This window comes from Haliotis rubra, unplaced genomic scaffold (genome assembly GCF_003918875.1).
Source record: "Haliotis rubra isolate DU_JTF1 unplaced genomic scaffold, ASM391887v1 Scf434, whole genome shotgun sequence".
NCBI classification, from domain to species: Eukaryota; Metazoa; Mollusca; class Gastropoda; order Lepetellida; family Haliotidae; genus Haliotis; species Haliotis rubra.
The window spans coordinates 60990-133078 of NW_025767118.1; the positions used below are offsets into that span (position 1 = coordinate 60990).

Consider the following 72089-nt stretch of genomic DNA (forward strand, 5'->3'; position numbering starts at 1 on the left):
TTCGACAACGTTTACGTCATCACGGAATCAGACCACGACGTCCCGCCATACGACGTATCCTGACACAACGTCATCGACAAGCTCGCCGAATGTGGTGCCGAAATCATGTCCGCAGACCCTTGTTTTGGTGGAGAAATGTTGTTTTTACAGATGAGTTCAGGTTTAACATTTCCCATAGTGATGGACGTCAACGTGCCTATAGACGCGTGGGAGAACGTTATGCACAGGCCTGTGTCTTGGAGAGGAATCGCTTTGGTGGTGATTCCGTGATGATTTGGGGTGGAATAACAGCACGCCAAAGAACTCCTTTGGTGATTGTTCAGGGCAACTTAACTGGTGTGGGCTACAGGGATCAGATTCTTCGACCTGTGGCAATTCCTTTTCTGCAACGTCATGGCCCTGGGTTAACATTCCAGCAGGACAATGCCCGCCCTCATACGGCAAGGGTTGCTATGGATTTCTTGCAACACCACAACGTTGACTTACTGCCTTGGCCTGCAAATTCACCGGATCTCTCCCCGATAGAGCATGTTTGGGACGAGATGGATCGACGTCTACGCCGTCTTCCTCATCCGCCAGATAACGTCCTTGACCTTGCAACAGAACTTGAGAGAATCTGGCGTGACATCCCACAAGCCTTCCATGCACGTTTGATAGGCTCTATGCGTCGTCGATGCACTGCTGTTCTCAATGCCGTTGGTGGACATACCCGTTATTGAGCTTGTGACATGGTCGTTTGACCCCTGTCCCGCTTGTGGACTCGTGACGTCATTGTGATTGATTTTTCAATTGAAATTCTCCCGACTTGGTATGGTCTCATGATCCCTCCATTACAGTTTATATTTACCTTTGACATCGTTATCGTACTTATCAACTGGGATAATATTTTGACAATGCACAGTTTCTTTATGTGGCTAGTGTATTTGCAGGATATTTTCATTTCAAAAGATTCCTAAACTGTTTATTTGTTAATTTCAAACATTGGCGGATATTTTTAATACTGTATCGCTTCGGTTGAGAGTCGGTTGTTGTGTGAGTGAGTGAGTTGTTTTACGCCGCTTGTAGCAATTAGAGCAATATCACGACGGGGAAAACCAAAAATGGGCTTCACACGTTGTACGGTTGTTGAGGAAATGTTTTTGTGATGTTTCTTTTTTGTTTGTTTGTTTTCTTTCCTTTTTTGTTTATGTTTTCGTATTAGTGATTGATTTTGTACACCAACTAGAAATGTATAGAATGCTGTGTTAATGTCAATTTCTAGCAGAATACTTCTGTTTAACGCCGATTAGAGTAAGTGAGCCTCACCCTGCACCCTGCACAACATCCCTCACATGCAGTGGTGTAGTGGTTAGAGCGTCCGCCCGGAGAGCGGAAGGTCGCGGGTTCGATCCCCGACCGCGTCATACCAAAAGACGTTAAAATATGGTACTTGTTGGTCCCTGCCTGGCGCTCGGCATTAATGGGTACAACAAGGACTGGTCGGCTCGGAGTCAGTATAATGTGTCTAAGTGGGGTATTCATGCTTCACTTCGGCATGGTATCTCAGTGGGCTAGCACTATAAAACCAGCTGAAGTCTGGGCTAGTACAAGCAGCCGCACATACACATACAAACGCATGCACGTCGTCATATGAGCGAAATATTCTCAAGCACGACGTTAAACCCAATTTCACCTCACCCTCACATGCAGCCCCGCTGTTTGTTGATAAAATAATCATCCAGATAACTGAGGGGTATATTACTAACGCTGCGTAGGCGTTAGTGGGAATGTCCGAATGTTGTCGTCTAATACTGGATACTGAAGGTCAAGAATTGGTCTTCAGCTACTCGTGCTTGTCATAAGAGGCGACTAACGGGATCGTGTGGCCATTTTTTCTACTCGGCTAGTGCACGTCATCATATGCCCGTTGCGTAGATTGATGCCTACATAATGCAAATAACTGGATTGTTTGACTGGGCTGAGTGCAGCGTTAAACAAAAAACAAACAAACAGGTAAACAAGCGTTCACGTGGTATCCACACTGTCGCGGGGATGATCAATGTTTATTGCTGTAGGGGTACACAGAGACTGGCCACCCGATCCACATTAGTAGCTTCTTACGTGGACATACCAGACTGCTTGGGACTTATTCTAGACGGTTCGTCCATCAGTTGTCAGATGTAATCGCCGTGTCCTCATGAAACCCTTCCTCAGCTGATGATGGGACAACGGGTTAGCCTTGTGGTACAATGTGTGAAGCCCATTTATGGTGCCCCAGCCGTGATATTGCTGAAATATTGCTAAAACCATACTCATTAAACTCAACTGATAAAACTGTTGTATAAACCGTACTTTCTGATAAGTCAGTCCTCATGACATCTCCAAGCATGAGATACGGTGTGGTAGCATAGTAGTTAATGCATCCCCACGTCACGCCGAAAACCCGGGTTCGATTCCCAACATGGGTACAATGTGTGAAGCCCATTTCTGGTGTCCCCTGCCGTGATATTGCTGGAATATTGCTAAAAGCGGCGTAAACCCATACTCACTTCAAGCACGACTGTATTAGCAACATCATGACATATTGCGGTGGGGTAGCCTAGTGGTTAAAGCATTCACTCGTCACGCCGAAGACACGGGTTCGATTCCCAACATGGGCACAATGTGTGAGTCCATTTTAGGTGGCGCTGCTGTGATATTGCTGGAACATTACTTAAAGCGGCGTAAAACCATACTCACTCACTCATTCCAATATAGCTCATTATATTAAGTATACAACTTGTCACGACAATACAGACACAGAAAAAATCTTGCTGAAGCTGCGTTTATTGACAGCAACATTGCAGATACAAACATGACAAACGTGGTCATGTTGCTTCTACGTCAATATGAACAGTATTCATATCAAAACAATATATAACAGAAAATACAACAGCACAGTTCAGGCCCCAGGATCATGCAAGTGTCTTAAGTCCATATTTTGTCTTAATTCTTAAAGTGTAGACTTAAGAATAAATTGTGTCTTAAACTGGGGATCACGAAGCTGGCTAGCTATTCTCGAAATGTTCGTAGCCCTACGAACTTCGTAAGCCCATTCTTAACACACTGGCTACGACGAAAGAATTCTTTGGGCTACGAACGTTTCGAGAATAAGGGCCCCGGATCTTTGAGAAAGTCCTGCGTAGACTAAGGACAAGTTTCGTGCTAAGCAATTTTCAGACTTAAGACACTTTCATGATCCCCGGGGCCAGGTCTTCTCCAGGTCTTTGGCATTCTCCAAAGGCAAGTAGAAGTTTACTCCGTTTTTGAAATATTCCACATAATTATACACATTATCATGTGAATCAGTGGTTATGGGTGGATAAAACTCCCTATAGAAAATATACCGGTACATATTTGTGGAAAAATAAAACCCCGCCTAAAACAACGCCTGGTTGTAACCAAATTTAGAGGCCCACTCATTGGCGCACTCCTTCTCCAACAGCCCACCAGGGGGACAACTGAAATAAAACACCCTATTAACATTAAGTAAAAGTAAACCAAAAAGCTCCTAAAAAAACATCTGTTCAAAATGTATCCGGACCCGTTAAACAGGGGTACTGAATCGGTCCACACAAACCGATCTCAGTCAGAAGCCCATATGGCTACATCATTGTGGCATCGCAAGCCTACCAATAGGCTGTTGTGTTAAACTGATCTTGGTTCCGATGAAGATGTCACGCCAAACATGCAAATGAGGCCAAGAACAGATCTTACGCTGCATCCATGATCGGAATAGAACTCGAGTCTACAGCATAACGATCGATCACTTTACCCGAGCAAACCCCACATTTAAATAAACTCAAAATATAAGCCACAACACTGTCTCCATAACCAATACAAATGTGTGTTTTAAGAAGAAATCCACTTTCATAAGACAAACATTTGTTTTTATGAGAGGATCCAAAAAGTTCATGATTTCTGTTGGAAGAGACCTGTGGCAAAAGTATCATTTTCTGTTCAAACGCAAGTCCTCCACCAGCGGATATCAAATGGTCGATACGCCCAACTGTATAAAAGAATCAATCGCCCTACCTCTACTGCTCGGGCGGTGGGGTAGCCAAGTGGTTAAAGCGTTCGCTGGTCTTGCCAAAGAGTTCGATTTCCACATGGGTACAATGTGTGAAGGTTATTTTTTGTCCCCGCCGTGATATTGCTGGAATATTTGCTAAAAGCGGCGTAAAACTGAACTCATTAAATTCTGAAAGATGTGGCCATCAGATGACATCATTCCAGTTCCAAATGTCCGTCTCTACTACAGAACGTTACACAAATACAAATACACACTCCACAGTAACCAAGTATGTAGAAGCCTTGACGCTGACGGATTCGAACGTCTACCTGATGCGATATGCACAAATGATGATTTCAGGTCTTTACACATAGAGTTATGACATGGGCGCCAAAGATCAGTACCCCGTTCAAAAAGCGCTAAGGTGGTCGTAACTCCCATACTTACGATTATCGTAGCAACGATCGTTTTACGGAACGGGGCCCTGATTTTAATGCCTTTCAAAATTGAAGATTTAAAAAGAAGAATGTTCTATCGAAATGAAAATCATGAAACAGCGCTGTCTTCGCTCTACTTTGTGGAACGACGCCAAGGGTCCGTTGTCTGAGCTATCTTAGCGCTAAGGTGATCGTAACTCCAATACCTTTACGTCGACTAACTGTCTTAGCACTACTTTGTGGAACGACGCCAAGGGTCCGTTGTCTGAGCTATCGTAGCGCTAAGGTGGTCGCAACTCCCATATCTTTACGTCGACTAACTGTCTTAGCACTACTTTGTGGAACGACGCCAAGGGTCCGTTGTCTGAGCTATCTTAGCGCTACGGTGATCAGAACACCCATACTTTAACATAGGCTTACGATAGCCTCAGCGTTAAGTTTGCTTTGGGCTAGTGGGCCCAGGGTAATATCATTGCTTCACAGGCTTGTATACACTATGGCCGCCATCACCCTTGAATAAACACAATGCATTGCTTTTATATTTTGTAACCAAAGAATGAAAGAAAAGGCTAATTCCAGTGAGACTGAGATAGCTATTGTCCTGACACAGACCTAGGAACATAATAGGGTGGGTTGATTCGACCCAACGATCATAGGTTACTTCCGTGCCCAAGGCCATACAACTCTGCCCAGCTAATTTCTGCGCCTTAGACAACTAGTCCACTGCTGTAAGTATTCACGTGAGGACGACACTAGTGTACACAATCTCTTGGTTTATCGACGATGGGTGATCGCAAGAGATATATTCAGTTACAAGTGGGACTGCGACTGGCAAATCAGATTCTTTTTCCAGCCCTCCATCTGCACATCACCGCCACTAACAAGCCGTATGGCCACCTTAGTGTAGCCGGAAAAAACTCCGAACACAGGCCACACCCTCGAATTGTGCTTCAAGTTGACAAGATGTCCACATGCCAACATTTCTTGGCTGAAGATGTCGATGAAGTTAACACATTTTCTGTCCATATTGACCAAGATTCCATACATCACCCTCACAACCACACCGCCCTTACTGGCGTGCCGGTATCGCATATCAACCAGCTCACCGTTCTGCATTATTTTTAAAACAGATTCGTTGTCAAACTCATTGCGAGCCAACAAGAGGCAGCACGAGTTGGTTTGTTTGCCGACGAAGTAATCATTGTCCATCACTTCCTCCCCACACACCCCGACCTCCAGAACGAGGCTACTCCAAAACACAGGCTTGTCCAGTTCCGCCTCCACCTCCCAGTACACCAGCCCGCTAGAGGGCAGTGGGAACGTGCTGCAGGTGCCGCAGTAGTTCTTGAAGCTCTTCCTCTTCGAGTAATAAGATGGATGTCCTGGTTTCATCTCGTTTACGAGGATACCTTTGTCATTTATGTGCACCCAGTTCGTGGATGCTTTTTCAGCGTCCAGCATCATCTTAGGACCTGCATCATTAACAGATTTACTCAGTTTGGATATTGATTAAGGTTGCACTCAGCAATATTACAGCTATATGACGATCGAGAGATCAATATTGTGAGCATCGATCCACGCCGTTGGGGTACGACGTACACGGCAAACTTTATCGCTGTTTGACCAGTATGTCAGTTTTTCAACAATGATCCCTCACTCAGACGCGGTAAACTGACCCACTGTCATATAAACCGTAATGCAGAGGGCCAGACAGGGAAACAAAAAAGTTCCATTTTCTTTCAACATCTTTTCTGAGATCGAAGCACCGGCCTTGTGCTCTCTGGCAGACACACTATCCACAAGACCACAGAGGCAATAACTTGACCAATGATTTCGAATCCATTTTAATCATTTACTGAAATACTCCGTTCGCTTTGACTCATTCATTCTGAAATTGCTCTTCAGCAACCCGTCCATGCTCCAAAGAGGCGACTGACGGGATCGCTGATTTGGTTCACGCATGTCATCGTATCCCAATTGCGTTGATCGATGCTCATGATTTTGATCACTAGTCTGGTCCAGACTCGATCCTTTTCAGACCGTCGCCATATAGCTTGATTATTGCTGAGAGCGGTGTTAAACAACAAATACTCAAAAATTTAATTATAAATTTAATACTCAAAAACATCATGTCATGTAGAATGACCGACATATTTTGATATTCCATATGCTTTAATGTAACATGTACAGTATTCTTCAATGTTCTGACAGGTAATGACAAATAAATACTGAAAACTTCACAGTTTTCACACTGTGATAAAAGTAGTATTCGTGATATCTGATGGCATTTTGGGGCTGAAATTAGTCAAAACATCGCGTATTGAGAAATACGGACACCTGAGATTGTCGGATGGAAAGAAAATAATTATAATGATAATAATAATAGTGCATTTATAATGCGCTAAACTCCATTATAGTTGATTACTCATAGCGCTAACAAAAGTCCTCTGGTATTTACAAAGTTTGTAATTGGGGGCAAGATTAGGCTGTGTTGTAAAACCGATTACACAGGTAGGTCTTTAGAGCCCTTTTGAAAGTGCAGAGATCCACTATCTCTGGGGTTAAGGAATTCAGACTCTCTATCTGACACTGACCTTTTCAATTTGTTCCGAAGTACTTACATTTCACGATTCGAACGTCCTGGAGTCTTCTGACAGCATGAAGAAACATACCCCGGGTACCTCCTGAAATGCATCCAGTAGAGGGTAATAAACTTTGTGCAAGGGTAGTTGGTTGGTTGGTCGTTTTACGCCACACTCAGCAATATTCCAGCTATATGACGGCGGTCTGTTCATATCGAGTCTGGACCAAACAGCCCCGTGATCAACAGCATGAGCATCGATCTACGCAAGTCAGCGAGGTTGTTCACCCGATCCCGTCAGTCGCCCCTATACGACAAGCATGGGTTACTGAAGACCAATTATAACCTTGATCTTCACGGGTATTGTGTAAGTGTAATCCGGATGGGAGGTCAGTGTTAACATATTAAGCGCCTGCCCATGTCAGGTAAATTTTGTGTTAAACCTGTTGTTTCAAATTTGTATGTGTCCTTAAAGCATGCAAATAATGTGCGTGCCGATTAAAGTGCAGCAGCGGAGTGCAGGTCTATTTTAAAAGGGATCATGAAGAGTTTAGGCAGGAACTGCAGCTTCAAAAGTATGTTGGTCTTAATTGGCATCTCTGTTTCAGACACTGGCTGAGAAGGTGCGAGCTACAACGTTGCGTTCAACATTCTCTCACTTATTATTGATTGCTGGCTGGCTCAACAAGTCCATTGAGCGAGTTTAGTTTTGCACCGATTTTAGCACTATTGCATCAATGTCACCAGATTTGGGCGAGGTACACAAGAAAATGGCGAATGGAACCGTGGCGAGCGAACGCTTTAACCACTAGGCCCCCATCGCCTCGTTCTAAGTCCAGATTTATGCCGGTGTTATCGTGCTTGACCAATGAACTGTCATGTTGCAGTTTAAAATTGATGTCCGATTCGAGCCGCGGGAGCAGGTCTATTTTTATTCAAATAAAAAACTGACAAGCCAGGAACACATTCAATCCCCCGCTTCCCCCACCCCTACATTGCCCATTGGACTCGACCGTAAAACACAAGGACAGAAGGGAATTAGAAAAAATATCTATTGGCAGCTGGAATGACTGACGCTAATACAATAAATAATGGGATACTTGCTTTCTGGTAATCTAAAGATTCTCAAATAAGCATGTGGACACCTATGGTGGTGACCTATTTTAGCAACTTTCCATGCACAGGACTGATACACTTGCTTTCCAACGTAAAACATTCCTGGAGTTGCGCCGCGTCGGCCCTCCCCTTGCCCGCTTAGGGTAGTTACGATTCAACAGTAGCCGTCGATCCATGAAGATCCAGGTTAGAATTGGTCTTCAGCAACCCATGCTTGTCAAAAAAGGCGAGTAACTGGATCGGGAGGTCAGGCTCGTTGACTTGGTTGACACATGTCATCGTATTGAAATTGCCAAGATCAATGCTCTTGCTGTTGACCACTGGATGGTTTGGTCCACACTCGATTAACAATAGAACGCCGCCATATAGCTGGGTTATTGCTGTATGGGGCAATAGACAGCAAACAAACAACACAGAAGCCGTCACGGACCTAACGACCATTTTTTAAATTAAATCGAGCAGTTGCTTTATAAACTTGTCACAGTAATTGCTCCCCACACAGCGAAGAACATTCTCATAAACTCACCTTCTGGATCCATCTGAACCACGAATGCCTTGAGTCTGGCTACTTCTTCGTGGAGGTCATTGACAACGTGGACACCGCTTTGGGACATATTCTTCAGTTCACTGACTTCCTGGAGACAAATGTTGGAACATAACAATTACTGTTTTCAACCATTAACAGAATGCATTCGATGAAGTGAAGTCTTCGGTCAGTGATTTTACTGATGAATTTACTGGAGCGATCGATTATAGCAGCAATTGGATGTGAGAGTATGATTCTGGACATGGCAGTGAAGGACCGATGGGGGACTGATGCACGTGGATGACTGATACATGTGGGTGAGTGATGCACGAGAGCAACTGATACATGGGTACATGATACATGTGGATGACTGATACATGTGACTGACGCACGTGGATGACTGATACATGTGGGTGAGTGATGCACGAGAGCAACTGATACATGGGTACATGATACATGTGGATGACTGATACATGTGACTGACGCACGTGGATGACTGATACATGTGGGTGAGTGATGCACGAGAGCAACTGATACATGGGTACATGATACATGTGGATGACTGATACATGTGACTGATGCGTGTGGGCAACTGATACATGTGGGTGAGTGATGCACGAGAGCGACTGATACATGGGTACATAACGGGTACATGATACATGTGGATAACTGAATGGAATGTGTCACCAGTTCATAATACTGTTTCATATCAGTTAGGATAGTGGATAATAATATACACTTTGGTGACTGATACACGTTAATCAGTGTGCGAAATAGCCACTGGCCCGCTAGCCCGTGGCTAGTAAAAATCCATCCGGGCCGGTAAATCTCCACAGTCACTAGCCAGACTGGCTAGTCAAATTTCATGAGGTCATTTTGTAAATATGTCTTGACATATTGTTATGTAACTTGTTAAGTTATAGTACACTTTTAAATCATGCAAGATTATGGCCTGATCAAAATGTTCATCATATTAGCAGCTTACCGTTGTGTAATCTTTGCTTAGTTTCTACATTGAAATTTCGGGCTAGTGAATTATTTGGTGGGCTAGTAACTTCCAGGCATAGCTAGCCCGACTGGCGAGCAAAATTTGAAAGCTACTTCACACACTGCATGTTTATGACTGGCAAACGAGACACAAAACGATGGCCGGTCACATCGTTCGTTTGTTCATGTAGGGCGACGGTTTTTTCTTATTATTGTTTAAAGTTAAAAAATATATACAAATATACATTACCTTCGCCAGTTTTAATTTTTGGTCCCGAAGTTGTGCAATAGTAGATTCAAGCCATAGCTCACGACCTGTACAAGAACCAAACCATGGAATATTGAATTACTACAACATCTTCTGATACCGTTGCGTCCTTAACCTAAACAGACTCTGCGTTGCCATAAATAGGCACGTGGAGGGATGAATAGTTCAGACTTATCCCGGGTTTTCATTATACAAAATACCCGTAAACATCCGGGTTAGAATTGGTCTTCAGCAACCCCTGCTTGTCGTAAGAGGCGACACACGGAATCGGGGGGTCAGGCTCGCTTACTTGGTTCACACATGTCATTGTATCCTAATTGCGCAGATCGATGCTCATAATGATGATCACTGGGTTGTCTGGTCCAGGCTCGATTATTTACCGACCCCGTTAGTCGCATCTTACAACAAGCATGGGTTGCCGAAGAACAATTCTAACCCGGATCTTCACGGGTCAACATTTAACAACTAAGCAAGGTTGCTGCCACTCCATTACTACCGAGCAGAATGAGTCTCACATCAACTACCATTATATTTTTTTGCTCGCTACTGCTTCACAGGTCCGAGTACATCGCATTATTAATCATATCGTTACAAGACTGGTGTCGTCCCATTACCCTTATGTCGTATGGGCCTACAATTAAGATGGGTAACAACATGTAAAAACCTGGCTGAGCTTGAATAACTTGATGCTTATGCTTTCTACTACTGGTTTGGCCAAACCGATCTTGCCACTAAGAAACAGCACACTGGTTCACTCTTGCTAAATTCACACGTGTAGCCACTTCTAACAGAATAGAGGGGCGGTGGGGTAGCCTAGTAGTTAAAGCGTTCGCTCGTCACGCCGAAGACCAGGGTTCGATTCCCCCACATGGGTACAATGTGTGAAGTCTATTTCCGTGTGCCCCCCGCCGTGATATTCCTGGAATATGGCTAAAATCGGCGTAAAACCCTATTCACTCACTCACTCACTTACTACTGTTATAGAAGAGGGACATTTTTAAAGTAATTTTTGTATCAATCATCACGCCCAGGACTCAAAAATGGCCTTGATCCAATATGGGAATCAAAATATTGCCTTCGATGTGATGAAAGAACACTTTTCAACTGGCTTACCCTACGACCTAAATGAAACAGAGAAATTAGATTTATTTCAGTTTAATACAAGGTTTGGACCTCAACAGACTGTACGTTAAGTGGCTGTACATTACGGGAATCAGACAAAACACTTGAAAAATTACCTAACGTTGTCAAATGTAAAGCCATGACATTTAGAAGTGATACACACAAAGATGGGATTATCATAAACTTCTGTATTATAAAAAGTTGTGTTCCTTATACATTCTATTACAGAACAACATCCAACACATGTCCCCTTAATGTAGGATGTAATTCGGCCACTATTGTGGTCCACCGATACCCCTAGAACACACCTAAATGGACGTTTGAATGTATTATGCTCAGCAATCTAACCCTATCAAGCCGTTTACAGATAGAGACATGAAGTACCTGAACAGAATGAAGAAGTCTCGGTTACTTGATCCTTGTCCTTGACAGAAACAAAGAAACTTCCGATGCATGAAATAAGGGACTTTACATCCTGTAACCCCTGTTTTGAAAACATGACCGATGACTCGTTCTTGTGGACAAAGGGAACGTCAAGTCTTACGCAGGACTCGCACGCCTGTGTGATGGAACTCTTCAGTTTGTGGAGATGAGAAGGTGAGGCGTAGAGGAGAGTCTTTTTGATGTAGTCAAGGACTGTCTGACAGCTTGTCTCTGATGATTTCAGGACAGGATAACGACTGTCATTGATGTTCCTCATGGAGTCTAAAAGCTGATCCAGCTCTACAAGGACCTCCTTCTCTCGCTGATCTATCAAAGTTTTCAGTTCTGAAAAAGTGTGCTTGACAGTCTCCTTAAGAGATACGGCTTTCTCTTGAATGATACGAGTTTGCTCATTGACATCGCTTGTTGCCAAGTCAATCTCCTCCTTCTTATCAGTAGCAGATTTCAAACAATTACTCAACTTCTCTTCTTCAGTAGAAAGAAACATATCAGCGTTAATGGTACTGTGACCAACGTGGTCTTCGTAGAAACATCGGGAGCAGATGAAGCTGTCACAGTGGGCGTCAAAAATGTTCAGACTCTGGCCGTGCTTGTCACACTCCGTCTGCGACCCTTTGACTTTCTCCGGCAGGTCAGGAATCAGTGTTGTCGCATGGCTCCTGGTTGATTTGATACCTGCGTGCAATACCTGACAATGCTCGCAAAGAAAGTCGCCACACTCGCCACACCAACACACAGCCTGGTTTCCATCCTCCTCATTCGTACACAGGAACTCTGACGGTCGATGTTTGGAAGTCAAGTTGAAGACATCAGCTCGGGTGACCTCATCGACAGGGAATTGTCCTTCATGTATGGCATGGCTCTTCAAGCAAACAGAACACACTAGTGTTTTGAGCTCCCATGACTTGAGGCAGTTCTCACATACCGGATGTAGACAGGGGAGCAGGTGCGGCTGTGGTCCTCTGTACCTGAAGGAGGTGCTGCACACCACACACTTGGGGAATGGTTCCATTCTGAAAATACAAGGCACAGACATACTTCATCACATACTTTGTGTGTCCCTCTGACACGTGTTACCCGTGGTATCCCCTATGTTACATTTGAGTGAGTGAGTGTGTTTAGCTTTATGTCGCTTTTAGCAATATTCCAACAATATCATGACGGGAGACACCAGAAATGGGCTTCATACATTGTACCTATGTGGGGACTCCAACCCGGGTCTTCGACGTGACGAGCGAACGATTTAACCACTTGGCTACCCCACCGCCCCCTGTTACATTTGACCACTTTCTAAATGGTATTCAGTATTCATAGCTTTCGGTCATCTGAGAGGCACCAATATACACTTGTTGGAGGGATACACAAAGCATGTGATTCACATGAAAAGATGTTAGACTTCATTTTTCATAGAAGCTGCGTTGGCTGAGTGGGTTAGATCGCTGACTTGTGTGATGGCGATTTGATGCCTCTCTCTGAGAATCTGGATGTGACTCACCTCATAAACGAACAAGAATCTGTACTTCAATGATAAATAAAGTGTTACCCCAAATATACACATGGAAAAAAGTATCGCAGCACCCATGTTCATAGTATCAATATGTTACCATTAATCATAGCAAAGGAACTTATCCAAACCTCAATTTAACTTACTTTCTGGATACATTGACCCTCAAGAATAATTAAAAGGCAAATCTCAACCAAAAAGTTTATTCTTAGAGGCATACATGGCATTAAAAACATATTCATTTGTAATGCCATGGTCGTATGACCTTAACAAATGTGATCATTTTCAAGATTCGGGCATACAGTCCTCACGAAATCACAAAAGGATCAATATTTGAGCCAATGCCAATATCTGGTGTTACTTCCGGCAGCTGCGATAACATCCCTGACCCTTCTCAACACTGTATCAGACGTTGAATTTGACGTGCGTTCCATTCTGATCGTGGAGTTGCTCCAACACATCAGGCTAGCTATTCTCGAAACGTTCGTAGACCTACGAACTTCTTAAGCCCACTCTTAACACGTTGGCTAAGATCAAAGTTACGAATTCTTAGGGCTATGAACGTTTCGAGAATAAGGGCCCTGTATTTGGGTATATCTGCGACCCATAATGTCTCAAACAAGTTCCATTTGATTATTGGTCTTGGTAGAGTTGCGATCGCCTCTTTTGTAACATATCAGCACCTGCACGTCATGATGTGGCCTAGCATTGTCATCCATGAAGACTGGCCCAGTGTGTGGTCATCGAAATATGGTACAACTCTGTCTAGGATGTCAGTGATGTACCGTTGTCCATGCATGACCTCAAGTTCCAATGGCGTCCGGGCGGTGGTGTTGCCTTGTCGTTAAAGCGTTCGTTTGTCACGCCGAAGACCCAAGTTCAATTCCCCACAAGGGTACAATGTGTGAAGCCCATTTCAGATGTCCCCGGTGTGATATTGCTGGAATATTGATAAAAGCGGCGTAAAACCATACTCAATCACTCACTCACTCCAGTGGCGTCGAACTGACACCAAGCTATAGTTTGGCATGAAATGCATGTGGACCCTTTTTTTGTAAATATCTCTTCATCCAATGACCCAATCGATCTCAAACTGTGCAAGTGGATGTTTTGTCAGACAACCTAATCACATTGTAAATCACCGATTTTATGCATTTGTATTAAAGAATCTGTCTATGTAACTGTCAACAAAATAAACAGCAGAACGCAGAAGGCTTGCAGAGGGAGGGAGCCAATGACCTGTAACAGCGGTAGTGTTGGGTCATAAATGCACGTGCAGTTCATGATAGTTACCTGTGCACTGCACAGTGATAGACCGTTTGGATCATTCACATTGACTACTTCTAGCTGTCATCATGAAAGCTTATTCAGATGATGCTAAACGTTTAAGTATTAGATATACCCACACTTTCCGAGGTGTGCCGCTCAATACCCCTACTGTTTGATTCGTGTGGCCTCCGAGGCGTTAGCCGAGGAGACCACACGACTCAAACAGTAGGGGTATTTGGCGACACACCGAGGAAGTGTGGGTACATCTGACTTATACCTCACTTCGGGTCGAGTTACGAGTTTATTATAACACTTTATGTTCTAATTATGACCAAAAAAGTTATTTCTTTTCCATCTGTTTCATTTATTTTTAGCCCACTGGTTAAGACCCTCAAATGTCCCGCGTCTATAGTCTGTTTGCAGTGAAACCTACCGATCAATTTCACTTTAAACAAAAAGTACTCAAATTAGTGAAATTAAGATTGCGAATCTCATAATTTGACCTTGCCAAATGAACATCTCAGAATTATATTCAACTTAGAATAAAATTTGTTTAATAAATGATCATAGTTTCAAATCAATATTATTGGTTTGTATTACAATTTTAGGGGGGTAAGCGCAGTAGTTGGAACAGTGAAACAAATGCCCGTGCGGTACGTAACAAGCGTTAACTTCTACCAAACCTGCATGTTCTGGGTGTTTCATTTAATGCGCATACCCCATTGTAATACAAACCAATAACAGCGCTTTGAAACTATGATCGTTTGTTAAACAACTTTTATCCTAAGCTGAATATAATTCTGAGATTTAAATGTTCAATAGGCAAGGTAAAATTATGGGGATTTGCAATCTTAGTTTCACTTTATTTGATTTACTTTTTTAAAGTGATATTCATCGGTACGTTTTCACTACAAACAGACTATAAGCAGTCGATTGCACGTGCATGCACGGGCTTGCACGATTTCACACGATTTTAAACACCAGTTCGGGCGCGAGAATGACTTCAAGTAGCCCCAGATATGCGCAATATTACCGATAATTGACATTTGTATGGACAGACCAATGCGCATGCGTTCTCTGACTCGCATGTGGCATAGAAAACATTTGGAAGATCACACGTTCGTTCGCCATGGATGCTGAAGAGTGGACAGAGGATTTTCTTTCTCAAATTGACAGTTCGTTAGCGTCACATTTCGACCTGGATGATAAGGAAGATTTTGAAACAATCGAAATCTCAATGTGAGTCCATTGAAATAAAATTATATTTCGCCGTTTGTTGTGTCTTTATTGCTTCGGTATACCCTAGTGTATCATTGATACACCTACACTTTTGACAGGTGTACCGGTCAATACACCTACACTTTTAACAAAGGAAACCATGGCAACGAGACCGGAAGGGGGGTATAATTAGCAATGTGTTTATTATTTTTTAAAAAGAGAGCAAACTTTGCAAACCGATTTATAAGGTGTCGGATTACATGAAACGTACAACTTTTGCTCGAAAAAGAACATCGTGCTAACAATTGTGAAAAAAAAAACTAACAACCAATAAACAAAATCTTGTACAAAACAGGTAGGCATCCAAAGTTAGATTCTTTTGACATCAGGGTCATCAGCATAGCTGAACTACATTGACGAACGTTGACCTTTATGACCCAACACTGCCGCTGTCACAGGTCATTGGCTCCCTCCCTCTGCAAGCCGCCTGCGTTCTGCTGTTTATTTTGTTGACAATTACATAGACAGATTCTTTAATACAAATGCATAAAATCGGTGATTTACAATGTGATTAGGTTGTCTGACAAAACATCCACTTGCACAGTTTGAGATCGATTGGGTCATTGGATGAAGAGATATTTACAAAAAAAAGGGTCCACATGCATTTCATGCCAATTCTAAGATGCCTAGCGGTTAGAACAATCGGAAAAAAAATACATTATCAGACAATAAAGGTATAGTTTTTTGATGACGTAACAATTGAATGACGTTTTCCCGTCACTGCGCCATTCTAGTGTGCCCCCTCGTAATCGAATTATTTTACATTACGTCACAATGTAAGTGACGTCACGATGCATGTCAGTTGTCATCGCCTCGTACGGCCTCCTACAGTAAACTACTCCGTTGCATCCCGTTTCTTGGTTTGCATTTGCTTCACGCAGCTAACATCACTGGTGGAAACATTACGTTTATGTTTTACGACGGTTAAATTGTGTCAATTCGACTCACACGTTTTCGGCGACACGGTAACGTTCGCAATGTTTACATACCCACAATGCAATCGTGGAATGTCGCTTGACTACTCAGCTTCATCTGGATGTACTGATCTAAACTTACGTTGGTAGTAGAAATGCGACGTTCATATTGCCCCATATGGTTTACGTTAATGACAGATGTAATTAAAATAATTCAGAGAAGATATTTAATCCGAACGTAAACCGTCATCAAACTGTTATCATTTGTTTTTTTCTGGTAACGTTCGTCTTAACGTAGGGGAGCTGACACATCAATAGAACAGCGCACCAGTTAGCCCTGTGCGAGGATTCTTAACTTAGGCCACCGACACCGTCGTTTGTTTTCTGCCTTAAATTAATCGTAATTATCCTTAGAAAGTATTAAATTTAGCATCTTAGAAAAGATGTAAAGTTCGCTCTACCCCAATGTGTTTTGTAATAAAGTATAGTTTTGCCCTGAACTATTATAATTAAAGCACGAGGACGGTAGTCCTATCTATTACACCTATTACAAAACACATTGGGGTAGAGCGAACTTTATTTCCTAAACTATAGTCAGGCTGCTTTGTGCTGTGGGATAACAACGAACGTCTGATAGGCTCTAGATAGATACCCGACCTATTTTACGCGATTACGGACCGTTCTGTTTGACAAACAATGATGTGGAAGCCACTCTGTTGACATGAAGTTTTGTGTATCCTCCTGTTGAGTTGCTGTCTCTCGTGGTCGACCTGAACACTGAGATCCGTCCCTAACGTCATTAGCTGATAGTCGATGGATCACAACCAACATCTCTCGCTATAGCCCTCAATGACATGCCAGCATTCTACACAATAACTTGTCTCTTTGAAATGTTGTCAGTTGAGACCCTATATTGTTTATTAACAACGAGATCAATTAATTTTCCTAGTTAACGAGATAAAAATACAGTTGAGTGAAACTTGATATTTTCTTAACGATGCATTGCACCCGATGCTCACCTTCGATCGTAGCACGAACATACGTAAAATCAATGTATTATAATACATTGTGTGTTGCGATAGTTTCCGTTACATTCGATTACTTTCTAAAAGGTTTTCTATATTCACACTGTATTCACACTGTTGTTGATAGCTGTGCGCGACAGGCGAGTTCGGTGGTGACGCGAGAAGTGAGGATAAGAAGTAGCAGCGAGAGCATATTACACAATCACCTCTCCGCTGTGACCAAGCAGACGAGGTGAGCATAGCGAGCGAATGAATTCCAGCGATTATTGATTGCCCTGAGAGACTAATCGATATTCAGCAAAAAAAATATAAGCATACTCGCGGGCGTTTCCCAGCAGGATGTATGTCATGACTGTGTCCCGGTACTAGCTCCCCCAACCCCCACCACCCCCAACACACGCGCGCACACGCACGCACACACACATGTTCATTGGTTCCCAATTGCGTAGATCGATGCTCATGCTGTTGTTCACTGGATTGTCTGGTCCAGACTAGATTACTTACAGACCGCCATTAATAGCTGTAATATTGCTGAGTGCGGCGTAAAACTCTGACTATTTCTGACTACAGGATATTGAATGAACTACTTTGACAGTACTATTTTATTCAGGTCTGGTGAGTATTTGTGCCCAGAGGACGATGTTATGCTAGTCTTATTACGTTAAATATTATGACTGGGTGAGGTGTCTCCTTTTACTTTCGATTCCCGGAAATGAAAACAACGGAGTTTCCTTGCAGTGCGGGGGGATTCCCCTCCTGCTCATTGGGCAGGACCCAACTTGAGTATCTTCTTGACAACCGTTGATCTTGGCTTTTAACAAAAAGGATGCACTCCGTGCGTGTGTGCGAATGTGCGTTTGAGGGGCGGGCGGTTGTGATGGTTTGTGTGTGAATGGGGGTGGGCTGTTAACAAAATCCGGGATCGTGACGTCACTTCCGGTCATAAATGTCCCTCCGATATTTTACACTGCCGAAATGCCAGCTAGCGAAGGCGACCTCCAAAGCATATATAATATTTTACACGTATTCTATGAATGTGTAGATACAGACAGGACCTTTGACTGTATAGGACCGCATCACGGCTCTCGGAGGGAGTACACGTACTGACACAGATGACAAAGTCAGCATATGCGTCTAATCTGAATCTGAGTGATTACGTCGAACGCATAAACAACACTGTGTTTGGAGACACTGAGACTATAAATAGTACACCTATAAAATATTCCAAACCTTTGAATCGTCTCGGCGTGGACTCAACACCCTCTCTTCTGGTCGTGTTGTTCCCGCGCCAAATCCAGTACGAGTGTGAGTAATGAGAGTTACCCCCCTTTGTATGTATAGAAGCACGCGAAGGCGGGCTGTTATTGCATGAAACCCATGTAAAATATGTCACGCTCACAGATTATTAATTACTGAAAATACACAAGGCTTTGCATTATTAATTATAATGTTCCATTAAAAATTAATTAATTAATTAATTGATATAAATATGAAAGTTGTGATATCTTGACAGTAAAGCAATCTCACCATTAACATTTGATACGATCAATGATTTCCCATTTTAAAATATTTTACAAATATATTTTAGTGAATTGGATATTCAAAACCGGATTCAAATTATTCAAACGTTTGTTTTGATAATATAGACACAAATGATAACAACGAATGTTGTAAATAAATTTAAACTATATATAAACTGTGGACCGAGACCGCTAATTCGAGCTATTTTGAAGTTGGTTTTTTGTTTAACGTCGCACTCAAGCTATATGACGACAGTCTGTATATAATAGAGTCTGGACCAAATAATCTAGTGATTGACATAATGAGTATTAATCTACGAAAGTCGGCGAGCCTGTTGGGTTTTTTTTTAAATGAGCAATTATTATCATAAAATCAACATGGATTCCAATCATTTTGTCATTTTTTATGAGTCAAAGGTCAGAAAAATTCATGTTTTTCCATCGTGATCACCACGAGAAGTTTTAGTTAGGTGTTGAAAACAATCATTATAAAAATGCCGAGGTGCTTAATAAAGTTCTTTGTGTATAGATACCTTCCCCGGACACTTAACATGGGCGGATCCAGGAATTCTAAAACCCCGGAACCCCCCTTGGCTCCGCCAACGGATTATTTTTTTTCAATGTGGTCATAAGTTTCAGAGAGAGAGAGAGAGAGAGAGAGGGGGTCCTAAAAACAACAGAGAGAGAGAGAGAGGGGGGGGTCCTAAAAAACCAACACCTGACCCCCACCCCACCCTTTGGATCCGCCACTGCTTTATACTGACCCTGCGCTGACCAGTCCTTGTGTTATCCTCTTAGAGCCGAAAGTCAGGCAAGGTAACAACAAGATTCATCTTTTCACGTATTTTGGTGTGACGGGTCCAGGGAATCGAACCACTGGTCTTGCTTTCTCCAAGTGGACGCTGTATCCACTGGGCCATAGAGTTGGTTGGTTGGTTGTTTAACACTGCACTCAATATTCCAGCTTTATAGCTGCGGTGTGTAAATAATCCAGTGATCAACAGCATGAGCATCGATCTACACAATTGGAATACGATGATATGTGTCAACCAAGTCAGCGAGCCTGACCATGCATCCGATCCCGTTAGTCGTCTCTTACGACAAGCAGAGGTTACTGAGACCAATTCTTACCCGGATCTTCACGGGTCGGACCACAGAGAGCGATTTACAGTGTATATAGGCCCAACAACAGTGGCTGACTGTACCAAGCTTTTAACACTGTGTACTATCCCAAGCAAGGAATACAATAACACAAAGAGACCATTAATTCAGTTCGTTATAAGCGTAGTTCGTTATGCGACAAAAATCTTTCAGCAACTGGAGGTGACAATAAACAGCTAGTTATACCCATTAGTTCGTTTAAAGCGTGTTCGTTATGGACGTAGTTACTGTTACAGTGCATATTTTGAGTGCACGTCTTTCAGAAGCATATCTTATACCATCCTCGATAATCTCCAGGGTATAGGTTACGATAACTCTCCACTATACCCTGGATGCATAAACGGCTTGGCCAGATGATTTTATTACCTCCCTTGGCTGGCTCCGCATTCTCACAGTAGCCAATCAGCTAAGCCGCCGTTACACCCGAGCTTGCCAGTGTCAACAAAAATAGCGGTCGCAGTCGCGAAGGTTTGTTCGCAGTGCCACTCAGATTTTTGGGGAAATAATATAGACATATTGACAGATCTGAAACTTTAAAAAAATATATGACAGAACTCCTTCTACTTCTTTCAGAGTACCTCTGCATCAATTGTGTTGCCAACATTAAACGGTTAGATAATTTAAGAAGCGAAAGTGAGTTGTGATTGGTACGCTCAACTTCCCAGCGTAGGCACCTGATTGGATAAAAAGCCAGCCAATGGTGGTAATAAAATCATCGCCTCAAGCCGTGGATGCATCCAGGGTATGGTTGAGTTATCGTAACGTATACCCTGGAGATTATCGAGGATGATCTTATAAGTGATGACTATATTTCATCCAGACAAAGCCACAAGCTGAGATTTGACTAACGCTGCACAACGTAGACCCCTTTCTTAGGCTAGCAAACTTGCGGAGTGAGGTTAGTTTTACGCCGCTATTACTCAACATGCCAGCATTATCAGGGCGGGGGACACCAGAAATGGGCTTCATGCATTGTACTCATGTGGAGAATCTCACCTGGATCCTTAGCGTGACGAGTGGACACTTTTACCATTAGGCTACCCAACGCCTTCGCAGACTTGACGAACGTCACAAACCAAAATTATTTTTTTTTAAAATAACATGTCATGGTTTCTTGAAACCTTTATTATTCAAAGTACACGCCATACACCAATGCCACGGCAAATAGGGAGGAGTTCTTGTACGTTACGCATGCGCATTTGTCGGTGTTTGAGTCCCATATCGATCTGCTAGCAACTTGTATATCCTGGCTGCCATTTTGTCCCAGCATCACCTTGCAAACAATTTTATAACGTGGAAAATTACAGTTTTTTGTGATCGCCTTAATCTGTTCCGTAATGCGTTCAGTTAGAGCACTGGCTTCCGAGGCATCGTACTTCCGGTCTGCTAAATGAAGTTCCAGAACCCCTCTCACCTGGCGTTCAACGACATTCACAGAAAAGTTATTCCCATCAGCGGGTTCCATTTTGAATGTATTTTCATATAGACGTTTTGGCGTACATGAATTCTGGTCTCCTTTGCTGGCCCTATGAAGTGTCAGCATTTCCATCACAGACCGAGCCATTCCTCGGAACGTTGAACGGCGTCTTGTAAATCTTGGGCCTAACGAGAGTTCGCCAGACCCGCGAGAGAAAGAAACTTGTCTGGTTTCGCCTTCCGATGCCATCCTGAATAATCTGCAGTACAGACTCTGCTTCCTGAAAGGACCAACCCTGAGGGTGAAACATTAAAAGGTAAGAATGAATATCATGGACCATTTTATTGCGACAAAAATGCAAAAGAGAGCAATGTGTTTTATATGACTTACAACCAACTGTGGTTTAAAACGGTGAGAGAAGAAGGTACCAAATACCACACCTCTCAATTTCATTGTTCCTAAGTATGTACTTGTGTTCGTTTCGTTCTTTTTCCTAATTGCGCAAATCTATGCTCATGCTGTTGATCACTGGATTGTATGGTCCAGGCTCGATTATTTACAGACCGCCGCCATATAGGTGGCATATTACTCTGTGCGGCGTAAAACTAAACTCACTCACTCACTCGTTCTTTTTAATTACTGCAAAACGATCCCCAATATACGTATTTCTAACAGACGTTCATGTTTTAATGAACGTTAATGTAAATATGTGGCCGTGACGATTCCGGGTAAGAATTGGCCTTAAGAAAACCTTGCTTATCGCAAGAGGCGACTAACGGGTCGGGTGGTCAGGCTCGCTGTCTTGGTTGACACATGTCATCATATCCCAATTTACGTAGATCGACGCTAATCGATCGATTTCAGTCACAAGATTGTCTGACCCAGACTCGATTATTTACAGATGGACGTTATATTGCCGAAATAATGCTGTATTAATACAACGAACGCGCCTATTGCGTGCTGTTTTTTCGGTCCCGACAAATTGCTTAATATGTATAAAGAACTGATAAAGATAAACAAAATAAATAAACAAATTTGAGCCAAGTACTCACCAAAAAGCGCACTGGAAGACGTTGAGGCGACCCAAGAGAGTGGCATCGAATGATGCTGCCTTATAGTCTGCGGCGAGTGTATATATAATATCTACTAATCCGATTAGGATTACTGTGAGCAGTGTCAAAAATCCAACCATTAACATGGAATGGATGACACCTTCAAAGATTCACTGACCCACGGAACATAAGTTTACCTGTCAATGTGTGTTTAAAGACTTATTGATAAGAACCGTATTTATTACCACTGTTGCATGTACGTATTAGCTGTTAAAGCTAAAGCTGGTAATGGGTGTCTTTAAGTCATAATGGGCAAGTAAGCCAGTTACAGTCATAAACATTATTGGAAGCGACAAAAGGACTTGTTTGGGAGCGTTCTTGAGGATTGTTGGCGCCAAGGTTCTTAATCAAGCACCAGAACAAAACAAAACAGAAATTTTATTCTAAAATCACTAAATATAGTGACACAGAGAACATACAGCAAATTGATACATATTAAAACATTGAACAAATTTTAAAGTCCAGTTTTGATAATTTTAGCAACTTTAGAATTAAGTGGTGAGTATTCACATTTCATTAGATAAACAAATTGTTCAATATTTGGATGTTTACAGAAATATTGGGAAAGAAATGACCTAACACCTTATCAGTCGCGGCTTACTGCACACAAGTGCCACTCAGGGACACGCAAAATGACCACAGGCCACAGTGGGAAATATTTCCTTGATCAATTAAAACCATAGAGGTACTAAACCTCATCAAACTCCCACTCGTTCAACCCTTTAAAATATTCATATAACTTACATCAGTTGAAGGCTTTTCGAGCTTTTTGTTAAAACAAAGTCCCAAACTCTTTAGGATTGCTATCTATTGTTTCCCTTAGGGTATTTGTGCATTTGCGTTCATAGGTTTTATTAAAAAAAATAAGAATTCTACTATATTGTTTACCAAATTGTAAAAAGGCCGAACTATTCTGGACACAGTGATGTTTACCATATTGCATTTTTTGGCTTTTATGATACTTGTTACGTACCAATTTGCATTCCCTATTAAACTGTGGTTTAGAATTTGATTGAAATTTATGACATTGTTTTATACTGCCCGTAGTAGCCGCTGCTGCAGAAATTTGTTTGTCATCAACAAGATTGGTAGCAATGTCTATACACTCCTCAGCATTGCTCACATCCAGTTCATCAATTCGCTTACAAATACTAGTCTCTTCTGTAAATGTCTGATCAAAATGTCGTACAAATGCATCTTGTTCCACTGGATCCCACTTTTTTACCGCACTTTTAGTCCCATCGGGTACGTTTGAGTTCTCGACTGTACAAAACTGAATGAACGTTATCTGTTGTTCATGAAAAAGTTATGCTTGAATGTACATCAGAGTAGCTAGGGTCACTCACTTTGATCAATGTCCTTATAACATGAAATAGATCTGCTGTTGCTATACAATAGTCTACTACAGTTGCATCTTTACAAGATAACAATCCAGTGGTTTTGTCTTCGCCGAACCTTCCGTTAGCGATGAACAAGCTCGCGTTTCTACATACGTCTAACAGTTCATATCCATGTGAGTTTATTGAACGGTCTATTGATATTCTCACTAAAACTCCAGCGTACTTAAGTAGGTTCACGGACTGGAACATGCTACCGTCTATGTCTCGTGTGATAAAATCATCCATTTCTACATAATCGGTTAAGTCTCTGGTTCGTGCATTCAGGTTCCCAGCAAAACACACACACGCGCGCATCTGGTTAGACTACACATAGTAATGATGTCACGTTCAAACTCAGGAAAGTGTTCATCGAAGTATAAGGTCTTCTTCAAGTCGTAGTATATATGTGTCCACTTATCTTACGACAAAGTTAGATATCGTTAGTTGGTGGTAGGATCGTAACGCTGTTGTTTAACCGTTTATTGGCTTCTATCATGATGCCACCAGAGACACGCTTTCTCCCATCATTCCGGCGTTGTCCTAGGCGACGTTGTCGTTGTCGTGGCTGGGTCTGGAGTCATTGTCGTCACTATGCACGTCAAAGGATTCGATGTCCACATTAAAAAAGTAGATATGTGCTCACAAAAATCCGGATTCAAAAGTCTAGTACGTATGCAACAGACATTAATGGTAAGGACTTTAAGCTTACATTGGTGTGCTGTGTGTTCGGCGTTGTCCTAGGCGGCGTTGTCGTTGTCGTGGCTGGGTCTGGTGTCCAGGGCCCGTTTCACAAAGCTCTCGTAGCGCTACGACTATCGTAAGTCAATGTTACAGTATGGGAGGTAGGAATGATACGAGAAATGTTACGAGATCTTTGGCTTACGAGAGCTTTGTGAAACGGGGCCCTGGGTCTGGTGTCGCTCATCTGTCGCGTTGTGGTGGTACATTTAGGGTGGTACATTTGGAGCTGGGCACAGCTTTACCTGGGGTGTAAAGTTGCCCGTTGATGGACTATCTGTCGACTGTTAGCACGGTTCTGTCACCAGCCTGATATGCTGCTCTTCGAACTGACTGGGTACAGAACCGTTCTGCGCTCCTCTGCTTCCTTAGGACATTTTTCGTTAACATAAAAGCTGGTACTTTTCAGGTGCTCAAATGACGCCTGTCTCTCTGTAATTTGGAAGTTTGGCCACAATTAGTCTTGGTCTTCTCTTACGTTCAACGTCATTACGAGGGGGTCCAATCCTGTGGACTCTGACAAGATGAACATTCTTTACGTTATCACAGAGAAAATCAGACAATATCTTCTTACGTTTGTTTCTTCATTCAACCCCATGAAAACGAGGTTGTCCCTCATTGATCTTTCCTGGATATCGAGGATGCTCTCCTTCATATTGTTGATGTCTGCCTCGCTGATCTTTGTATTCAGCTCCTCAATCTTTTTGACTCCATTTCTTCTCTCCATTTCTTTGAACTTCTCTTACTGGTAACTTGCTGCTGTTCTACATTACCAGTAATCTCTCTCACTGCTTGTAGCTCCTTTCCTATTGCGTCCCCTCTCCTAGTTATTCCTCTTATTTCTAATTTCTCGTCCATCTGTCTGATTACGAGGAAGTGATGATCTAACCAGGGAGGCTTTAGGTTACACTGGTATCGCCGCGGGGGCTGATGCGTGTATGGAGCGGTTGTAAACTGTCCTACAGAGAATCCAGTGTTGTACATTCCTGCAGATTTGGAACAGGAGGATGACTAGCTCGAACTTGACGTCCAAGATAGTTTCAAAGATGGTTGATAGGGTTCATATCAGGGCTCCTTGCTGGCCATGGGTCATGAGGACGTTGTTCTGCAAATGGGCGATGACGTGTAGACGACGGTGAGGTCGGCCTTGTCATCTATGAATAGCGGGCTGCTGTCAAGAGGATAGTTATCAAAATGTGGCACGACGACTGTATCCAGTCATGCATGCCGTTACCTTGTGTTTTCTAAAAGTCTACATCTGCCTTGTCAAGAAAACTTGATTTTCAATACCGACCTCCTTTAATTTAGTTCTTAAAACTGTTGTGCGCATACTGCTATTATAAACATTATATCCCAGTGTACAGGGCGTTATATGTGAACAAGCGACCCAGAGCTTTTATGATATTGTGAATTCAGTATTACATGTCACAGCAAAAATAATTTAGTTTCCGCTCTTGCGGAAACCTAATGGATACTGGGTAATGTAGGTTTCTGCTAGGTTTCAGCATCCGGAAACACTCAATGAGAGTTTCCGCATAGTTTACAAAACTGAAACGAATAAGTCTAGGTTTCCGTCATGTTTCTTCAACTGAAACTGTCATTATGAGTTTCCGTTTAGTTTCGATGTGCATTCCAATATGTATGTATGATCGTGTGTTTGGACAAACATTTTAGGAATGTCTCTTGGATTCAGGTGCTTAATTAATGCTTATGTGTATGCTTTGTTAAGGGTCTTCTACAATGGACTTGACTAGAAGATCCCTTTGTCTCGAGGTGTGACTTCACTTACACACAGAGTCTTGTAGATCTTGAAGATCTTGGTGATATACAATGGAAGAGCCCTTTGTTTAAAGGTAAGACTTCACACACTCACTCACTCACTCACTGCAGTGTCTTGTAGATCTTGAAGATCTTGTTGATATACAATGGACTTGACTAGTAGAGCCCTTTGTTTCCAGATAAGACTTCGCTAACTTACTCACACTGCAGAGTCTTGTAGATCTTGAAGATCTTGTTGATTCATGACTTTGTGTTTATAGTTTTAGACGACAATATTCTCAATTTATTATGATCACTGGCTTGTAAAACAATGCTCGTGCTGACCATTTTTTCACCAATTCATTTTCTTGCAACCTCTCACCCTTGCTTGTTTCTTTAATTCCGATTCCCTTAAAATGAAGTTGTTAAAAAACTACGTTTGGATTTGTCTTTGGTTCATATTGAACTGCCTGTCATTAACGACGCTTAAAATGCCGCTATGGTGTCATAGCACTGTTGCAATTTGATTTCCTGGAATGAATTGACAATATAACTACCTGCTTTCTACAATGCAGTTTTTACGCTTATGCCCTATAATTCTAAACACGTGCATTCTAAGCTGAACTTTCTTCTGACCACAACGATCAAATCGCACAAAACGCACGCGCAGTACAAATATACTGACAGTTTCAAATGCATCAGGTTTTGAAAGGTTATCATGTTTTATGCATTTATTGCTTGAAATGTCCGTGCAAAATATTTGCGTTGAATTTGTTGTCATGCATTAGACATTCATCAAGACGATGACTAGCTCGTGCATTATTTGTATCGAATATCAAGTAATGACCGTTATCCTTAACCGACCTGCATAAGGGATTAGTAAAGAGTTTACGTTTACATAAATAGAGATAAATATACGTGCATGTTTTGTTAGACTGATTTAACGAAAGGATGTCAGATATTTTCAATTTCCCGAGCAAGATTTCTCGCACGAGTTTCGTAAAACTAGTGGCAGGTGTGAGAATGTAATAATTTCTTTTTAACGCACCGTCTTTCAGGACCATCTGTTGACGTTGTTACGTCGTCAAGACCTGACGTCGAATTAGGATTCAAATGACGTCTGGATGACGTAAACAGTGCTTTGTTGTGGGTGAAGTGATATGTACAATATCACCCATACGGTTTGATTAACTCGGATATTTCTAAGCCCATGGGTAATAATAGGATTTATTTGATCATTATTCAGACAGATTATTTATCTCAGTCTTGGTTTCAGGTTGATCCTAATCCAGGGATAATATATCACATCAATCCAGCTGTAGGTGACAGCATGATGCAAGAGGACTGTGACACCCCTAATGTAATCGTTATAATACCTAACAAAGCATGAAACCCCCAACTGATATTACACTCTCTTGGCAACATTGAATATACACTTGCTGCTCCGTATTGCAAACTGATATTGACAACAAACGAGTGCCGTGATGAACAGGACTACCCGGTAATACCGGTATACCTTATACGATACGTATTGCAATATTTTTTCTGAGAACAGGTGTATTGGGTAAAGAATATATATGAAGTTTTTTGTGATTATCTTTATGGTTTAAATTAAAATCTACACAGATTTTCATTCACAACAAATGTTTTCCTTCGCTATTCAGTGACAAAACGGCATACTGTAATACTATAATCTGTATAAAAAGGAAAATGGACTCCCTCACTATTCAACATAATATTGAGATTGCTGTTATCAGAACCATAACATACATGTTTAGTGACTTATAATGTAGATAATAGAACTGACATGCACAAATAGTGTCACTCACTGTCAAACACTTAAGGTCCCAATATGTCGCAATACATATTGCAATATGGCTACCTGAATCGCAATATATTGCAATACAATTTATTTGCCAATACAGAGCCCTAGTGATGAATCTAAGGTAGCCTGGTGGTAAAGGCGTTCGCTCGTCATGCCAAAGACCTGGTAATGTCGGTAATATATAATCACTAAGACAGTAAATTGACTCTCCGGTTTGTCCTGGTGTACTCCCCTTATGCCGATCTCCAGGTTGGTCAACAGCAAGTGCCGTTTTTGTGAAGACCAAAGAACGACCTTCAGCTTTCCTATCAGACCTATCTACTACACCACGAAGGCTGTCTTCCCAGACAAACGAACTGTTTTGTATCATCAACTCCTTGGGGAGGGCACAAGATTTGGACTCGTGTAGATCAGAGTTAGAATTGGTCTTCAGCAGCCCATGCAAATAACGAGATGTGGTGGTCAGGCTCGCTGACTTGGTTGAAACATGTCACCGTATCCCAATTGCGTATATCGATGCTCATGCTGCTGGTCACTGGATTGCATGGTCCAGACTCGATTTTGTACAGACCGCCACATAGCTGGAATATTGCTGAGTGTGGCGTTTAAAAACAAACAAACTAAAGCACAAGATATGGACTTCATCAGCCCAACATAATAAAAGAGGAAGAATAGAATCGATTATATATTTATTCGACGAGTATACAAATGTACAAAATATTATGCAATAATACAAGTATTATTATACAGAGAATATGTACAAATCGTTTTAAGGATTGAAAACAAATGTCTAAAACGGGTCTTTCATAATCGACTTTATAAATATGCCACGCTTGTTACACATTACTGCACAGCATTCACATTACTCAAACATACAGGATTTCCAGTCGGGGAAAAAACCCGTTTTAGACTCAGTAAACGCTCTGTTTTTATATTTTCGTTAAGTTCGTTATTTTTTAGCATTTAAGGATATAACGATTGGCATGTTCTCCTACAATGTGAGTTAGCCGAACTCAGTGGAAAGTGACGTTTCCTTACAACCACACACGGAAAACCTCCAGGGACAAGGTGTTTGTATTGTGTTCCTTGCTTGAAACACGTGGGCCGCACATGTGACATTGATATCTATGAATGTCTTAACAATACAAATGGAATTCTATTTACATACATAATTAATAAGTCTCAGAAATAAAACAGTATGTACAAGGTGGAGAATCAAGGGGAACAATAACAAATACGTGACATGCATGCTTACTGCATGTATTATATTACCCATGTCCGTTATACGTGTCCACAGAAAGCAGATACAGTGAAACCTCGGTAATCCGGACACAATCATGTCCAGTATATTGTCTGGATGAGTACATGTACGGATAAACGAATCATTGGACATCTTAATGTTCCTTCTATTACAGGTGGTAACAATAGTTCGGATAAAAGAGTTTCGGGAATAAGAAGGTTTCACTGCATATCCACCAGATACGATAATGAAATATGCATTATAAGACTAGGGATTTTAGCTTTAATACATTTACTTCACTTATTTAGTTTATATTGCAGCTAAGACATTATGACTTTATTACAAATAAAAAATTGGAGGGCAAATGTTCGAAAATTAAAAAAATTATATTGATTTTTCATGAAATGTTCGAAAAAAAGAAAATTATGCTGATATTGAAAATGGATTTTTTAATGTATCTAACTTATATTTGTTTCATTAAGGAACACTTGGTGTCATCACTGACTGTCAGTGATCCACTTATATACTTTTAATCACTATTTTGCCAGGTAATCAGGACTGGTTATTCTCAGGCATAGTCGTAAGTACACTCAACATACCAAACGGTCTCAAACAAAAGGAAAAGGCTGCAGAAAGACTGCTATTCTTGACTATTACAATACGTTTCAGCTTCGTTTTCAGCTTTTAAACGGCCAGAAGAAAAAGGGGGTGGGGTGGGGTGGGGGGTGGGGGTGGGGTATATGTACACGTGGAATATATATCATCTTCTTGTCAGACTGCATTAATAGCAAATGACAACTTTCACGGACACTACAAACACGCCAAGACCAGTCTTCAGTCGTGTGTAAGTCCACGACGTACTGACTGAGTCGTAACCTATTTCGGAACATTAACCATGGATTTTCGGTTTCTTATGCTTTATATGACAACACAACCGATTACATCAATAATCATATTACGAATTCAACATCCTTGATTGATGAGTATACATATATACATATATACTGCAGTATTTCAGTTGAGGAATTTGAATAAATATTTTTTTATCAAGGTCAAAAATTGTTATAATATTTGTCACTGAAACCAAAAGTAAATAAGTAATTTTAAACAGTATAATCAACACTTTCAACACAGTTTTATAACGTATAGGGCATGACGAAAAAATAGCATGGCCCTGAATAGGGATCCTCATCACATAGTGGTTGCTATGTAGAAATCTGAACACATTCATGTACAATAAACAACTATATACAGTTTTACATACGGATCCTACTCACAACTATAGGATGTAATTGTTTGTCGCTCAATGTCATTAAAATCAGATCTTTGTAATCGCTACTGCTGCCGAAACATCTGAGGACATCACATAGCAGATCACTTGAACTTGACCGACCAATGAAATTATTGTAACAAGAAGTCGACATTAGCCAATCAGAGCAGCCTATCTCGAGCTTTGCTACACTTGTTTCAACCTGACTACAGACTACGCTTTCATTCCAAACTACGCTTACAAAAGTTGTTTTAAATCTTAAAGTTGTTTAAAGTTTTAAATTCAAAGTTTAAAAACCAAGCAAACAAAAAATCTGATGATTTTGGCGGAACCAGTAGTATAACCCGTAACTATCGTTTGGAACACCTCGCGTGATTACAAAACATAAGGTTGCATGATAAGAACACACATTCCGACTGTCACTTTCCAGATCTGGTAAGCGACGCTCTGATTGGTCGGATGAAACGTCGCTCTGACGTCACCCGTCATGTCCTCAGATGTTTGTTCCGCGGCAGCGAGCCGGAAGATCTGATTTTAACGAGACCGTTACTCGTTTGAAAACCAATTACACCCTACCACTTGATAACTATACACATCGTTAATATTTACATGTCAGTATAGTCTCATAGGTTGCAATACAAAAATGTGACATTAAACAATTTGCAACAAGAATCACAGGCATTAAATATGCCTCGGGACAGAGACTGTTGGTGAATACAGACCTAAATGTTGAAACGTCAAAGACATTACAGTGCATCAACTAATAAAAATATTTGACAATTGCCTGCTTTGTAAACACCAAGAACCTTGTTCATTTTCAAAAAGCGTCCAAAATTTTGATTAAACCAACATCCCAGTTTAGTCCCTTCTAAAATTTAGTGACCGATCACATTTCGTTGTTCCAATTCCTTGTCTAAACATCAACAACGCACTTTTGTGAGTTACGAAGACCAAAAATTAAAACGAAAACACTGCAGTTACATACGTCACTTAAGAGAGAACTGACGGCATATAGAAGTTGGTTTTTTTTCATAATGTTGCTCATGTTATTGTGTTTATTAAGTCCTACGTTTTTTCGCTCGCCATTGGGTCATTATAGCTACACTGAATGGAACGATGAACTCCAAAGGCACCCCTTAGGCGAAACTAGTACTACGTTGGGCAAAGGTGGAAACTGGACCTTTAATATCAGTTTATACCCTTGCATCAGGAAGATGGGTCCCCAACTACACCTTATAGGAACCAGTGACGTTGATGCAGAACTAGACGCTATGAATTGCTACAAAAACGGGAACTGTTTCTAATGACATTTGATCACTTTCTCTGCTTTGAGTGAAGAAAGGAAAAAGTTTGACACATTGCACAGAGTTTTAGACACAATGTCCGAAAAGAAATGTCACACCTTATGTCAAAGATATGCCAATGGGGTTGTCTTTAGTTGCAAGGATCCTGAACAGCCTGAAGTTCCTGTAGAATGACGGCTTGCTCTTTCGGTATTTCCTGATTTTCTTCTTCTGGTTAATCCTGGCCAGCTTGTCCTCTTCTCCTTGGTCATTTTGTGCCTTCTCCGATCTGTAGCTCGTCTTCCTCACCCTCAGTTCAGCGTATGGTCCGGTGATGTTGTGCTTGCGACCCCTTCGTCGCTTACCCTTCCTGCCCTTCCTGCCCTTCCTCCCTTTCCTGTGCTTCCTCCTCAGTTTATACTCCCTCTTCCTCATCTTCTTCTCCAGTTCCTCCTCATCCGTTTTCGTGCTCAGCTCAAAAGCTTCTCTGGCATCGCTGGCTTTCATCTGTAGTGGTATTGGTGCAGGATGGGGAAGGACTGCCGGCTTCCTCAACGCTGGGTCTGCCGGGACGCTTACAATGGCGTTAGACGTTACCGGGGTTTCCGACGATGCGTTGTGGTGAAGGCAGACACGTTTGCATTCTCCTTCGTTCCGGAAGTTGTTCATGTTGCCGTCGCAGCCGCCGTAGGTAAACCATGAACACTTTCCGGCGTGCACGTTGAAGTACCATCTTCTGAAGCGGGCAACGCATGAACCCGGTGCTGGGGCCAGCTCGCAGACCTTGGATTTCACTGGAACCAGAAATACGGTGAGGAATAAACCATTTTCTATCTGGACAGATCTGTCGTTTTTACCTAAGTCTCTTATGCCCAATTAAATCGATTCTGTAGGATAATTGAGACTGGTTGCTCTCTGGCGCTGACATTGTTAAACATGTTAAAGCCACACATGTTATATTTGGGATTACACTTTCTCATTTTCTCATTTAAGTACAGAATCTAGTAATTTTGTTGGATTGATTCCCACCCGGGATTCGAACCCACACTCTCAAAGTCAGGCACTTAATCGGCAGCACACAAAGTCAGTCATCTAACCTACTCAGCCACCACAGCTTCCTAGAATATGAACTTTACTGAGAAATCCCAAATAGAACGTGTTACATTTTACCACTTTACTAAATTGCATTGTGTATTCATTTAATGTCAATATATATCTGATGATAATAATATCGTATTCAGGATTATTCAACTTATACAGCGACGACTATGTACGTGTGTATAGCTGCATGCACAAGTCCGCATTTGTATTGGTTTAACACTGCTAGTTCACTTAGACACCATGCTGCTGTTTAAGATACACGAGGGGCGGTGGGGTAGCCTAGTGGTTAACGCGTTCGCTCGTCACGCCGAAGGCCCAGGTTCGATTCCCCACATGGGTACAATGTGTGAAGCCCATTTCTGGTGTCCCCGCCGTGATGTTGCTGGAATATTGCTGAAAGCGGCCTATAACCATACTCACTCACTCAGACACACGGCTTGGACACAGCCGACCAGCCTTTATTGTCAACCTTAATGACGAACTTCAGGCAGGGCAACAACAAATAAACTCTTTTAATGTCTTATGGTATGACGCAGCAAATTTCGATTTAATAAAATAATATAAGAGTCCCTTGGACTCTGTCTTACCAATTACCAAAGTAATATCTCAGTGATCCTCCTTTCGTTAATCCATCTATTGGGTTTACCAGATCGATATGCATATTTAAGGATGTCCATACCTTCGATCTTCTGTTGATGCACACAGACAGGGAAGGACATCTTCCTTGGCCAGACCAAGTGCTGTATGGCGCAGACCTTGGAGACTGGGCACACCTTCCTGTACGCCTGGGGGGTGACAAATGTACGGGGTGAGTGGAATTATTATAAACTGTTCAAAGATCTGCCGTCGTTTGAAAAATACCTTCTATTACCTGTCTACGTCTCTCGGCTCATTGTGTCATTTCGGACATCGAACCATCATTTACCAATAGAGACAGGGCGCTGGAAAAAATATACCAAGAATAAACAGAAATTGTAATCTTTGTAATTCACTGGCGATAGCCGACGAGTTCCTCTATTTATTTAAATGTTCGGGTCATTTTGACAACATAAGATTCCAATATATCCCGACTTACAGTATATTGCCGAATCACGGACAAATTAAACTACTGTTTACCTTAGAGGATTATTCACTTGTTAAGAATATTTCAAGATTTATAAGAATTATCAATAATACTATTAAAGATAAACACACTAATATATTCACTGTTACCAAATGATCATAACAATTCATCGTTTATGTTATGACTTTATTTGTACTGTTCCTGTACCACCAATAGTGGTTTGTCGGAATAAAATATATTAAATTGAATTGGTAATATTGAGATGAATAAATGTGTTTAGCATTGAACAATTTGTTCATTTATCAACAAATATCTTTATTAGAAAAAAATGGTCTTAGCAACCCCTGTAAGAGGCGACTAACGGGACATGATGGTAAGGCTCGCTGACTTGGCTGACACATGTCATCGTATCCCATGCTCATGCTGTTGATCACTGGATTGCCTGGTTCAGATTCGATTATTTACAGACCACCGCCATGTAGCTGGGATATTACTGAGTGCGGCGTTAAACAACAAACAAACAAATTTGATCAGTACTGCACAAAGAGACAGGTAAGCCTCGGTGGGTAATACTCACTTTACATAGTCTTTCTGCCTCGACTCCGTAAGAGAACTTCTTCGTTCCAGGATCCAAGGTCATACTGTTGACCTGCGAGGAGAAGGAAATGATTAATAAGGATTTTACAGAAATAAGAATCCAAAGAAAAAAAGAAATGATTCTATGTGTATGTATCATTGATCATCTTCAGTGAGTGAGTGAGTATTGTTTCACCCCGCTTTTAGCAATATTCCAGCAATATTACGGCGAGGGACACCAGACTGACTGACTGACTGAGTTTGGTCTTACGCCGCTTTTAGCAATATTCCAGCTACATCACGGCGGGGGAACACCAGAAATGGGCTTCACACATTGTACCCATGTGGGGATTCGAACCCGGGTCTTCGGCGTGACGAGCGAACGCTTTAACCACTAGGCTACCCAACCGCCCTCATCTTCAGTGTGATGAAAGTAAGAAACTGGATCACCATTTATTCATTTTATCATTTTACCTTTTTATTTATTTCTAATATTTTAAATTGTAGTTTTTAAATGTTACTATTTTTAATTTAGATTATATTTTAGTTTATTCATTTATTGTAACTATATCCTTCATTTCCATTTATTCTGTTTTGTTTCTTCCGTTTTTTTTGGTTGTTGTTTTTGGTTTTGTTTTTCAAGGGTTGTTTTTTGTTTGTATTTTTGGTTTGTTTGGTTTTAGTTTTTGGGGGGGTGTTAGGGTGGAGTGATCCACACATACACATCATGCAGATCATTCATGATTCACGGATTCCATTCCATTGTTTTCCCGCAAACACCATCTTCCAAACAACGGAATTATGAGTACAAGTGTTAGAAACGACCTCAGAGCGATATCGCTTAAACACATTCAGGCCTACAGCTTGAGTCTGTGATCTCATACTCTCGGAATCCTTGAGGTCATCCCAACACGTGGAAATACCGTTGAGGTTATGATATCGCTATTTCCTCTTATTTCACAATCGTGGAAGCGTTTTGCGGGTAATTAAGATAACAATGCGATACCGTCGATGCACGCAGGGCACTGTTGGGTGTGTGGTACCCCATGTAGTCCAACAAGGTCACCTGGGTCTAGGAAGGTTACATCGTTGTAGTCTGGATACGTGCAATGTTTCCCTAGATACCAGCAATGTGATGGCAACGGTGAATACCGAGGAAGATAAATACAACGTTCGATGTATTGTCATATAAGGTAGGGCATTCCATGACCAGGACATCGCAAATGTGAGTGAGTGTGGTTTTACACCGCATTCAGCAATAAACCAGCAATATCGCAGCGAGGTTGAACAAATAAGGTTTCACGATGTTGGGAATCGAACCCCTACCCACCGGCGAGACGAGCGAACGTTTTAACGAAAGGGCTAACCAACCGCCACACAAATACATGTATTCAATAAATCTGGAAACAAATGTATTTTTCCTGTCAAATAAAGACGAAAAAATTCTCGTCAAGTTAAAGCATATTCGACTGATGATTTCTACTTCGTTTTGGGCAAATAAGATAGGCGTGGGTGATGCCTAGTGGTTAAAGCGTTCGCTCGTAACGCCGAATACCCGGGTTCCATTCTCCATACGTGTGCAATGTGTGAAGCCCATGTCGTCTGTTAGGGATTCACTAATCAAACTTCTTTACGGGATCAGGGACCTTACGGGATCATGGACAGAATATTTCATTCTATCACTCCCGATGTATAAAAGCATATTCTGTCCTAACGATCTCCTCTGTCCTAACGATCTGCTCTGTCCTAACGATCCGCTCTGTCCTAACGATCTGCTCTGTCCTAACGATCTACGCTGTCCTAACTATCCGCTCTGTCCTAACGATCCGCTCTGTCCTAACGACCCCCTCTGTCCTAACGATCTGCTCTGTCCTAATAATCCGCTCTGTCCTAACGATCTCCTCTGTCCTAACGATCCGCTCTGTCCTAACGATCCGCTCTGTCCTAACGACCCCCTCTGTCCTAACGATCCGTTCTGTCCTAACGACCCCCTCTGTCCTAACGATCCGCTCTGTCCTAACGATCTGCTCTGTCCTAACTATCCGCTCTGTCCTAACGATCTGCTCTGTCCTAACGATCTGCTCTGTCCTAACTATCCGCTCTGTCCTAACGATCTGCTCTGTCCTAACGATCCCCTCTGTCCTAACGATCCGCTCTGTCCTAACGATCCGCTATGTCCTAACGAACCCCACCGCTCACACATACTGGACAAAATAAGTTAGGGATATTGGTATTTTTATGATTGATGTTTTATCAGTGTGTCAATGAATAAATAGATCATTATTCATAATTTCAAAATTTACGTATATCCCTAACTATTTTTGTCCAGTATATGTGTCAAAATGACATCATTACACCTTAAAGTACAACGGAGTCTTTCACAAGCTAATACCAGTCAAGTTTGTATAAGAAGGGATTGTTGACAAATAATTATATATTATTGTTTATTGATTATTATACATTCATGATAATAAAAACCTTTTCCATGTTTTTATGCCTTTATTTATTCAGTGTACAGTCAAACCCCATTGTGTCGAATTTCAAGGGACCAAGGGAACAGTTCGACTTTTCCGAGTGTTCAACACATCCGTCAGCATAGAAATAATGATAAATATAAGGAAATCGGTAGGGACCGAGAGGTGAGTTCGACAGTATATATAATGTCTTTGGACCCGTGAAGGTCCGGGTTCGAATGTGTCTTCAGTAACCCATGCTTGTCGTAAGAAGCGACTAACGGGATCGGATGGTCAGGCTCGCTGACAGGGTTGACTCATGTCATTGTATCCCAATTGCGTAGGTCGATGCTCATGCTGTTGATCACTGAATTGTCTAGTACTTATTTACAGACCGTCGCCATATAGCTGGAATATTGCTGAGTGCGGCGTAAAACTAAACTCACTCACTCACTCACAAACGTGCGTTACTGTATTTCAAATGAATTCATGTTCGTGTCCTTCACAGAGGTAAAGCAGTGCAGGATTTTTTTAATTACCCGAAATAAGTTACAAATACCAGTTCCAGGAAAGGGGAGCAATAAAACCACGCCCTTAGTTCTCCTCCCCCTTCCTTCCAGTGCTTGGATTGATTACAGTCTGCACCGGATTACCTCCCCTTGTGTTTTATCATTTCTCCCGTCCTCCAGAAACAGATCGTGTGGGGTATTTATACACCCAAGGTCAAGTAGCATTGCGTTTCAGTCATCCTTATCGTGTGGTATTAACACTTAAACGTTGGAGAATACATATTAATGAGTTGTATTGCCCTTATTACTTCCGTTCTCTCTGAAGGTGAATGTCATTGATTTGGGTTGGGTATGAGTAGACAGCGGGAGCACTTTGCTTTGTATAACACGTCCTTAAGATTCTGAGTGAAAAAACGCATGATTTAAATATTAACGTTTTATGTGGAGACGAAGAAATGCAAAATTAAACAATTGCAACTCAAGCTACAAGAATCCGCCTCAGTGACAAAATGGTGTCCCAAGCAATTTCCTTTTATTGGCGACCCGTGAAGGTCCGGGTTAGAATGAGCCTTCAGTAAGTAACCCATGCTTGTCGCTGGAGGCGACTAACGGGATCGGGTGGTCAGGCTCGCTGACTTTGTTGACACATGTCATCGTATCCCAATTGCGCAGATCGAAGCTCATGCTGTTGATCACTGGATTGTCTACTTCAGACTCGATTATTTACAGACCGCCGCCATATAGCTGGAATATTGCTGAGTGCGGCGTAAAACTAAACTCACTCACTCACTCCTTTTATTGGCTTTTACTGTATGTTCCCAGTATTTTTCAGCAGGACAGTTGATTTGCCTTTGTGTGTGTTTGTGACGAACGCCAACTTTGGGGGAGGGTGAGTTCTCTTTGTCGCGAACGCACGTATCATCACTTCTTGAAAGTGGTTCATAAGCACATGCAGAATTGTGCAGTGGACTACGAATAAGGGGCGGTGGGGTAGCCTAGTGGTTAACGCGTTCCCTCCTCACGCCGAAGACCCGGGTTCGATTCCCCACATGGGTGCAATGTGTGAAGCCCATTTCTGGTGTCCCCGCCGTAATATTGCTTGAATATTGCTAAAAGCGGCGTAAATCCAAACTCACTCACTACAATTATGGAAAGGGTCTCTGATACGTTACTATCCACAGTAACCTATTTTGGTCGTAAAATAGTACTATACTGACGTTCATAAGAAAGTACACACCTGGTGTTTTGGGACTATTTCCATTAAAACCATAAATATTTCGCTAGCAATGTTGTAATTGGGTACAATATCTGGTGTTTTGGAAACACTTGCACAATGTTTGTGACAAGGCAGAATCAAAACACTTTTTAAAATATTAATGCTGTTTTAAAGAAAACATTTTACCAAAGAATCAGGTGACTGTGTACTTTCTTCTGAACGTCAGTTTATATGGACTTGGTGTGTTACATACAATCGTGACCGGTCGACTATGCTCATGCTGTCAATCACCGGTTAGTCAGAACCAGAATATTTCAAGGGCCGAGATGAAACAACTGGAATATTTCTGGCAGCGGTGTTAAACAGCAGACATACAAACAAACAACCTTAACCTCTGAAAGAACTTAACACACCAGTTAGACGATGCCTCGACAAACGATAAACTTAATCTAGCATTCCCGTCAATGTAAGCTGAAGGAGTGTTTTGATGACGTTCCATCGAACGCTAATGAGGGTGCGCTTAGCGACGTGCAAGGCATTAAAGGGTACGCGATACTATGGTGTTACCTGTGCAGAGCTCGTGTTTGAAAAGGATGGTGCACCGCCAGTCGGATGCAAGATTGTGTGAATGGATTCAAGTGGGCTCCGAAAGAATTCCGCATTCCGTTAGAGTCGCGACATCTATCTCGCCATACTCGCGGTAAACATGGGTAAACAGCATGCGAAACGGTGCACCTTTTTATGTCCAAAGTACAGATTCTGAAGCACGTAAATATCATCGTATGAAAGAGCACACCTGGCTGTGTTCAAATGCAGTTTGTTTGATACTTGACAAGGATCTGTTTTGTGACAAATATTTTGAATTATATTTTTGGTTGAAGGTATTTGAACCTGCCTGGTGATGACAGGCACATTTGATGTACTTGAAACTCGGAAACTGTGAAATGTGAAAATATTTGTTCTTTCCGTTACAATATCATATTGGGGGCAAGAATTGTATGGATGTCAATTTCTTTATTTTTGATGGACACGACGTTTCGCAGTATGTTCTTACTGCTTCATCAGGTGAATGAAAGAAATGATGAAGGAGTAAGGATATACTCCGAAACGTCGTTTCCATCACAATAAAGAAGTTGACATCCATAAAATTCTTGTCTTTATGTGTATCACTTCTAAATGCCGTTCAAAGACTCAATATCATGTTGGTTCAGGAACGGCGAGGAATAGATTAAATTGTCAAACTTTAGGGTCAAAATCCATCCCAAGGATGAATAGTATTTAACTCCGCTTTTTGTAAAATACCAGCAAATATCGACAGGGACAGCAGTTATGGACCTCCAGTGTGGCCAAGTTGGAATCGAACCCGGACCGTCAGCAGAACGAGCGAACGCTGAAGCATTAGGCTAACCACCGCCCGAGAACCCATAAAATATTTCATCATAATTATGTTTTTAGTGTACTTTGTGAACTGAACAGGGGCAGGATTCAAGAGAAGCTCTGTTTGAAGTGTAACCTCAGAACTAAAAAACACCACCACCGCAATCCTTTCTCCAGTAAGCAAAGGACACCACAGCCAGTGCACCCAACATGGATGTTATTGTGGGTTGTTGTGACCATATAAACAGAGCAATCAAAGCCGTTCTCTGTACCACAGCTAAACTGGTAATGTGATCTTGAACATGCAGTCATTCACCAGCCCCAGGTCACAATTACAAGAGAAAGGCACGTCTATTTGGAAAGGAGAAAAACACAACCGTGGTTATTTCAGTCCAGTCCTCCCTGAAGCTGCATGGCAAACGTTATGGTTTAAGCCATTCTATCCCGTGTCAGTAAATTCGCAAACTGATGAACTTTGCAAATATCGTAACTAAATGTTTGATTTCGAAAACAAGTCACAGTCAGGGGTACATGTATCATGTTGGTTTGAATGAGTCCAAGGCCGTGTATATGTCTTTTTCAATCTTCCATCCTTTTGGACCTACGCCTCGCCCTGTCAGATTTACGTACCTTCCAAGGAGAAGATTGCTGAATCAGCATGTGATCATCATCAATGGATTGTGACCCTTTGTGGATAGAGCCCTAACCCTCCTCGTATTGAACGTCCCTTGTGTCCAAATCCCCATGAATGGACATGATAAGTCTGCTTAAACACTGGTCTAATTCAATTACCTTGTTCAAAGTGTCTTCTTTCTGAGGCGAAGTCCGCCATAATACGGTAAGGAGGGTCAAAGGACTTGACACTGTGGTGCAAGGGTGGTCTCTGTGACCCGTCGCAATCCAAGTGGTCAGTCAAGTTAAGGCACATGCACTGTGTCCATATATACATTCAGTCCAGTCGACATTAAATATTTCCCTAGTTAAATCTTCTATATTATATTATTTTTTTAAATTACAAATCATTTGGACCACAGCTACCCTTGATTAACATTCCTTTTAATAATTACAGGATTGGTGAGGTAGCGACCAGGGTTCGATTCCTCTCATGGGTAAAGTGTGTGAAGAACATATCTTGGGTTCCCTGCCGTCAAATTGCTGAATATTGCTATAAGCTGCGTAAAACTAAACTCACTCACTCACCATTTGAACATTATCCTTGTGACAAATGAGTGAGTGAGTTTTGTTTTTCGCCGCACTCAGCAATATTCCAGTCATATGGCGGTGTGACAAATGCCATGGCACCGGATTTTCCGTTTGGTGAGAACATGTTTCCTTCCTTGGTTCCGGCGTAAAAGTATGCTCACTCATATTCCTATTATTATTATCATTATTTATAAACTACTTTCGAAATTCTACAACAGATATGGCATATAATTAAAAATATGTACTGATCACTTAAATGTACATACAATTTCTTTACCTTGTCTGACTTGGTTTACGGCAGCTGTGACCATAGGGGGTAGGAGTTCGATTCCCCGGATGGGTACAAAGTGTAAAGCCTATTTCTGCTGTCCCCCACCGTGATATTGCTGGAATATTGCTAAATGCGGCGTAAAACTATACTCGTTCTTAACCATAGTTTACGACCTTCTGTAAACTGGTGGCCACAACCATGGACACGTGGTACCGTGTTTCCGTTAACACTATCAACATGGTGGCCTACGGCGATAGGAATGAAAGCTAAACAATATCTCACAGATGGGACATTTTAGCATAACAGACCCTGTTCCAAAACAAAACTATTCTCAGGAATTCGTTCGGGACTGTATACATGTTCAAAACACATCCTGCTTCACATTATTATTCTATTTGAGGCACACAAACAACGTTGATGAGATGCTGTGCCATTTGTAAATTGTTACTCTCTATGGAAGTTCCATTGCTTCCAGTTTTCGTGCGACAACAATATACATGTATTTAGAAAAGTATCGTTCTTGGATCTTGTATGATGTCATTGTGCCTGTAAATAAATATGCTTGATCCCTCCCAATTATGTCGATCGTGTGGTTATTTGATGTTTGATAAACTCGGCAACTTCCGTTCGCAATGCATGGTGGGTGGAGTCTGCACACATGGACTTAATACAGCTTAAAGCCAACTGCCGTACCACACATAGAGATTTGAAAGGAATCGTTAGTTAGTTTTTGACTCAGCATATAATAGACGAGGTAAGTGAAACACGTTGACCAAACACAACAAATCAACACCAGCTTTAGAAATTTGTTTTGGAGACTGCTCCAGATGACCAGCCAAACCGCATTCACATGTCCTCAAGGTTTGTAGGTGTGTATGCTTTAACAACATAAAGAGTGAGTGAATAAAGTTTAGTTTTTCGACGCTTTTAGCAATATTTCCGCAATATCACGGAATATCTAGGAACACCAGAAATGGGCTTCACACATTGTACCCATACTGGGAATTGAACCCAGGTCTTCGGCGTGACGAGCGGATGCTTTAACCATCCGCCTATCCCACTGCCCCGGACTGGAACTTAGCGTGAGTTGGTGACTGCACCTGATAACTGCAATAGTCTTTAACCTGTCAACACAACCGTTGCTGTTGCGGAACTACGATGTATATAGCCCTCCGTGTCATGGACTTTGATCACTGCAGCACAGACTTAAACTACATTAACCTTTTGGTCAAGTTTCCCATCAACATCCTGTCTGAGGAAGTGAAACGTCGTCTTTTTCACATCTAACATGTGGTAATTGGTATGTTTTAGACGTTTATTTGTCTGAGATGAAAGCTATAGCATCAAGAAGGGCACGGATAAATACCTTGAAATCCTCTTTGGGCTAAGCTCGTTTAAAGTTCTGTGACTTGCTTTTGAATGTTTCATCATCGACAGGGCTGTGGGGTAGCCTAGTGGTTCGTGGCTCGTCTTACTGAAGACCCGTGTTCGATTCCCCGCATGGGTACAATGTGTGAAGCTCATTTCTGTGTCCCCGCTATATTATTGCTTGAATATTGCTAAAAGCGGTGTAAACCTAAACTCACTCTATCATCGACAGCCTGTTTATCAGGTGGCTTGCACACACAACAGCATCTCACTTACGACTGTGTAAGGTAACCTTGATTTTTATTGTTATTTCAAATTTGTTAACCCCAAACATACATTGCAACCTCAATATCAAATATCAAACGTGTTTAGTTCTCTCATTTCTACCACACTGAAGTTTGTTGATGTGGTTTTACGCCGATTATTACCATGTTCCAGCAATATCACGGCGGAGACACCAGTAATACACATTTTACCATGATGGAAGTCGAACTCGCACCTTCCACGTCACGAGCAAACCCTAACCCTACCGCCCTTACAAAGTCAGAGTGAACAAAGAAGCGAACGGCGGGAGACTCAAAAAATCGGCTTCACACTTTGTACCCATATGAGGAATTCAAACCAGGGTCTCCTTTCACGAAGCACTGTATACTAAGGTTAACCTTAATTCCCATTCTTTAACATTGTACTAAGGTTACCTTAGTGACTTACGATCACCTTAGTGCATTGTGAAAGGAGGCCCAGGTCTTGAACTAACGCTTTAACCACTAGGCTACACCATCACCACCAGAATCAGGAACCTATGTGCATCCATACTTAAAATTAAAAACATGCAATAAAATGGCAAAAATAACATTGTCTTATTTTGAATGACATCAGGCGTTGAATTCTTGACTCAACAAAGCTTAACGGAAATGCTCTTCTTTAAAAATATGGCTGATGAATAATCATAAACAATTAACAAATTCTTAACCGAATTTGCAAACGTAAACAATATTTTTAGGGGACCTTGAGAGGGAAACAAAATTGTCACGTGAAACGATAATGCCTCTAATTCAAATATTCCTAAAATGTTTGCCAGCTGGGTCTGGGGAACCCTGTAACGATTCAGTAAGACTTGAGGGTCTGCACCTCTGGGTCCCCTCTATTGGAAAGAGCTATATCACAATTTTTACAGAGACCCAACTCCACAAATCAGCCTTGTTTTACTTAATAACATGTGAGTGAGTGAGTTTAGTTTTACGCCGCAATCAGAAATAGTCCAGCTATGTGGAAGCTGTCTGTAAATAATCGAGTCTGTACCAGACAATCCAGTGATCAACGGCATGAGCATCGATCTACGCAATTGGGATACGATGACATGTGCCAACCAAGTCAGCGAGCCTCATCACCCGATCCCGTTAGTCGCCTCTTACGACAAGCATCGGTTACTGAAGATCAATTCTAACCCGGGTCTTCATGAGTACTTATAAAATGTCATCTCGTTTCGAACTATGATTGTCATGATGTCTTTTAGCGGCATTTAGAAGTTGTCATGATTGTCATGTTCGATTCCAAGCATGGGTGCAATACGGGGTTCCACTTCCGGTTGTCATCACAACTTTATTACAGCTACAATTTTATTTTCCCTTCGCCACATGAGGCAAGGGTGGCTCAGTTGTCTAAGACACTGCAATACGCTTTACAGAGATGCGTCCCTTGTGCACACCAGGATATTCTGGTTTGAATACCTCTGGTTATATAGCTAGGCCTGTTGACGCCTCTGTTCGCTGCATGTACAAAAGTGATAAAGTCTTTTTCTGCATCCATTTCCTACCACGTACCACTGAATAACTGACACACTAGTCATAGCGCCCCTTAAAACAAGCCACACACTTCACCATCATCGCATATACAAATAACACAAATGAAAATTTAATTGTGAGTATAATTGGTAATACTATGTTATTCTTTTAATGTCGATATGTCTATGTTTGCTGTTGGTGGGGAAGCCTAGTGAATAAAGCGTTCGTTTGTTCGAACCAATATTTGATTTTCGACAATGTTCCAAACCCTTTTCTGGTGTCCCCGGTCGTGATATTGTTGGAATATTGCTAAAAGCCGGGTAAAACTATAGTCACTCACTCACTACTGATTCTGGACACATTTGAATGGTAAATGAAGGTTTCAGCAGTTACGTTTAATTGCTAAAAACAGCGTAAAACTTCACTCATTCACTCCATGGTTTGGTATGGAACCGTTGAATTATGTTTTGTTCTGCAAACGTGGTCTCCTGCAAGGCAGATCCTTACCCATGGACTATTCATACGAAAACACATATAATATTGGTTAAACCAGATCCGAAAACAACAGGAAACAAAAAAACATGCTCACAGAATATCAATGATACCCGTTTGCAATGAAAGCCTACCGCTGAAACGTTACTGTAATTTTACATCACAAACTGAATATCGCACCAGTGACAGCGGCCCCCGTGTTGGCCCTCAATATGAGCCTCTGTGGTAAGCCCCTGCAAACAACACAGATCGAACGCAAGCCTCTAGGTCACGTGACAGCCCAAATATGTTGTAGTGTCTGTTTTGTTTTGTCCCACTTACTTGTTTACTTGCCAAGAAAGGTATTCTGTTTGTGTCCTACATTTAAAGACATAGTACCCAACGCTTCCTTATTTACGGTTTACGACAGAAACTAAATCTAATTGTCACTAAAATTGTTCATGACAGCTTCAGGATATAGTATCCTAATCGAAATGGTGCATTACAAAATTGGTTACCTGGACGACAGCTTGCAGTAAATAACGCAACGGATTTTACTAATTGATGTTTGGAGATATAGTGATGTTGCTGTTGCGGTCTATGTTGCTGTTGCTGACACGGATTCAGCGATTTTATAAAGGCTGCAGCTCCGTAAACAGTCTCTCGCACAACCCACTATAAACATCGAAACGTTTTCCTCGTTTAGTCCCGATTTTGACAGACCACAATTACCCACTAAACTTTGAGCCGGTGCATACTTAAAAGAACCAACACACACAAAAAATGCCGCATTTATAGCCCGGATGAAATGTAAACGTTGCCTTTATTCCACTGGCTTACAAATTCACGTGCATTTGTTTTTTACATTGTTGCAACTAAAGGTTTTATTGAGAATTAGCTTTATATCCATGTCTTTTGAAGTGATTAATGACTGGTTTAAACAAACAGAAATAATGAAGTCTCCCTGGCCTCAGAGGACTTCCTGTGAGCACGCGCCGCCATGTTTATTTTATACTTAACTCTCGTGGCACGAGCATACAGTCCGACTTCCCAAGGTCATGTGATTATTGAATCAACCCATTCTTTATTCCCATGAACTATCCACATGCACATAGATCAAAATTCCAGCACATAGCAACATTACAATTTATAAATTTATATCAATAAACATAAAAGAACACAAATAGAACATACATTCAATAGCGGAAATGTTCAGAACACCAATTAGCCGGACAGTAGCAGGAGATAAAATGTAAAATATATGAAATAAATAAATTAAATTCATTTAGATCCCAAAATACAATTTTAGATTGTCAAAGTCTAACTTGCACTAAAATGAATTAGTTAAACAAAATAAATACAATTTAGATTGTCAAAGTTTCGATGGCAAATATCCATCGTTACTCAAGTTACCTTAGAAATATGCATGCAATGTGGCAGGTTTTTCTCTCCATTGCACAATAGGTGACTGTTTTCAGACATTGTATAACACATTGCCGTGTGGGTGTCAATATCATCAGCAGTTGCTCAAATCCCCCAGATAAGCAGTAGGACGCATGAGCTATTTGTAACGAGAGCCCCGATAGCATTACATTCACAGATACCCTCTTGCGTTGTATTGTAACAATGACGTGACACTGGGTGTTAACCTTATCAGATTTATATCATGACGGTCATTGGGTATAGCTTGAACTATTGCCTTATAACATCCATGACATTAACTGAATGTACGTTACGAGTAACCCAAGGGTGTTTCAACGTTTGTCTGAATTATGCCAATTTAATGACATTGTTAAGGAAAATGGTAACCGTTGCTGCCATTGAACTTCTGAAGGTGTGTTTAACTCCTGCTACTGATGCTACAAATATTCTTCTGATTGCATCGATTGTTTAAACTCCATTGAACGTCATCAACGTCAGCCCTGAAGACATCAGACGCCTAGGCATGTAGATATGAGTGATTTTGAACGCCGCTTAGAACAGTATTTCAGTTATCATAAAGGGGTGTTAGCTTGATGTGGGCCAACCGAAAGATCTCAATCAAAGTAAATTATAATGGGATCCCACGACCACTAGATCCTGCATGGTCTAAGGGAAGTAACTACGCATGAAGGGATGCAACACTAAACTTTACAAGTTGAAACACTCAAGCATGAATATGGCGCTGAGAACCAAAAATCTCAATCAAAGCGAATCTGTGATGAGATCCCACGACCAGAACATCCTTGATCGACTGGGGAGGTGGGGAAGCCTAATGGTTAAAGTGTCCGCTCGTCACGCAGAATACCCGGGTTCGATTCCCCACATGAATACAATGTGTGAAGCCCATATCTGGTGTCTCCCGCCGTAATGTTGCTGAAATACTGCTAAAAGCGGCGTAAAACCATACTCACTCTCTCACTCACTCCTTGATCGACTAAGGGACGTAACTGCGGCATCGGACACCAACGAAACACCCAAGATAAAAACTGAAACTTGTTCCAGCCGTGATGTATACAAGATATCCACATGAGCGTCTGTCTATGCAAACCGTCGTTCTATCACATTACACATTTTGCGGCAGGTAACGTAAACAGACAATCTACTCACTTCATATCCATGGACAGATTTTGAAAGGTCTGACTCCACTTTAAAATAGTACAGTGTTGATTTATGCGTATATACACAGTGTGCGTTACGTCACAGTGGCGCCTGACGTTACTGTGTGTTCACACAAAGCAAGACGTTCTAATGAGTACGAAGCCAGTATAAGTATATACGTCGCCTGATATTCTTTGTCTGCAGCTACAACAATCAGCCTTGACCACGTACTCATTGTCCAAGATATTGACTGTTTGCTTTAATATTTCGTTTAAAAATTAACTAAAACGTGAAAAAGCTCATTCCTTTGTCTTCCTGACGCCGTAAGCCTCCGCAGTCTATGTTTGAGTTTACGTGGGATCTGAGGCACTTGAGTGAGTGAGTGAGTTGAATGTGATGTAGACATTTACCACTTATGTGAAACCCATGTGCACTGCACTGTGCTGGCAAACCAAGGATTACTATCCGCGAATCGCATGCATGATCAGCAGATCCTGACAACGGTAGGGGGGACAACTGCGCACAGAGTAAATCTAGGTACCGTGCAACCCGTGCACTAGACACAGTGGGCACTGATGAGGTTCAAGACTCTGAACAAAATTTTTACTCATTCCATGCCTTCTTAAACCTGTTTCTTTAAGACCAAGCATCGACGCCGAATTTCATCCATTTTCTTCATATTTTATTCCCTTTACGCCCAAGTGATTCTCTTTCGGTTCATAAACAAGACTGGTTAGTGTCTTGACTTATACTATGCATGCGTTGGTAGAAATACCAATTCTATAATACTGTTCAACTATCTCATAACACAGAGGGGAGTCCTGGGTATCACCACTCCTACTCCACAATGTTCAAAACATACAAGGCCCCTAGTGCATGTTGACTTGTCAAAGCTCTATATATAACGTAAAGACCTCCTAAAACCCGCCCCGCCAAGCAGATGAATACAACGATATTATTTACCCCTCTTCAACAACCGCCCTGCCCATCTATAAATATTTAATCGATAAAAAAGCGCATTCAACAGGTTCTACTATTTATATCCATGAAAGCATCAAGTCTTTAATCTCTAGGGGATTCGGAAGAGAACACCTGGATTAATTACACCTGTCCGCCCCCGCTAGCAGATTCACAGGTAATGTCACAGGTAGCACCAAAGCAGGATCATATGTTGAACGCGCCGGCGATAATCCTCGCCACTCTTACGCTTGTCAGAAGCCCGTAGTCTTTCGTGCAGAAGCTTCAAAGAAACTGTTAACCTTGTAACCAGTGTTAGTTTGAAAGTTGAATAGTTGCTAGGCCAGCTGATTGTGCAGGCTATGCTTAAAAAATACCTTCTTTGCCTACCGCCGTCACTGAGATTCGGACCTACGACAGTTTCATTGTACAACGCTGAAACACCTGGGTGATGAGGTAAAGGTATTGTTCTTCAGCTGTTTCAGCTGGACCGTACTTCTAAAATTGATGCTTAAGTGATCATATCCAATTTAGTTTCTACGCTACAAGAATCAAGAATACCACTCAAATTTAATGAAATAATATCTTTACAAAATAAAAAAACAGGTATGATAAACAACACTGAACCATTCTTAAAGACATAACAACATGAATTATTTTTCTGATTGGAATCGGATTAATTTGACCACACACGAGTAAGAAGACATTTTTCTTTGTAAAAATATTCATTTTGAAAAGTAGCAGGAAGCTGTCAAATTAAATGAGACAATCGCTAGAGGCGTCCTGATATCAACATCCCTTACAATAAATGTATTTTATTTTTTCGTCACGCTTACAACAAGGTACAAGTTTACCATTGACAGGCACCAACCCACAGCGCCATTTTGCGGACAGACTTATCAATCAACATCTTTAATTTTTCATTCTTTTGAGAAAGATCAGTGCCGCTTTTCAGGCATTTATTTTCTCACACCCACAATTTACCTGTCAGAGTGAAAACAACCGCAACTTCTAGTTTAATTATTTTTAACCATGATGACATTTACGCAATGAAATATAGTATTACTAACGTAGTTTGACGTTGCTGTATTCTGATACGTTCTTGCTGGAATATGAAGGTCATTCATTTTTTATGTAAAACAACTAATATTTTAATAAATTAATAAAGAAAGTATTAAAACACTTACCTTTAGAACGACAGCTGTGAACATAAGCAATGAAAGAATCATTTTGATTCAGTGTAAGTCCTCACTATACGGGAACACAAAGTCCTACAAGTCCAGTGTTTTAAAACCAGGCGTTTGCTCGTCTTTCACGCAAGCACGTATCTCTGTTAATCCTGAGAAAACTGCCTGTTTTATACTCTTTTCCCTCACGCCAATCCGTAAACTAGACTTAACCAGTGGGCGAGCGTTACCTCATTTTACTCAACACCGGGGAAATGTTAGCCAATCATATGACTTGTTTCAGGGTCAGAGTTGAAGGGTTAGTTATCTGACCTCGCTATACAGCATGGAGCATGGCAGGACATCTACAACACGTGGGCAGGGCAAACACCCCCTGTCCATCTCACCGCAGGGCCCCAGTAGAGAGTAAAACTTACCATGTAGATATCGGCATGCCTCCCTAGTGGATGAACTTGTTCTTTCTGGTGTGTAGATTCAGTGTCAAAATAAATTCAGAAAACGTCCGTATCAGTTTGGACAAGAAGTTATTATGTAAAAGCTTTGTGTGTTTTGCCTGATAAGGAAGTTATCGGGGTTGAGCTGTTACAGGAAATGCACAAGAATCGCTTAACAAATATTGACTTTGTGTTGATGCAAACTTGGATGTCAGTCAAAACTTTTCTTTTCCAATCTCAACTCTTTTCCAGAAGGATAGATATACTTTACAGCCCACTGAGACTTTACATTACGAATGAAGTAAATATACAAAACACAACGTATGATGCATAAAAAGGGCTTATGTAACTTCCACTATATCAGGCGGAGCTTTAAATGATATTTTTTAAAGTCTGTTTCGATTGCTCTGTGTAAAAGGGTTATAAAAATTACTTAAAGGTCCCTTTGTCTATTGTATACCAAGAATTCCGATTCTTTTGATCAGATAGGGTTATCTTAAACGTATGGCAATTAAGGTTTGTGGTATTAATGAAAATCCGATGTTAATATGTGTCCCCCGCCGTGATATTGCTGGAATATTGCTAAAAGCGGCATAAAACTAAACTCACTGATATCGCTATAATTATCCTAATGCGACGTTTAAATTACGTTTAATTTTAATTCCCTCACTCATGTTGTCAAAGTTGTCCAACAAATAATCTTTAAATTGCGACATCGTAGTTCAAAGTTGTCCAACAAGTATTCTGTTTTCCCTTATTCATTCATCACAGGTAAAGATGGTTATCTAGATAACGGCCTGACCCAATGCTTTCATTTTATCAGTAGGTTAAAACAACAGAAAAAACCCTCGTGGTTCCCTTGCTTAGTAACACAGTAACAGGGCAATCTGTGATTCGAACCGCAGCTGCGTCGTAATGTAAGAATGGTACTTGTTATTTCCCTTCCTGGTGCTTCACCGATGGGCTTTGGTTCAGTTTTACTTTCAGAGTGGAGAATCCTTAAAATTCGGCGTACTATCTCACTGGGTTAATACAATAAACCAGTCGTAAGTCGGGACTAGTATACACACTCGAATACACACATTCTCTTACGTACACTCACGTACGTACGCACGCATATGCATACTCACAGCTATGAACACATGTTTTGTGTAACGCAACACTCAGCAATATTCCAGCTATATGGCGACGGTCTGTAAATAATCGACTCTGCATCAGACAATCCAGTGATTAACAGCATGGGCATCGATCTATGCAGTTCGGATACGATGACATGTGGCGACCAAGTCAGCGAGCCTGACCACACGATCATACAAGCATGGGTTGTTGAAGACCAATTCTAACCTACGAATGCAGTCTCTATGTAAGTGCAGTGACTTGCCAGTGAGTTAGGACGCTGCATTAAACCTCATTTCACCTGTTTACAACCGTTACCAGGGTTCCCGTACCTCCGACATATTCTCTCACAGGTATCGTAGAAGAGAGATGTTTACAATAGACTTACACTATGTGTACACACTCACCAGCCTTCGTATGGCAGGCCATCGGGGACACATTTCCTAGATGCCCGCTACGACGCAATATGATTACAACCTGTTACTGTTGTCTGTGTTTTTTGTGCTATCAACAAAACGGATGGGTGGAAGCGCATAGGGCGACGAAAAACGCCCGTGTTATTGCAGCACATTGGTAGGAAGAATGGTGAATATTCGCAAGGTTCATTCATCTGAGGGGAAGCTGTTCATTAAATGTCAGGAAAACCAAGACTGCAGCATTCGCGGCATACTAACCACTGACTTGCATACGTAATATTCTTTCCAACACACCTTTTCTCGTTCTGGCATGAGAAAGTTTTTCTCTTAAGGAGCATAAAAATACGTCCGATTTGTAGATGTTAAATCATTTACACTTAAAGATCTTACAGATACTTTAGACGCTATAAGTGACCACCTACTTGGTGTAGTAGACAGAGCATCTGATTGGTGAAGGTCGGTAGTTCGATCCCGGCAGGGTCATATCAACAGACGTTAGAAGATGGTATTTGTTCTTTCCCTGCCCAGTGTTCGGCATGTAGGGAAGATAACTTGTCATTATGGTGTGTCTGAGTGGGCTATCCATGTTAAATAGTGTCACATCTGGGTAGCAATAGGAAATCGGCTGGTACCTCACTGTGCTAGCCCTATAAAACCGGCATTAGTCCGGACGAGAGAGAGAGAGAGAGAGACACAGACAGACACACACACACACACACACACACACACACACACACACACACACACACACACACACACACACACACACACACACACACACACACACACACACACAAAACACACAAACACACACACACACACACACACAAAAACACAACGTAATTGAAATGAACGCGTTGCACCCGTGTGGGGAGTCAAACCTGAGCTTACGCTTTAACCACTGGGCTTCAGGTATTCGGCGTAACCAGCGAACGGTTTATCCGCTCGACTAGTATACATGTACACTTGAAGTTGGATTTGACCAATAAATAACTGTGTAATTATCTTTCCATTGTTGATTCTTTGGTATTTTCATATATTTTTTATTTTTTTCAATTTCAATTATTCAATTCTTATTTATTTAAGATTTTGAAAAAACAATAGTTGTTATTTTCTTTTATCAATTTATATTATTTTTAATTCATTTATATTATTTTTATTTTATTTAATTATTATTTTATTTCTATTTCGGGAGGGGGGGGGGGGGGGGCGCTACCATCGGTCATATTTTCATTCTACTCTTTTGTCCATTAGTTCAGATTTTACATGATTAACAATAATTGGTACATTCAAGCATAGAACAAAGTGAAATTCAGTTTTTGTACACTTCACAGTTCAATATGTGTAGATGGTCTTCGTTCCACATAACGTATGGTCATCCTGGTCGGAACTGTGCGAGGGATTAACGGACTATACCAGACAACAGACAAAACAGACAACAGACAACAGACATAAGACCTGCAGCATACACACTCTGGTACACTGCGATGATCTGAAGTGCTTTGGATTGGCGAGGTCACTGCAATACGATAAATAAACGCCTCTTTAATGGTTCGTAATGAAACCCACTATTTGTCCGTGAACAGATTAACGACTTGACGCGTGATCAGCAATCATGTTATTTTCAATAATATGTTGCCTGTTTTCTCCCAATTGAATATGGGGCGGTGGGGTAGCCTAGTGGTTAAAACGTTCGCTCGTCACGCCAAAGACCCGGGTTCGATTCCCCACATCTGTGAAATGTGTGAAGCCCATTTCTGGTGTCCCTCGCCGTGTCATTGCTGGAATATTGCTAAAAGTGGCGTAAAAATAAACTCACTCACTCACTCACTCACCCAACTGAATATGTTTCGGCGGATAGTAACAACTGATTATTTTGTGACGTTGACGTTTTGAATTAAGACAGATTTACAGAATAATATATGTTTATGTCCATGTAGGCATGTAACAAAATTCCAAATACGTAAAAAATTACGTTTCAGATTTAGCTCATAACGATATGCTATTGACTGAATTCTTTCACAGTTGCCGTAGAACTTAAAAGGGAACTGAAGTATGTCATTGTTTTAAAGAATTTCAAATGGTGTTTCCAATAAAGGCCATAAAAAAACTTGACAATAGTGTTTTCCTCGAGCGTTAAGCGAAAAGAGAAATAGCAAACGCCTTCACCAGCGAGTTGGCGCCCGTGTAAATCCAACAGCACCTTGACATTTGGGCTTTATTATGTTTAATAACGGTCATTTTCTGGGTTGTAAACAAGGTAAACAACTTTAGTCAGGGTAACCAGGCTCATTTGGAACATGTACTTTAAGACATGGGCTTTTCGCATTATAATTATACACGTTATGTTTACAATATGGTGCAAAAATATAACTTCTCGAAATGTCAACGTTTGCATTACGTACATGTCAAAGGGTGTATTTATTATTCATTTTTCAAATGTATTATTTTGATAATTGAAATTTCCTGTATTTGTTGTTGTTTTTTCTAGCATTCCGTTTCCTTCGCCAGAATATAATGTCAAGGATACGTGTTGTAACTGCAGCAAAACGTGGTACTTTGACAGAAGGTAACGTCACAGCGTATCTAAATATAGAGACCTGTTTACGACACTGCAGCTGCGTTCGCCATAACGACATCGTCTACAGATGTTAACCAAAACGTTGTACTACAACGTTTTACAAAACAACATCGTCAAACTACCTTGTTATTCACTTCACAAAGTCTCAGAACCTGTTTACGACAGTTAACGTTAAACCCACGCATTAAAGAACCACGTGTTTTCTATCACAGGTATTTTTTGCTCAAACCGTAAATGACATTGCTATTGACAACTGCTTTGATTGCTGTAAGAACAAATACATGGACGCGTGGGAGATGAAGGCTGTGACCAGCATTGTCTTCTGGTATGCCAAGCGTTTGGGGAAAAGGTTGCTCAATATTTTTCAAAGCAAATAATCGTGTCGTTCACGTAGGTTGAAATGAATTCCATTATTTTAAAACTAAACAGTCTTACATGCGTTTGAGCTGGCATTACGACCTGTATCGTCCATCCGCAAACGAGGTATAGACTGCAGGTGTCCGGGGTTGAACTCCTGCTCGCCATATGAAACATGTTGCCACTAGGTTTTCATCCTCGTAGCTTTTAGCCCCAGCGAACATAACATCAATGCGTAACGTTTGTTGAAATACTTACTACAACTGATGTGATTTAATCATAATAATTTGGAAATTTCATCATACATATTTCGTTTTCATGACACAGCACTTTTGAAGAATAAAACGTTAAGAATACCGCAGTAGTGTTTTATCCAGCCGGATACTTTGTCACGGGGAGCTATTTTCATTCTTCACAACGCACCTGCGTATATTGTTCCGCAAGTGAATACGCCGATCTTTACACTGCCTAACACGTGCTGAGAGAACTGCTGAAATATAATTGGTCAGTGGTAAATATTTACGTGCGCACCTGTTTCCACCATCGTGATTTACGTATATAACGGTATCAAAGACAACTCGAACTTACGCAGTCCCTCCACCTGAAGAACTAGTGATAATCTTTGGTGTGAAGGATGTTCGACATTGCGCAGATTGGCGAATATAAATGACCTTTAAAGAGGGTTACGCAAAATTACACTCTCCTACCTGCGAATAGCCGTACATGTGCGGAACACGCGTTCACAAAGCACAATCCGGAATAAGATCTTTCAAACTGGTTTGTGCGGTGGAAATGAAAGACAATACAGAACACTTAATCCAGTTCTCCTTAACCGGTTTCATCAGAACCGAATTTAGGGCCAACCTGTTGTTTCCCAAGATTCTGCGGCTGGTTTGAATTCAATTGAACTATTTACACTGTCCTAAATTTTGAGCTTTTGATTGTTTATGCGGAAGTAAGGATATACGTTCCTCAAATCAGATCACAATGCTGCCTCAGAAGTGGGCGTAGGAGCATGCATGAGAAATAAACTGTCAAAGTAGGGGAAAACATTCCCTGTCAATATCAGGTGTAACATAATGGTTTCTGGAAGATGAATTAAGCACCAACGGCATGAATTAACAATGTTCACACATTTCTGTGAACAGTTCTTCGCGCAAACAGTGAACTTTAGAAATTGTTAGGCTCAAGACACAACCGCCTAGCTTAATATTTCATAAATTGCGAAATCCTTTCTTATATGTATATAAGTACTTGTAAATGAGTGAGTGAGTGAGTTTAGTTTTACGCAGCTTTTAGCAATATTCCAGCAATATCACGGGACAATAGGAATGGGCTTCACACATTGTAGCCATGTCGGGAATCGAACCCGGGTCTTCGGCGTGACGTACCTGTTAGTAATGCATATGCATATCACTACATTTGTTAATTTGTTTAAGAATGAATATTAAAACTGCTTATTCTCTAGAATCTCTTGTGGAGGACCATTTACGGGATTTTTAAATTCAAGGATGTTATACTATACTATACTATACTATACTATACTATACTATACTATACTATACTATACTATACTATACTATACTATATACTTTTTAATTGGAGAGGGATGTGTGGGTGGAGGTGTGGGGGTTGGGGTGGGGAGGGGGTGACAACCATTATTGGCATGAGTATATTTCTATGTATATACGTATTTTTATGTATATATTGTTTAACTACCTGCGAAAAGGAGTTTGATATCATGTAAATACCATATTAATGAACCTTTCTAATAAAATGTGCAAAAACATTACAAAATTATTATTAAGTATACGTTCATCTTCCAGATGCAATTATTAGATAATAACAAGTCTCAGTGGGCACAGAAAAGTCGTAAACAAAGCACACAACTAATAAACAATAGACAAGTGTTCAGATGACGTCGTGAACTCACTTCCGCATTTTTTTTACAAACTGCACTTCCTGTACAAATGTTTTTCAGTTGGTGTCGCTATCATTTTAGGAGGATGCACAGTTTAAAATTCTAATTTTATAACTGACAATTGAAAGCTTAAACGTTAAAAGTGCAAACGTTTTTCTGATATTAGCATCCCGTCCCTGAAAAATTACGTGTTTATTTTTAACTTTATTATGCAGGTGCGAGAAATGTCGAGACGAGGCGAACACACATGGCCTCCTGACGCGATGTACACACCATCAATTTGAAGGGGATACCTTGAAACGGAGGTCCACACTCCGGTCATTTTTTGTGCTGGAAAGATAAATTAAATAAATACAAAAGGAGAGAAAAGATCACCCTGGAGTACTCCATATTTCCTAAATACCCATCTATTGTCTTGTTTGTTCATTGTCGCGGTTTTCAGTGGGCTAACTGACTTTTCAAACTCTTTAGATATTTTGTGTGCGCGTGTGTTTTAGGAAATGAAATTTCTTGTTTAGTTTACGATAGATAGTGAGTGAGTTTAGTTTAGCAATATTCCAGCAATATCACGACGGGGGACACCAGAAACGGGCTTCTTACATTGTACCCATGTAGGGAGTAGAACCCGGGTCTTCGGCGTGACGAGCGAACGCTTTAACCACAAGACTACTAGATCGCCTCTTTTCGATAGTAAGATGCTTAATCACAGAAGCGCTTCGGCGATATGTAAAGAGTCTTAGATTTAAATGTGTGAGTTACGCGTTTCCTGTTTATATGGCGATAGTGTTTCGCACAATACAGAATATGTTTCACAATGTTCCTTCCACTGACAACAGGTGATCCGAGAAGAGTGCAAGTGGTCAGTTGGAGTGACCTAGTTCCGACAAGGTCAAAATGTGACCTACTTTTTCGACAACACGGATCCAGCTATGAACGTAGCTTCAGTAAACATCCAAATCTCTTTTGATTCTTTCAAATTCTCTCGCTAGTTACAGTATTTGTACTTAAAACGGACGCTTCTCAAAGCCGCTCCACTGGCCTGAAACTACCACCGTTACTCCTGGCTCCGTAAGGCTCCATCGTGGGACCGCAGTTCCCGTGCGCACGTGATAACACGTCATCTGATGACGTATGTCAACAACTCAGGGTATTGCCGTACCGCGGTCTGACCTCTGGCAATGTCGCACTTGACCTTTATCGATGTCGTACTCGACGTCAGTCTCGCTTTCAAATGGCTGAGGTCTCGCAACGCAAAATTGTGAGGACGCAGGTGAAAGGTCAAGTACGTTTCACGTAACCATTTAGAGTAGAAAACGTAGTAAATGTGTGGATGGAAAATGGAAATGGAACCGTATATTGCATGTGGCTGAATCTAATGACACTTCATCTTCTCAGAAGGGCGTAGGGGTAGCCTATTGGTTAAAACGTCTTCACGCTGAAGATCCGGGTTCGATTCCTCACATTTGTACAATGTGTGAAGTCCATTTCTGGTGTACCCCGCGGTGATATTGCTAAAAGCGGCGTAAAACAAACTCACTCACAGATTTGCTCATCTTCTGAGGATCGGCTTTGGACAGTTAATACAAATGTCACTTTCAATAATGAAAAAGGTGGTAACATATCAACCTTTATCTTGCTGAAACAATAATTTTGAATAAGGGTATATTTTTAATGCATTTTGGGGCCCAGGCAACGAGAAACTAGAGAAGATATGTTTCATTTGTTTCTGGGCTGTTTCTCCTGTAACAATACACAGAAAATGTTACTCGAATGTATTTTGCTGTCGAATACATCAATCGATAAAATGTTAAAACCTGAACGTTTAATGGTGTTAAACTGAACCCTGGGCAAAATGAAGAGAAAGAGTGAGTGAGTGAGTGATTGAACATGGTTTTACATCGCTATTAACAATATTCCAGCAATATCATGGCGGGAAATGGACTACACAGGTTGTGGGGAATAGAACCAGGGTCTTCGAGTTTGACGAACGAACGGTTGTAACCATTAGGCTACCTCACCACCGTATGAAAACAAAGAGTGAGTGAGTGAGTTTGATTTTACGCCGCTTTTAGCAATATTCCAGCAATATCACGGTGGGGACACCAGAAATGGGCTTCACACATTATGTCCATGTGGGGAATCGAACCCGGGTCTTCGGCGTGACGAGCGAACGCATTTACCACTAGGCTACCCCACAGCCCCTGAAAACAAAGAAGATGAGTTAGTAATAATCGTATAAATATGTTAGACACATTAGTATAGTACCGCATTAACTGTGTCCACGCACTGTTTTAGAGATGAAACCAGTAGTATAATACACGTATTTAGCAACAACTAAGTGTTATTTTGTATGTCGGGTAAAAGCGACAAAAGACGTTTGCTGACTCAGCAGAAATCTGTCTGGAGATGACCTCTCCTGCCCCTCTTTACGCTGCACATCCATAATTACGAACTGAATACATCAAAGGAACGTCAAATCTTTGATGCTCACCTTGACCTAGAAGATGTCTTTCCCTGACTGTAGGGCGGTGGGGTAGCCTAGTGGTTAAAGCGCTCGCCATGCCTAAAACACGGTTTCAGTTCCCCACATGGGTACAATGTGTAAACAAGACTATTTTCTCAGTGATGTTGCTGGAATATTATGTGACCAGTAAACGCTTTAACCACTAGGGTACCCCGGAGTTAATGCTGCGCTGAACAGAAAATACCACCTTGCGGAACACTGATGGGGAAGAGATAAGAGTTTAGTTTTACACCGCATTTAGCAATATTCCAGCAATATCACGGCGGGGGATAATAATTGGGCTTCACACATTGTACCTATGTGGGGAATCGAACCCGGGTCTTCGGCTCGACGAGCGAGCTTCAAACCATAAAGCTACCCCACCGCCCCTACTAGTAAAGAAAGTGATCCAGGTTTTACACATGTACCACGTCGGTAAAGCCAAGACCAAGAGTTGATATATGGGCAAAGGTCTGTTCTAAGAATGCAAACAGCGGATCGTTGCACGTCAAAGGGGAGTAACCCCGTCTAGTGATTCACGACAGCTTGGACAACTGGGTAACAAATACTAACCATGACCCTTTTAACAGTCAAAGCCCGACTGGAAATTTGACTGAAAAATACAATTGTTTGGGTTAATAAGAGCGAGTATTTAATTACCATGATTATTGTAACCAATACTAACCACGATTGGGTAACCAACACTTACCATGACCCTTTGATAGGCAGCCCTGAACTTCCGATTGGAAATTTGAATTTGGAATTTGTTTGGGTTAATAAGAGCGAGTAATTAATTACCATGATTATTTTCCTGGCCATCATATTTACCCGTCACCACCCTCATGAGTCAACGCCAATGAAAGAGTACAGTCTTATATCAACCATCCAGTTGTATACCATCAGTGCGGATTGATACAAAAACAGCCCCGTGGGACGTGACATGCCGAACTGCATTCCGGGAGGAAGTAAACACGCGGCTGTCACGGTAACAAAAGATGACTGATACGTTGTTTTTGTATGTTTTTCTCCTGGGTGGATGTTTGTCTACCAACTGTCTAATTGACGCACTTTGCCTGCCACATCGTGTTTACCTGTTACACTTACCCACTTAGGATTTAGTTGTGACTGTGGAAAAACATTACAGCTGATGTTTCCAAATACCAGGGTGGGATAGATGACTTGAATTGTCAACAAGGTCGTCCATCTGGTGTGAAATAGCGCACCCGGTGTCACACGCAATATCAGACTTCGGATTGAGCAATGTCACAACTGTGACCTTGACCAATGGGCAGAACATTTTATTTTGTCCGGTAAATATGGTAACAAAGTCCCACGTGAAGCTTCTGAAACATCTAGTGGGTGAGTGAGTGAGTTTAGTTTTACGCTCCACTCAGCAAATATTCCAACTATATGGCGGCGGTCTGTAAATAATTGAGCCTGGACCAGACAATCCAGTGATCAACATCATGAACATCGATCTACACAATTGGGATACGATGACATGTGCCAACCAAATCAGCGAGTCTGACCACCCAATCCCGTTAGTCTGTTCATACAAGCATGGGTTAATGAAGGTCAATTCTAACCTGGATCTTCACGAGTATCTGAAACATCTAGAAAGCGTTGAGAGTCCAAGGAGGGCCATCGAGCCAGATATCGTGTCAACACCGAAGGGAATCGGGTGGTGACTCTGGGATGAGTGACCTTGAAGAAAAACATTCCACAGTTGTTCACTTGATGCCAAGGTAGCCCACCTGTAGAAATATGCATTGGTTTGTTTTATATCACGATACATACAGTCCGTTTGAGTGAGAAACGGACCGATGATCAATTGCAAATTTTATCATTGTACAAAATTGCCACATAAATATAAATAGTACACATGTTTATCATTTACTAATACCCAACAGCTTTCTTATATTTGAACATTTTTCCGGACTCCACCTAAAAAGTTCTTTAAAAACTATCATTAAAATTTTGACACAGTTCACTATTTGTTACGAGGGAGGAGTGCAGAGAAAGAGACAGCCAGGTGTGCGAGAAAGGATGGAGACGGCACAGCACAGGCTAATGAATCAATAACTTGGTGGGCACTTGTGCACGTGCTTCTCTAACACCTGGCTGTCCCTTTCTCGCACTCCTCCCTCGTAACAAATAGTTAACTGTGTCAAAATTTTAATGATAGTTTCTTAAAGAACTTTTGGTGGAGTCCGGAAAATGTTCAAATATAAGAAAGCTGTTGGGTATTAGTAAAATGATAAACATGTGTACTATTTATATTTATGTGGCAATGTTGTACAATGATAAAATTTGCAATTCATCGGTCCGTTTCTCAATCAAACGGACTGTAAGTTTCATGAATCGATACGTATCACGATACCCATGTCACGATTCGATACCTATCACGATACCTATTTTCGCGGCATTATTGCGTAAATTCAGTTACATTTTAAACATTAATATTTCATATTTTATAATTGTCCATGAAAACATCAACCTTTTTGATTCTCAGAGATTAAAAATACTAATTTTCCATCTTTGTCCATCCAAAAATATTCATTTATAACTCTCATAACATCAAAAAACATGATACAATTGCAAAATGTAAACAATACATAAACATATTTAAACCGATACTTTCAAAACTAAATATCGATACAGTTTTGAATGTATCGATAATTGTCTTATCGTCTCGAGGCATCCCTACTGGTTTGTATTGAAAGGCTTGCTTGATTACTTATGGTGCAAGACCCATCCCCTCATGTACAACTGTCAAAAATAGGGCTTATATCCATGGTGACCATCCTCATGTACAACTGTAAAAAGCTTAAATCCATGCTGCAAGGCAAAACGGTAAAATAGAAACAAACTGAATCAATATGTATCGAATCCCTACAGCTAGTTATCCTCATGTACAACTGTAAAAACAGGGCTTAGTTTGTTAGAAACAAACAGAATCAAGTTAGTTTGTTAATCGTTTAACGCCGTACTCTGCAATGTTCCAGCTACGCGATGGCGGCCTGTAAATAATCGAATCTGGATTAGACAGGTCAGTGATTCATTGTAATAGCAGAGACTTACGAGATCGAACATCAATTAAATAGATAAGATTCTGACGTTAGAATCAGAGACGCACGTGTACGAGGCTACCTGATCAAACGATCAAATGTCACAGCGTCAGGGACAACGACAATCGCCGCAAGATCTGATTCATCGTCAGAACATGTCCACCTTGACACACAAGGGGGCGTAACTCTCGCTCAACATGCCAAAGGGTGCAACTAAGGCCCCTCTCGGGTGAACGGATTCTTTAAGGGGCACTCGAAGTGACGGCAACAAATAAACATATTCAATTGATTCAGCTCTTTAAGTATCCACTCCAGATTATAACGAGCACTCCTTAACCAAACCCAGTGATAACGTGTGCCTGTAAACAAATGAACTTGTCCATGCCCGGTGTTTAAACTACACGTGAAAGGTGTGGGAGACGTAGCGACCTCTAGACGTAACTTATTTATCTAGTTAATGTCCAAGACGGCGGCAAATATGGTGTTATCGTCTACCTATGGGGTTGAGATGAGGTGTATCCAGACATCGTTATGTCGTTGTCCCTGGGAGAACCATTTCTAGGCATCTTTGTTTTGAAATACATAGCTGATCAAGTAGGAGTCTTTTGTTTATATAATAAGTTAATAATACGATTAAATGTAAAGCTCAGAAATGTACATCATTTTACGAAATGGCCATGTGATATATTTGGAACAAGGCCACAATATACTGAGATACATTTGGGAGAAGGTCACAATATGCTGAGATACATTTAGGAGAAGATCGCAATATGCTGAAATGTACTTGGGAGAAGGTCACAATAGACGAAGATACATTTGGGAGAAGGTCACAATACACGGAGATACATTTGGAAGAAGGTCACAATACACAAGATATATTTGGAAGAAGGTCACAATACACAAGATATATTTGGGAGAAGGTCACAATACACAAGATATATTTGGAAGAAGGTCACGCATTACTGAGATACATTTGGGAGAAGGTCACAATACACGGAGATACATTTTGAAGAAGGTCACATATTACGCGGAGATACATATGGGAGAAGGTCACGCCATACTGAGATACATATGGGAGAAGGTCACGCCATACAGAGATACATTTGGGAGAAGGTCACAATACACGAAGATACATATGGGAGAAGGTCACGCCATACTGAGATACATTTGGGAGAAGGTCACGCCACACTGAGATACATTTGGGAGAAGGTCACGCCATACTGAGATACATTTGGGAGAAGGTCACGCCATACGGAGATACATTTGGAAGAAGGTCACAATACACAAGATATATTTGGAAGAAGGTCACAATACACAAGATATATTTGGAAGAAGGTCACGTGCACATTACACTGAGATACATTTGGGAGAAGGTCACAATACACGAAGATACATATGGGAGAAGGTCACGCCATACTGAGATACATTTGGGAGAAGGTCACAATACACGGAGATACATTTGGGAGAAGGTCACAATACACTGAGATACATTTGGGAGAAGGTCACATTATACGGAGATACATTTGGGAGAAGGTCACGCCATACTGAGATACATTTGGGAGAAGGTCACGCCATACTGAGATACATTTGGGAGAAGGTCACGCCATACTGAGATACATTTGGGAGAAGGTCACATTACACGGAGATACATTTGGGAGAAGGTCACAATACATGAAGATACATTTATGGAGAAGGGGAAGGTCACGTCATTCTGGAGATACATTTGGGGAAGGTCACGCCAAACTGACATACATATGAGAGAAGGTCACGCCATACTGACATACATTTGAGAGAAGGTCACACCATACTGAGATACATATGAGGAGAAGGTCACGCCATACTGAGATACATTTGGGAGAAGGTCACGCCATACTGGGATACATTTGGGAGAAGGAGATACATTTGGGAGAAGGTCACGCCATACTGAGATACATTTGGGAGAAGGTCACGCCATACTGAGATACATTTGGGAGAAGGTCACATTACACGGAGATACATTTGGGAGAAGGTCACAATACACGAAAATACATTTCGGAGAAGGTCACAATACATGAAGATACATTTGGGGAAGGTCACGTCATACTGTGATACATTTGAGGGAAGGTCACGCCATACTGAGATACATTTGAGAGAAGGTCACGCCATACTGAGATACATATGAGAGAAGGTCACACCATACTGAGATACATATGAGAGAAGGTCACGCCATACTGAGATACATTTGGGAGAAGGTCACACCACACTGAGATACATTTGGGAGAAGGTCACGCCATACTGAGATACATTTGGGAGAAGGTCACGCCACACTGAGATACATTTGGGAGAAGGTCACAATACACGAAGATACATTTGGGAGAAGGTCACGCCATACTGAGATACATTTGGGAGAAGGTCACGCCACACTGAGATACATTTGGGAGAGAAGGTCACGCCATACTGAGATACATTTGAGAGAAGGTCACAATACATGAGATACATTTAGGAGAAGGTCACGTCACATTACACGGAGATACATTTGGGAGAAGGTCACAATACACGAAGATACATTTGGGAAGGTCACGCCACACTGAGATACATTTGGGAGAAGGTCACATTACACAGAGATACATTTGGGAGAAGGTCACATTTACACACTGAGATACATTTGGGAGAAGGTCACAATACACGAGATACATTTGGGAGAAGGTCATGCCATACTGAGATACATTTGGGAGAAGGTCACGCCACACGGAGATACATTTTGGGAGAAGGTCACGCCATACTGAGATACATTTGGGAGAAGGTCACAATGCCACACTGAGATACATTTGGGAGAAGGTCACATTACACAGAGATACATTTGGGAGAAGGTCACATACTGAGATACACACGGAGATACATTTGGGAGAAGGTCACGCAATCACACGAGAGATACATTTGGGAGAAGGTCACAAGGTCACACGGAGATACATTTGGGAGAAGGTCACAATACACGGAGATACATTTGGGAGAAGGTCACGCCATACTGAGATACATTTGGGAGAAGGTCACAATACACGGAGATACATTTGGGAGAAGGTCACAATACACTGAGATACATTTGGGAGAAGGTCACATACACATTTGGGAGAGATACATTTGGGAGAAGGTCACATTACACAGAGATACATTTGGGAGCAATACACGGAGATACATTTGGGAGAAGGTCACGCCATACTGAGATACATTTGGGAGAAGGTCACAATACACGGAGATACATTTGGGAGAAGGTCACGCCATACTGAGATACATTTGGGAGAAGGTCACAATACACTGAGATACATTTGGGAGAAGGTCACGCCATACTGAGATACATTTGGGAGAAGGTCACGCCATACTGAGATACATTTGGGAGAAGGTCACGCCATACTGAGATACATTTGGGAGAAGGTCACGCCATACGGAGATACATTTGGGAGAAGGTCACGCCATACTGAGATACATATGGGAGAAGGTCACATTACACGGAGATACATTTGGGAGAAGGTCACAATACACGAAGATACATTTGGGAGAAGGTCACACATATTACGCGAGATACATCCATTGGGAGAAGGTCACGCCATACTGAGATACATTTGGGAGAAGGTCACGCCATACTGAGATACATTTGGGAGAAGGTCACGCCATACTGGGATACATTTGGGAGAAGGTCACACCACACTGATATACATTTGGGAGAAGGTCACGCCATACTGAGATACATTTGGGAGAAGGTCACGCCATACTGAGATACATTTGGGAGAAGGTCACATTACACGGAGATACATTTGGGAGAAGGTCACAATACACGAAGATACATTTGGGAGAAGGTCACAATACATGAAGATACATTTGGGGAAGGTCACGTCATACTGGGATACATTTGAGGGAAGGTCACGCCATACTGACATACATATGAGAGAAGGTCACGCCATACTGAGATACATATGAGAGAAGGTCACACCATACTGAGATACATATGAGAGAAGGTCACGCCATACTGAGATACATTTGGGAGAAGGTCACGCCATACTGGGATACATTTGGGAGAAGGTCACACCACACTGATATACATTTGGGAGAAGGTCACGCCATACTGGAGATACATTTGGGAGAAGGTCACGCCATACTGAGATACATTTGGGAGAAGGTCACAATACACGAAGATACATTTGGGAGAAGGTCACACCACACGGAGATACATTTGGGAGAAGGTCACGCCATACTGAGATACATTTGGGAGAAGGTCACGCCATACTGAGATACATTTGGGAGAAGGTCACAATACATGTAGATACATTTAGGGGAAGGTCACATTACACGGAGATACATTTGGGAGAAGGTCACATTACACGAAGATACATTTGGGAGAAGGTCACGCCATACTGAGATACATTTGGGAGAAGGTCACAATACACGGAGATACATTTGGGAGAAGGTCACAATACACGGAGATACATTTGGGAGAAGGTCACAATACACGGAGATACATTTGGGAGAAGGTCACGCCATACTGAGATACATTTGGGAGAAGGTCACGCCATACTGAGATACATTTGGGAGAAGGTCACGCCATACTGAGATACATTTGGGAGAAGGTCACGCCATACGCGGAGATACATTTGGGAGAAGGTCACGCCATACTGAGATACATTTGGGAGAAGGTCACGATACATAGAAGGTCACAATACTTGGAGATACATTTGGGAGAAGGTCACAATACACGGAGATACATTTGGGAGAAGGTCACATACACTGAGATACATTTGGGAGAAGGTCACGCCATACTGAGATACATTTGGGAGAAGGTCACAATACACGGAGATACATTTGGGAGAAGGTCACGCCATACTGAGATACATTTGGGAGAAGGTCACATTACGCGGAGATACATTTGGGAGAAGGTCACAATACACGAAGATACATTTGGGAGAAGGTCACAGTACACGGAGATACATTTGGGAGAATTTCAAGAAGTCACACGGAGATACATTTGGGAGAAGGTCACATTACGCGGGGATACATTTGGGAGAAGGTCACGCCATACTGAGATACATTTTGGAGAAGGTCAAAGTACACGGAGATACATTTGGAAGAAAGGTCACAATACGCGGAGATACAGAAGAATGATGACAATTTTTATGGATATACAACTTCTCTTTATTCTGTGAAGGGCGACATTTCGACATAGATTATAATGTCGTTGTCAAGCAAATGATGTCAAGCAAATGACAACGACATTAGAATCTATGTTGTATATCCATAAAAATTGTCATCTTTCTTCATCAACTCAACTTCTAAAATGCCCATCAAAGAAGACACTGAGATACATTTGGGAGAAAGTCAGACCATACTGAGATACATTTGGGAGGAGGTCACACTATATTGAGATACATTTGGGAGAAGGTCACACCATACTGAGATACATTTGGGAGGAGGTCACACTATATTGAGATACATTTGGGAGAAGGTCACACCATACTGAGATACATTTGGGAGGAGGTCACACTATATTGAGATACATTTGGGAGAAAGTCACAATACACGAAGATACATTTGGGAGAAGGTCACTAGATACGATTTTCAGAGAAAACATTATACAAACAGAACAATACTCTATGATGGAAATTTATTTAACTTAATTCAACTCGCTGTGGGACCGTAAGCTGACTCTGAACCAGGTTGATGTAAACCTTGAAAAGGTTCCTGACATATTTTGGCTGTTGTTAATCACATAACCATGGGTTATCACGCTTAACAGCTGTTGTCCCTAAATTCCTGCAGGCTATGACGTGGCATTAGGCACCCAGAGTTGTGATTTCTGCCTACTTCCCAATTCACGTCTTACAAGTGCACCGAGTCAAAAATGACTTTTTACCTCATTAAATGCTCTTGGGTGTTCGTAAAGTTTGTTTATTCTACCAGAACCGCTTGAGACGATTACCCTCTGTGAACTTGATTACTTATACTCTGAAAAGGCAATACAATAACTCGATCCTATTATAACCATTTACTTATATGAGTTTGTATTTAACCTGAAATTTCTTGTTTGAAATGAAAATGTCCACAAAGTCCTTTCAGGTGCCAATCATGGTCGCCGTCCACTCCGGATATTCCCCCTTGCCATTCGTTAAAATGTTTCCGTCCTCTGCAAACAGTCACGTGACCTGATGTCCGAATCGCGTGTGGGCACTGCGGGGGGTCCACGTCTTGGCGTCTCTGAGCAATATTAAAGCGGAAATGTTCCGTTAGCCTTTCTAAAACGCTTGTTTGGATATTTTAAATTCTTGTGAATAGTGGTGTGGGGTTTCTAAACAAAGCTGAGTAGGAGATTAAAACAAAAAGTTAAGTGTTCGTTGCGCGAAGAAAAGCAACAGCTAGAAATGTACCCATTATCCTTAAAAGTTTTTTAAGTGATAAAAAGAAAGTCACGTAATGGCAATTTTGAAACGAAATGAAACAACTTTGAAAAAAGAAATATTTGTAAATTTACGTGTGTGTTTTTCAGAAAAGCACAACTTTAAAATCTAAAATCGTTGTTTAGCGCCTCACTCAGCAACATTGCAGCAGACAATCCAGTGATCAACAGCATGAACATCGATCAACGCATTTGGGATAGGACGACATGTTTCAATCAAGTCAGCGAGCCTGACCACCCGATCCCGTTAGTAGCCTCTTACGACAAGCAAGGGTTGCTGAAGATCAATTCTAACCTGGATCTTCACGTGTATATAAGTAAATCTTGTTGACACAATAGGGAGTATGTACTATTGGTACTTGGATGTAAGCGTTACGGTAAAATGCACGAACGATCGTACTAAAAGTACTTTCAATGCCATATTGTGTATCGGAACGCGCGAACTATTTCTATTCGCCCTTGTATTTATTATTCACCTCACGTTCAGCATTGTCTGACCCAGTCACGACTTCCGAAAGAAACTTCTCTTGGCATGGCGGAATTAGTGTGACGTCACAATATGAATGACGTGGCGTCATGAGGAGGCACCTGGTTGTATTACAGATCTCACCAGATCCACACCTTCACGGAATGACGGTTTTAACATAGCTCCCCTAACAGAGGCCGACAAAGACGTTTCGTGAACATTGTGGTAGTGTGGCTATTTCTGTCTACGTTCTTCTTGAACAGGGTGGATGTCGCCTACATGTTGAATGAACTTAAACTTGGGTGTGCCCAAGGACGTAAATTCCACAATAGTGAAACCCCGTCTATCCGGAAAGTACGGAATCCTTGAAGGTATGGTGGCGCTCTATCGCTTTCTCGCTTTCTCGCTCTATCGCTTTCTCGCCTTGGTATATCGCTTTCTCGCTCTATCGCTTTCTCGCTTTATCGCTTTCTCGCGTAATGGTATCGCTTTCTCGTCTCGTGCTATCGCTTTCTCGTCTCGTGTTATCGCTTTCTCGTCTCGCGTTATCGCTTTCTCGTCTCGCGCTATCGCTTTCTCGTCTCGTGCTATCGCTTTCTCGTCTCGTGTTATCGCTTTCTCGTCTCGTGATATCGCTTTCTCGCTTTCTCGCCTCCGAATTTTAAGGCGAGAAAGCGATGGCCCTAATCAGCCACCATATGAAGGGGCATTATCGCATTGTCGCCTTTACGATAAGTGTCTATCTACATTAAGCAAAAGGCGACATCGCGACATTTCGGCCGTTTGTAGCATTGAAAGGTTGTCGCATCGTCGACCTTTCGTGAAAAAATAAAACGAAAATGAAATTCAAAGCGCGACAATGTTACAAACGGTTAAAAATGTCACGCTGTCACATTTGGCTCATCTAGAAACTTTTTGCTGTCTTTGTGTGGGCGATGTCGCGATTGTGTCCCTCCCAGGATTCCATAGGAAACCCCGATGTCCGGGCTACTGTTTCGTGAGTGAGTGAGTTTAGTTTTATGCCATTTTCATCATTATTTGAGCAATATCACAGCTGCTGTTGAGTGATGTATCCATATATGTACAGACATGTAAGTGTACGTGCATACACGTGCATCGCACGCCATGTTGTAACAGACATACTGTTCAATTAAGAGTACATAACCCTTTAAAAATCTCAGTCATTGTTATTCATTCGATATTCTGCTACCAATACTCTAGCGTATCCAAGAATTGTCACGCTCATTTCATTTCACATACATGTGTGTGATCAGTGCAACATTTGAAGTCGTGACGTTTCACAATATACGCATGCAGTTTGCATGTACTTCTCAAGTTCTGTTTACACACGACACACACGTGCTGAGTCAGCTGAATCCAAACTTGACCTGGATTCACATTTCGTATTTTGCCATGTTGTTGTTTTCTGTTTCAAACTGTAAACACAGGTGATGTAAACAGCTTCCATTCTCCGGACCTGTCTGTTTACCACAGTCTCCTCTCTAGGACCACTTCGTCAACGTATAAAAAACGTGCCGACCGATTGTGTCACGTACGCACGTCATCTGCGCACCTGTCGGTGACGTAACTCTTACGTGAAGGTTATGAGTTTGTAGACGTCTCGCGAGATGATCTCGCAGGTCGTTGACAGGTAAAGGTCACATCTGCCAAGGTGAAGGTTAGTCGATAGCTCTCATCTTAGCATCATTTCAACCTGTTTCAGGCAGACGTTGGTCTTTTGTTGTTGTTGTTATTGTTGTTGTTGCTGCTGCTGTTGTTGTTAAATGACTCGTTTTATGTGCATTTTCAAGTAAAATACACCGTTAATGTTTCCGTTGGCACGTGTTTATGAATTGTAAATAGATTATTTCAGTTTCCCAGTCCAATCATGAAAGGTGGAGTTGCGTTTTACGTCACTTTAGCCCAAATCCATCAATATTACGACTTCACACTTTCTATCCATGTAGGGAATTGGACTTGCACCGAGGTTATATTTATTGTGCAGTTTGTGCAATTTTCAAACATGTTTTTTCAGTTTTCTGGGAGCTCCCCTTGAATCAGACGCCGCAATCGGCTGTACAGAGTTGCGTTTCTTCATCGTGCCAGTATCTGCAATAGTGAGTTAGTGAGTGAGTTTAGTTTTACGCTGCTATCAGCAATAACCAGCTATATGGCGGCGGTCTGTAAATAATCGAGTCAGACAATCCAGTGATCAACAGCATGAGCATCGGTCTACGCAACTGGGAACCGATGACATGTGTCAACCAAATCAGCGAGCCTGACCACCCGATCCCGTTAGTCGCCTCTTACAACAAGCATGGGTTGCTGAAGATCAATTCTAACCAGGATCTTCACGGGTTATAGTGTTAAGTAAGCATCTTGCAGGATGTGGCAGTTACTGAAACTTCCTGATAAGACAACTGACACGAAGTGACAATATTTAAACAATGAAACAAAGGATACCGAGGGATTATTTAATTCACCATACA

General features: G+C 41.5%; 2 protein-coding genes across 2 annotated transcripts; both read right to left on the minus strand.

The window, feature by feature from the left end:
- Positions 1-2787: 2787 nt before the first annotated feature.
- Positions 2788-18818, minus strand: LOC124289135 (protein PML-like). Its single transcript, XM_046725737.1, has 6 exons — positions 18732-18818; positions 11452-12524; positions 9928-9992; positions 8691-8799; positions 7089-7151; positions 2788-5939 (listed from the first exon to the last, which is right to left on the minus strand). Exons 2-6 carry the CDS (start codon positions 12521-12523, stop codon positions 5278-5280), a joined length of 1971 nt encoding a protein of 656 aa, XP_046581693.1. The 5' UTR covers position 12524; positions 18732-18818; the 3' UTR covers positions 2788-5277.
- A 10269-nt stretch (positions 18819-29087) lies between these two features.
- LOC124289162 lies at positions 29088-50526 on the minus strand. Its single transcript, XM_046725774.1, has 4 exons — positions 50321-50526; positions 34946-35017; positions 33985-34090; positions 29088-32998 (listed from the first exon to the last, which is right to left on the minus strand). The coding sequence occupies exons 1-4, from the start codon at positions 50360-50362 to the stop codon at positions 32325-32327; spliced, it is 894 nt and encodes a 297-aa protein (XP_046581730.1). The 5' UTR covers positions 50363-50526; the 3' UTR covers positions 29088-32324.
- Between the last annotated feature and the right edge of the window lie 21563 nt (positions 50527-72089).

What these genes read in the sequence shown, in the direction of transcription:
- LOC124289135 (XM_046725737.1), bottom strand. Translation starts at nt 12,523, where the DNA reads ATGGAACCATTCCCCAAGTGTGTGGTGTGCAGCACCTCCTTCAGGTAC. An exon ending in GACTTCTTCATTCTGTTCAG is followed by an intron (nt 9,993 to 11,451) that starts GTACTTCATGTC and finishes GTTCTTGTACAG; the next exon opens with GTCGTGAGCTATGGCTTGAA. An exon ending in AAAAATTAAAACTGGCGAAG is followed by an intron (nt 8,800 to 9,927) that starts GTAATGTATATT and finishes ATTTGTCTCCAG; the next exon opens with GAAGTCAGTGAACTGAAGAA.
- LOC124289162 (XM_046725774.1), bottom strand. Translation starts at nt 50,362, where the DNA reads ATGATTCTTTCATTGCTTATGTTCACAGCTGTCGTTCTAAAG. An exon ending in TCACAGCTGTCGTTCTAAAG is followed by an intron (nt 35,018 to 50,320) that starts GTAAGTGTTTTA and finishes TTCTCCTCGCAG; the next exon opens with GTCAACAGTATGACCTTGGA. An exon ending in GCATCAACAGAAGATCGAAG is followed by an intron (nt 32,999 to 33,984) that starts GTATGGACATCC and finishes TTCTGGTTCCAG; the next exon opens with TGAAATCCAAGGTCTGCGAG.